Source organism: Garra rufa, chromosome 13 (assembly GCF_049309525.1).
Source record: "Garra rufa chromosome 13, GarRuf1.0, whole genome shotgun sequence".
Classification (NCBI taxonomy): domain Eukaryota; kingdom Metazoa; phylum Chordata; class Actinopteri; order Cypriniformes; family Cyprinidae; genus Garra; species Garra rufa.
The window spans coordinates 10,231,945-10,302,098 of NC_133373.1; the positions used below are offsets into that span (position 1 = coordinate 10,231,945).

At 40.3% G+C, this 70,154-nt stretch overlaps 1 protein-coding gene and 17 non-coding genes across 18 annotated transcripts; 1 reads left to right on the forward strand and 17 right to left on the reverse strand.

Moving 5' to 3' along the window:
• Positions 1-1,526: 1,526 nt before the first annotated feature.
• trnae-uuc (transfer RNA glutamic acid (anticodon UUC)) lies at positions 1,527-1,598 on the reverse strand. Its single transcript has one exon. It is a non-coding gene; the product is annotated as a tRNA-Glu (tRNA).
• A 524-nt stretch (positions 1,599-2,122) lies between these two features.
• Positions 2,123-2,194, forward strand: trnae-cuc (transfer RNA glutamic acid (anticodon CUC)). The gene has a single exon. It is a non-coding gene; the product is annotated as a tRNA-Glu (tRNA).
• A 322-nt stretch (positions 2,195-2,516) lies between these two features.
• Positions 2,517-2,588, reverse strand: trnae-uuc (transfer RNA glutamic acid (anticodon UUC)). The gene has a single exon. It is a non-coding gene; the product is annotated as a tRNA-Glu (tRNA).
• A 44,936-nt stretch (positions 2,589-47,524) lies between these two features.
• Positions 47,525-47,598, reverse strand: trnat-cgu (transfer RNA threonine (anticodon CGU)). The gene has a single exon. It is a non-coding gene; the product is annotated as a tRNA-Thr (tRNA).
• A 155-nt stretch (positions 47,599-47,753) lies between these two features.
• Positions 47,754-47,843, reverse strand: trnar-ucu (transfer RNA arginine (anticodon UCU)). The gene is given in 2 exon segments: positions 47,754-47,789; positions 47,807-47,843. It is a non-coding gene; the product is annotated as a tRNA-Arg (tRNA).
• A 201-nt stretch (positions 47,844-48,044) lies between these two features.
• Positions 48,045-48,118, reverse strand: trnat-agu (transfer RNA threonine (anticodon AGU)). Its single transcript has one exon. It is a non-coding gene; the product is annotated as a tRNA-Thr (tRNA).
• A 543-nt stretch (positions 48,119-48,661) lies between these two features.
• Positions 48,662-48,735, reverse strand: trnat-ugu (transfer RNA threonine (anticodon UGU)). Its single transcript has one exon. It is a non-coding gene; the product is annotated as a tRNA-Thr (tRNA).
• Positions 48,736-49,162: 427 nt separating this feature from the next.
• On the reverse strand, positions 49,163-49,236 carry trnat-cgu (transfer RNA threonine (anticodon CGU)). Its single transcript has one exon. It is a non-coding gene; the product is annotated as a tRNA-Thr (tRNA).
• Positions 49,237-49,391: 155 nt separating this feature from the next.
• On the reverse strand, positions 49,392-49,481 carry trnar-ucu (transfer RNA arginine (anticodon UCU)). The gene is given in 2 exon segments: positions 49,392-49,427; positions 49,445-49,481. It is a non-coding gene; the product is annotated as a tRNA-Arg (tRNA).
• A 201-nt stretch (positions 49,482-49,682) lies between these two features.
• Positions 49,683-49,756, reverse strand: trnat-agu (transfer RNA threonine (anticodon AGU)). Its single transcript has one exon. It is a non-coding gene; the product is annotated as a tRNA-Thr (tRNA).
• Positions 49,757-50,301: 545 nt separating this feature from the next.
• Positions 50,302-50,375, reverse strand: trnat-ugu (transfer RNA threonine (anticodon UGU)). Its single transcript has one exon. It is a non-coding gene; the product is annotated as a tRNA-Thr (tRNA).
• Positions 50,376-50,802: 427 nt separating this feature from the next.
• trnat-cgu (transfer RNA threonine (anticodon CGU)) lies at positions 50,803-50,876 on the reverse strand. The gene has a single exon. It is a non-coding gene; the product is annotated as a tRNA-Thr (tRNA).
• A 155-nt stretch (positions 50,877-51,031) lies between these two features.
• Positions 51,032-51,121, reverse strand: trnar-ucu (transfer RNA arginine (anticodon UCU)). Its single transcript is given in 2 exon segments — positions 51,032-51,067; positions 51,085-51,121. It is a non-coding gene; the product is annotated as a tRNA-Arg (tRNA).
• Positions 51,122-51,322: 201 nt separating this feature from the next.
• trnat-agu (transfer RNA threonine (anticodon AGU)) lies at positions 51,323-51,396 on the reverse strand. The gene has a single exon. It is a non-coding gene; the product is annotated as a tRNA-Thr (tRNA).
• Positions 51,397-51,939: 543 nt separating this feature from the next.
• On the reverse strand, positions 51,940-52,013 carry trnat-ugu (transfer RNA threonine (anticodon UGU)). Its single transcript has one exon. It is a non-coding gene; the product is annotated as a tRNA-Thr (tRNA).
• A 427-nt stretch (positions 52,014-52,440) lies between these two features.
• trnat-cgu (transfer RNA threonine (anticodon CGU)) lies at positions 52,441-52,514 on the reverse strand. Its single transcript has one exon. It is a non-coding gene; the product is annotated as a tRNA-Thr (tRNA).
• Positions 52,515-52,967: 453 nt separating this feature from the next.
• Positions 52,968-53,041, reverse strand: trnai-aau (transfer RNA isoleucine (anticodon AAU)). The gene has a single exon. It is a non-coding gene; the product is annotated as a tRNA-Ile (tRNA).
• A 2,671-nt stretch (positions 53,042-55,712) lies between these two features.
• Positions 55,713-58,262, reverse strand: LOC141283393 (uncharacterized). Its single transcript, XM_073816678.1, has 3 exons — positions 58,178-58,262; positions 56,101-56,785; positions 55,713-56,016 (listed from the first exon to the last, which is right to left on the reverse strand). Exons 1-3 carry the CDS (start codon positions 58,260-58,262, stop codon positions 55,713-55,715), a joined length of 1,074 nt encoding a protein of 357 aa, XP_073672779.1.
• Positions 58,263-70,154: the final 11,892 nt, after the last annotated feature.

Consider the following 70,154-nt stretch of genomic DNA (forward strand, 5'->3'; position numbering starts at 1 on the left):
ATCTCTGTCATTCGGGCAGTGTTTATAAGTGGGACCCCCAGAGTGTCACGGCCAGCCTCTCCACCAAAGGCCTGAATAAGGCCCTCAATCATGGTCTGGGTCTCTTTGGTCCCACGGGTGGTTCGTCTGCAATGCAGGGAAAGCTCATTGCGGCTAATACAGCGCAGAACATCAGCCTCAGATGAGGGTTTTCGATCAGCCTCTAGCTCTGCCTGCTTTGCCTTCTTGAGGGCTGTCAGGTCCACCTGGTCCCACATGAAAATGCAGTGGCTGAGCCGACTCATGAATGAGGCATAAAGCTGATGAGAATCAGTCGTGCAGCCCACGGCAAACCTTCTCATAAAGTGCCATATGTCTAAGCGAATGGTCATCTGGTCCCACTCCTCGAACATCCTCCTCAGAAGAGTGTTTCCACAGCAGTCTCGGTCGACATACAAAACTTCAGGAGGAGCCACCCCAGCATGTCTGTAGCAATTGATGAGGCCTTCAATCATTGGTCCCAGTCCAAATCCTTCACTAGCTGTGAGCACGGACATGATTACCTGTCCATGCTCATTGCCGACATTCGTTGCCCAGGTTGCGGTGCCGTAACTGTGTCCTGCCAGTTTTCTGGCCACTTTTTTAGTGGAATCCATCTTTAGAATTCTACCATACTGTGAAGTTATGGCAGCCTTGATCTCCTCCAGCCTTTGCAGGACATCTTGGGCGTACACTTGCATCAGCCACCGATGCTTAGGGACAAAAGGCATGGAAGGAGCAGGTTCAAACGTAGCAGGCAGGAACAGACCCGATGTGATCGCACTGGCAATCCTTTTGCAATCTGTCATGTATGTGACTGTCTTTTGCAACCATACTTCAGCATGACGCTCCTGCAGCTTACGCTGGATCTGGCTGCTGCTGTTTCCCAGTCCTCGCTGACGCATCAAACTTACAACCTCAAAGTCACATGCAAGTTTTGATGTAAGGATGCAGGGGAACTGCACCCTGTGGCCAACGTCAAGTTGGGAGACGATATCATGACTCCAGCTGATGACTTTCCTCTTACATCTTGGGCAGGCCAGATACTCAGATGCCACAAAGTAAGTACATGGTACCCAAAGCAACCACTTGCCTAATTTTTTGGTGCAAGCCAGCTGATGTAAGGAGGACTTTTTGACAGTCTGGGTGCGGACACATCAGCTTCACTTGCCACAGTTTCCGTGGCATCCAGAGCAGCAGGGGATGGCCAAAGTAATTCTCCAAGGAAGGAGAATAACTGGTCTTCAGTGGCACCTGTGGTGGATACCACCAAAGTTTGTCCACCCTGCTAAAGACCAGCTCAGGATGCCCCTGTTGTGTCCACCTGAACAGGGCCTTGGACATCCACCTCTGGTCCACTTCAGGCAGGGTGTGTAACCATCCAGCTGGAAGGCAGACTCGTTGTGCTGGAAAAAAAACAAACACAGCTCGACTGCTGGCCAAAAAACGGCCTTTGACGCAGGAAGACGTGCGGCCCGTTCGAAGAGGGAAGTAAAGAGGAGCCCACCTTCCCATACCGGGAGTCGAACCCGGGCCGCCTGGGTGAAAACCAGGAATCCTGACCACTAGACCAAATGGGAGATGGTCATTGGAAGCCTTGTCCGGGTAAAAAAAAAGATTCCAAAAACAGTCAGGCCACGCATTCGAAAAAACAAGCGTGGTCTTGCAATGTAACCGTTATCTCAAGGAAAAACAGCCTATCGCCGGTCTGTCAAGGTACAGAAATGAAAAAATCATGAGATTAGTAATGAAACTGAGACGCGGTTTTAACCGGACAAGTTGCTGATTATTGGCTAGTTCAGATTTCATTTTGTGTCCAACTTTTTCTCAAAGCCTGGGTGACAAGTAGGAATAGGGCAACAATTCGGCAAGCCTGTGACATCAAAACCAAACTGCATTACGCAAAAAGCGCAGCGCGAGCTAGCCAGGAGTCGAACCTAGAATCTTCTGATCCGTAATCAGACGCATTATCCATTGCGCCACTGGCCCACCAACTGGGGGACCTCGTGCTTGCACCCGACTTGTTGGTTTTCGACATGACAGAAGCCTGTATTGCTGTCTGCTTGTTCTCATGCTATTAGAAGGCCAGCATCAGATCAGCCCTTCCCTGGTGGTCTAGTGGGTAGGATTCGGCGCTCTCACCGCCGCTGCCCGGGTTCGATTCCCGGTCAGGGAACGCTCTTTTGCCCCCCTCCCCCCCAAAAGCGGACTGTGAAATCAAGCTCTGCTGGCTGCTTTCAGACTGCCGGCCCCCCCAAAAAAGGTGGGCACATGAAAAAACTAACTCATTCGAGCCGTAGTCGAACCAGCTACCTAAGGATTGCCAACACTCCACCTACAGTCCTCCGCTCTACCAGCTGAGGTATCGAAGGCACGGGTCTGTGGGTTCACAACCTCTGCCTATTAGGTTTCTGCAGCTCGACTGCTGGCCAAAAAACGGCCTTTGACGCAGGAAGACGTGCAGCCCGTTCGAAGAGGGAAGTAAAGAGGTGCCCGCCTTCCCATACCGGGAGTCGAACCCGGGCCGCCTGGGTGAAAACCAGGAATCCTGACCACTAGACCATATGGGAGATGGTCATTGGAAGCCTTGTCCGGGTAAAAAAAAAGATTCCAAAAACAGTCAGGCCACGCATTCGAAAAAACAAGCGTGGTCTTGCATTGTAACCGTTATCTCAAGCAAAAAATGCCTATCGCCGGTCTGTCAAGGTACAGAAATGAAAAAATCATGAGATTAGCAATGAAACTGAGACGCGGTTTTAACCGGACAAGTTGCTGATTATTGGCTAGTTCAGATTTCATTTTGTGTCCAACTTTTTCTCAAAGCCTGGGTGACAAGTAGGAATAGGGCAACAATTCGGCAAGCCTGTGACATCAAAACCAAACTGCATTACGCAAAAAGCGTAGCGCAAGCCAGCCAGGAGTCGAACCTAGAATCTTCTGATCCGTAGTCAGATGCGTTATCCATTCCGCCACGCGGGGGGCCAGCTGTGAAAAGTTGTAATTCACTGACAGCCAATCAGATTGCAGCATTTTTGCCAGCTGTCCTTGGTGCTGAATTTTACTTTCCCTGTCCATGGTACTGAAATGCTGCATTAGTTATTCAAAACATGCCTTCAGTGGAATTTAGAGAGTGCTAAAACAAGTATAAACAAAAAAGAAGAAAAAAAAAACACAAGTATAACCAAGGAAATTATAGCTGCTGCAAAGCAATGGGAGTGGACAAAAAGAACAAGGTCAATTATATATATGTACACAAGCAAATAACAATCAATGAGATTAATCAGTACACATTTTACAAACAGTTGCAATTTACCAGAATATGCTCCATTTAGGTCTTATGTGCTAGGATGGATGGACAAAAACAATGACCAATTAAAATGTGTATGTAACTGAAAGGAATGGATGGAGCAACAGAATGGTGCAACATGAAAATAATGGATGATTAGAGTTCAATAACAACACTGCAATAAGTGTTTTAAACTGTACAATCTTAGACTGTTAAATGTTGAGAATGAAAAAAGCCAAAACAAAACCCTTCAAAGTCATATTTTAACTGTTTATTTAACAACATACACTGTAAAAAAAATCCTGTTAATTTACAGTAAAGAACTGGCAGCTAGATTTGCCAGCATAAGGCTGTAATTCTACAGTACACCTGCTGTAACATGGAACAACAATTAATTACTGTAAAACATTTCACAGTACTGTGCTGTAGAAAATATAAGATACAGTATAACACTGTTTTCCATTATTCTGTTTTAGCATTCCCACTGTAATATCATACTTTATTACTATATACTTTAATGTATTAAAATGCTGTAGAATGTGAGCTTTATTTATTATTTAAAATGTGCATTCTAAAATGAATTAAACAAACGGCTTCGACAAAAGATGGCTTTAAAACAGTAGGCTTTTATTAAAGCCAAAATACATTCAATAAGTTTCCACTTCACATTTTGCCATTTAAAAGAACCCAATGCTCTGACTTCACATAAACATTTGGTTGCAGAACAGAATGAGGAAAATGTTCACAAATGTGATTGTATAACACAATGCTATGTATTCACATGAAAATGTAGATGCAGAACAAAAAAAAAAGTTTACATAAAGATGTGGTTGCAGAAAGTGCTGTGATTTCACATGAACAATGGTTTTCAGAACACTGCGCTGACTTCACATGAACATTTAGTTGCAGAACAGAATGCTGTAAATTTTCGCAAATATGTGAATGCAGAACACAATGCTATGTCTTCACATGAAGATGTAGTTGCAGAACACCATGCTAAGTTTAAATAAAGATGTGGTTAAAGAACAAAGTGCTGTAATTTCACATGAACACTGGTTTGCAGAACACTGCGCTGACTTCACATGAACATTTAGTTGCAGAACAGAACGCTGTGAGTTTGCACTAGTGTAATACTTTGTGGGTGATTTCGGGGCATTAATTCTACGTAAACTAGAAGATTAATAAAGTAAAACCCTCAAACATGGCCAAGCTCTTCTTAACGCCATCTCTCCTTTATTTATTTTTCTCTCTCCCCCAACTCCTCCGTCAAAATAAAAGTCCTCACAACAATATCCAAAGACACAGAATGGATACTATTGGATAACACTGAATGTTCAAATATAACATTAGCATTTATTTTCCAACATAAACTCTATAGTTACATAACTCTGTTAAACTTAATTTAACTCTTACACTACATCCACCCTCCGGAAAAGAAACGTCCTCGTTTCCTTAAAATACAAAACAGAAACAGTAAACCCTTTACATGAAAACAAAAAAAAAACTGCTTTCTAGACATTAGAATTTTTTCAAGCAAAAACACTGGTATTGAACCCAGTCAAAACAAGTTGTAGAATTTCACACATTATAAAAAAAATTAACGTAACAAAATAAAAATAACACTTGGAATGTAGCAGTTTCCCCATTTTAACATATTTCACATTATCCCACTTGGTTTTCAATCATACATTACATAATCCCATACCTGAATGTTAACCCTTTAGGCGCCAGGGTTTTTTTTTTTTTTAAAAATGCTGGATTTTAACATCAAGATTTCAAAAGCTTGTGGCTTGAAATGGCTTAAAGATAGAGATCTACTGTAAATTAGAAAAATGTTGGGCATCACCAAAGGTTGATGTGGGGTGTAAATATTCTCATCTAATTTGCATATTATGACATCATCATGGGGGCGGCATTATTGAAATTCATAATAATCAGGAAATAGTAGATATTGAATTGATGTTTTTTAGTTTTTTGCCTTTTTATCCTCATTCCAAATGATCAGAAAGGAGAAAACCAACAATAAAACAGGAAAAATTAATCAAGTATTACTATATTACTATACTATATAGTAAAACGCATGTGAACAGCAGCCTAATGTTTGATTAGTGCATCAGTAATACTCAGGAAATAATAGATATTGAATGGGTGTTTGAACTTATTTGCACATTTTTTGTCTTTTATCCTCATTCCAAATTATCAGAAAAGAGGATACCAACAATATAACAGGAAAAAGTACTAAATTATTACTATTCTGTATAGTAAAATGCATCTGTACAGTAGCCAACTGTTTGATCAGTTCATAATAATATTCAGGAAATAATAAATATTGAATGGATATTTGAAGTTATTTGCTCATTTTTTTGTCTTTTATCCTTATTTCAAATAATCAGAAAGAGGAAACCAACAATAAAACAGGAAAAAGTACTAAATTCTTACTATATTACTATTTGATGTAGTAATGAAATGCATGTGAACAGTAGCCAACTGTTTGATCATTTCATAAGTAATATTCAGGAAATAAAAGATAATAAATGGATGTTTGAACTTATTTGCATGTTTTTTTTTTTAATCCTCATTCCAAATGATCAAGAAAGAGAACACCAACAATAAAACAAAAATATTACTTATTACACTACTATATAGTAGTAAAATGATCAAATGGATGAGAATAGAGGAAACCAACAATAAAACAGAAGAAATTACTAAATTATTAGTATATTAGTATACCCCTGTGTACACTCACCCCTGCCACCCCCATTCCTTTTGGGCAAAGAGACGAAATGATCGCTGGTTTGTGGTTTGTGAACACGTTCTCGTCGTGCGCGGCGGCACCACTGTTATGGAAAGATGTACCGGGAGACGCGCGTGGCGCGTCTATTAGACGGCCAATCGTCACTCCCAAAAGGCAAACATTCCCCTTCAGAGTGAGAATCGGCAAATAACATTTGCAACATTTGTTTGTGCTTTATTTGTTCGTGCTTCATGAACAATCTCGTCTTACACAGCAGCACAACTGCTCCGCAAAGATGTACCGCGAGATGCACGTCTATTAGACGGCCGATTGTCATTTCCAAAAGACAAATATTCCCCTTTAGAATCACAATTAGCAAATAACATGTGCAACACATCCTCACGGTACAACTTTTTATCAGCCGTTTGGTGCTTTTCTCCTCACAAATCTGACAATTTACTCTATTTACGCTATGAACTGTACTGCTTCCGCATCAATGAAGATCGCTCACTTTCTCTCTGATTTCCTCCAACACTTTGAATAGGAACAAGACGTAATTTTGGTCTAGAATCAAAGTACTACATGTCTGCCATTTAGTGGTAAGGAATACAAATGAGAAATTACACCGTATTAGGAACTACAGTCTATTTCATTAGGTATGACGTCTTGTTGCAATTCTGCGACTTTGGCGCTTAGAGGGTTAACAGCCATTATACATCTCTGCAACGTAAAGGAGGACGCACAGCACGTCCTGACCTTGTTGTTACACCATTTGTAGGCCTTTCAGTAGGAAGTTCAATTTGGGATTCACCTCTAGAACCATTGGAACGTTCAAACTGAACAGGAGGTAATGCAACATCACTCTCTTGCATCAGTTGAGCTGGTCTTACAGGCTCTGGCACAAAAGAGTCATGAAAACCATAAGGTCTGGAGCCTGATAGTGCTGTAAGTGGAGGCTGTTCACCTCGAGGGGATGTAAGAAGTGGACTAGGTTCAGGTGACCACGCGGAGCGATAGGGTTTTAATCGATTATAGTGTATGACTTTAGGCTTTGATCAAGCAGATCTTTCACTTTATAAGTTACTCCAGTGTCACAAAAAACAGTGTTGTTTTTTGAGTTTCGATTGAGCCATTTTGCGTGCGGGCGAGACATTTGCGGCTCACTGAGCCTAGGAGGCGTGGCTAGCGAGAATACAGCTTAAATAGTTTGCTTACTTTCCATACTGCGGGAAAGTGAGTTCAGTCCTCAGACGAGAAAGAACGACGGCGCGTAAGTGTCTACATTAATACTATTTCACTAGGCGGTCCTTACTTAGAGTTGCTGCTAAAAGCACTTTGTCGTTTCTGTTTAATTACTTATTCCTAAGTATTAAATTTGAGCTGCTTCTAAAACGCACTCTGTAGTTTCTATTTACTTATTGGTTAATATTAAATTTGAGCTGCTTCTAAAACGCACTCTGTAGTTTCTATTCACTTATTGGTTAATATTAAATTTGAGCTGCTTCTAAAACGCACTCTGTAGTTTCTATTTATTTATTGGTTAATATTAAATTTGAGCTGCTTCTAAAACGCACTCTGTAGTTTCTATTCACTTATTGGTTAATATTAAATTTGAGCTGCTTCTAAAACGCACTCTGTAGTTTCTATTCACTTATTGGTTAATATTAAATTTGAGCTGCTTCTAAAACGCACTCTGTAGTTTCTATTCACTTATTCGTTAATATTAATTTTGAGCTGCTTCTAAAACGCACTCTGTAGTTTCTATTCACTTATTCGTTAGTATTAATTTTGAGCTGCTTCTCAAAGTACTCCGTTGTTCTATTTAGTTATTCGTTTGTTTTATTTACATCTATTCACTGTTAGAAAAGGAGTGTTCTTCTTTTATTTGTCCTGCGATTGTTTTTGCTTTAAATTCTAGTTTTTATTGCAATCATTAAAATTGATAACTGAGCGTACGGCCAAGGGAAGCTTTTGTTTTTGTCATATCGTTCCCTTCTGGAGCTATTACAAGTGCGAAGCTGTTGTTTTTTGAGTTTCGATTGACCCATTTTGCGTGCGGGCGAGACATTTGCGGCTCACTGAGCCTAGGAGGCGTCCCTAGCTTTTATCATTGAAGCACTGTTTGGTTGTCTATTTAACTGCGTCAGAACAGCTGACGCTGAAGCGTCAGCTGAAGCGTTCAGCCTCCTCGCGTGAAGACTGACGAGAGTAAAGACTTGCGACTTTTCCTGCGCGACTTCTCCGAGCAACGACACCGACAACGCACTTAAGTACTCCTTTCCTTTATTTCACTCTTCTTTCTGTCCTCCTCTATCATGTGTTTCCAACTCATTCCGGTGGTCTCTTCACACCGCACTAATATCACACGCACACGCCGACGCAATATATCTAACCTGCGTCCTATCGACACTTCTTCCACTGAACCTTTCTCTTTCACGGTTGGACTCTGGAACTGTCAATCAGCTGTCAACAAAACTGACTTCATTTCAGCATTTTCTGTGCAATCTGGTTTGAGCATTCTAGGCTTGACTGAGACCTGGATTCGTCCAGAAGACTCTGCAACCCCAGCTGCTCTTTCTAATAACTTTTTCTTCTCTCACACCCCTCGTCAGACTGGAAGGGGTGGGGGGACGGGACTTCTTATTTCTAACAACTGGAAATACTCAACCCATTCTCCTCTATGCAATTATAGTTCTTTTGAATCTCATACAATCACTGTAACATCTCCTATCGAACTCCACATTGTGGTAATCTATCGCCCTCCTACTCAACTTGGCATCTTCTTAGAAGAGCTGGATGGGCTGCTGTCCTCGTTTCCAGAGGATGGCAGCCCACTTCTAGTCTTTGGGGACCTCAACATTCACCTTGACAAACCCTATGCTGCTGACTTCAATTCACTTCTAGCTTCATTTGATCTACAACGTGTTATCACTACATGCACTCATAAATCTGGCAACCAACTTGATCTCATTTACATGCGAAATTGTATTTCAGACAACATTGTGGTCAAACCCCTACACATCTCTGACCACTTCTTCATTACATTTGACCTACATCTTGCTACTTGTGCACTCCCAACCCCTCTACCTGTTACTTTTAGAAGAAACCTACGCTCTCTCTCACACTCCCATCTTTCTTCTTTAGTATCCTCCTCCCTTCCCTCTCCTACTCACTTCTCATCCCTGACACTAATGCAGCAACTGACACCTTATGCTCCACTCTTACCTCCTGTCTAGATGCTATATGCCCTCTCTCCTCCAGGCCAGCACGATCTGCTCCGACAACCCCTTGGTTATCCGATGTTCTTCGTGAGCATCGTTCCAAACTTAGGGCAGCTGAGAGAAAATGGCACAAATCTAAGGATCCATCCGACCTCAGTAAGTATCGGTCTATGCTCTCATCTTTCGCTACCCAAGTACATACAGCCAAATCTTCATACTTCCACAACAGGATCAACAATTCCCCGGACGCACGCAACCTTTTCAAAACATTTAATACACTGCTTTGTCCCCCTCCACCACCTCCCACAACTTCTATAACAGCTGATGATTTCGCCACATTTTTTACAGACAAAACTACATCGATCAATAATAAGTTCTCAGCTCCACACATACAGGAACTAAAATTGACCACAATCACGGCTGGAACCCCCCACTTCTCCTTCTGTCCTTGCTCGGAGGCAGAAGTAACCAAACTTTTCCTCTCCAGCCATCCGACGACATGTCCTCTAGATCCTGTCCCCTCACACCTTCTCCAAGCAATCTCCCCTACAATCCTACCGGCGCTCACACACATCATCAACACATCTCTTCTCACAGGCACTTTTCCTACTTCATTTAAGCAGGCCCGGGTAACCCCACTGCTCAAAAAACCTACACTTAACTCTTCACTCATAGACAACTACAGACCTGTCTCCCTCCTTCCATTCATAGAAAAAACACTGGAACGGGCTGTTTTCAACCAGCTATCCTTATTCCTCTCACAGAACAATCTACTGGACTCTAACCAATCAGGGTTCAGAAGCGGCCATTCAACTGAGACTGCGCTACTGTCTGTCACTGAAGCCTTGCGGACGGCAAAAGCTGAGTCCAAATCATCGGTACTCATCTTGCTGGACCTATCTGCAGCTTTTGACACTGTGAATCACCAGATCCTCCTGTCCACCCTCTCAATGCTGGGTATTACAGGGACTTCACTTCGCTGGTTCAAATCCTACCTCTCTGGTAGGTCTTTCAGAGTGGCCTGGGGAGGCGAGGTATCCAAAACTCATCAACTGGTCACTGGGGTTCCTCAGGGTTCAGTTCTTGGACCTCTCCTCTTCTCCATATACACTACATCTCTGGGCCCCATCATACAGGCACATGGCTTCTCCTACCATTGCTGTGCTGATGACACACAGCTCTATCTTTCTTTCAAACCAGACGATCCATCGGTAGCTGCACGGATCTCAGGTTGCCTGGCGGATATCTCTGCATGGATGAAGGAACACCATCTACAGCTCAACCTAGCAAAGACGGAACTCCTTATCTTTCCTGCCACTCCATCTCTACAGCATGACTTCTCCATCCAGCTAGGTTCATCAACAATTACCCCATCAACTTCAGCCAGAAATCTGGGTGTTATCTTTGACAACCAACTGACTTTCAAAGATCACATTGCTAAGACCGCTCGATCTTGCAGGTTTGCATTGTACAACATCAGAAAGATCAGGCCCTTCCTAACAGAGCATGCTACACAACTCCTCGTCCAGGCCCTGGTCATTTCCAGGCTGGACTACTGCAATGCTCTTTTAGCTGGTCTTCCAGCATGTACAATCAAGCCTCTACAAATGATTCAGAATGCAGCAGCACGACTGGTCTTCAACGAGCCCAAAAAGGCCCATGTCACACCTCTCTTCATATCCCTGCACTGGCTACCGGTTACAGCACGCATCAAATTCAAGACACTGATGCTGGCCTATAGGACAGCCACCGGATCATCACCTGCCTACCTCCATTCACTACTACACATCTACACTCCTTCCAGAAGACTGAGATCCTCTAGTGAAAGACGCCTCATTGTACCACCACAGAGAGGTATTAAATCACTGTCCAGAACATTCTCGTTCAACGTTCCTGCCTGGTGGAATGATCTTCCCACCCCTATCCGGAATGCAGACTCCTTAACAGCTTTCAAACGACTGCTGAAAACCCATCTTTTTCGACACTATCTGACTCAATAAAAAAAAAAAAAAAAAAAAAAAAAAAAAAAAAATCCTCCCTTCTAGCCTGTTTTTCCTCTCTTTCTTGATCTTCTCCTTCTAGCCTGCACTCTTCTAACAACGCCTGATATATGGTATTTTTGAACACTTCCTATGTTGATCTGCCTCCTTAGGATGAATCACTTGTTGTATTCCCAATTGTAAGTCGCTTTGGATAAAAGCGTCGGCTAAATGAATAAATGTAAATGTAAATGTAAATGTCACCTGTCGGTGAGTCCAGTCTGCTCAAGACTTTGTATGGTCCGGCCCATTTCGGAGAAAGTTTATGTCTTGACAGAGCCGGAAGGTCAACCCATACAAGATCATTAGGCTGATAAGCGGTATGCCGAATGTGACGGTCGTAGTAGTGCTTTTGCTGCACTCCAGCTGTCTGAATATTGTCTGCAACAGTAGTAAATGCAGAACGTAGTCGTCCAAGCATAGAATGTGCATATTCATTCGGGGTCCCAGATGTAGCCCTGGAAGTCGCTGGGGGTATACCAAGAAGAAAATCAGCAGGTAAGCGAGCTTCTCTACCATGCGCCAAAAAGAAAGGTGTATGTTTGGTTGAGGAATGAACACTTGTACTGTAGGCAAATTCAACCTGTTTTAAGTGGTCATCCCATTCCCCTCCTTTGGTATACAAATATTTTGCCAGCTGATCTTTCACAGTTCTATTAGCGCGTTCCACCATACCATCAGACATTGCATGATATGGTGATGTTCTTGTTTTGTGAATCCCAAGCAGAGAACACAGTTCTTTAACCAAGTCAGAATCAAACTGCCGACCTTGATCAGTGTGCAAACTCTGAGGCACCCCATGTTGGCTCACATAATGTTCAAACAAGCATTTGGCAACAGTTGTTGCACGTTGATCAGCAAGTGCGTACAGATTTAAGTATTTCGTAAAGTAATCCATTACGACAAGCAAATACCGATTTCCTTTACATGAAATGGGCAACTCAGTCAGATCTGCATCAACTTTCTCAAAAGGCATGCTTGTGACTATGTTTTGCATCGGAGCCTGTTGATGAGGTGTTTGTGGCCTTCTTGCCTCACAAGCCTGACATTCAGCACACCACTGTGTAATGTCCCTAGAAATGTGGGGCCAGTAGCATCTCGCCAGGGCACATTGCATTGTCTTTTGTGCACTAAAGTGTCCAGTAAGGGAATGGCCGTGCAAAAACTCAAACATGTTGCGCCGCAGTGCAGACAGAACTACAACCTGCAGAATCTGTTCACCTGGTTCTTCGACAAAGAACAGAGTCTACAAAGATAAGCCTTAGAAATTCTTTCCAGAAATGGCGAAGCATGTTAGAGATACCTTTGAGCTTTGCATATGGAGGTCTCTTCTTATTTAACACCCATTCGGACACTATGCTCAAAACAGGGTCATCTTTCTGAGCTTTCAGGATATCTCCACTATCCATACTCAAAGAAGTAACGGTGGAAAAAGTAGAGACAACAGAATTTGATTGCTCCAACCCAAAATCTGACCTGGAGGAAAAAGGTTGTGTAGACATAGGAGGTGACTCGACTACCTCAGTCTGCGTCGTAGCAGAAACAAATTGACGGGCTTGATTTCATCTGGAACACTGTCGTTCCTGTCCGGTCGACGAGACATGGAATCAGCATTAGCATGTTTGTGACCATGTCGGTACTCAATAATCCAATCATAGAGATCAATCTCCAGAGCCCACCTTGCTCTGCGACCTGTTGGATCCCCGGCCAAAACCATTTGTCTTAGATTAAGCAAGGGTTTATGATCGGTAATAATCCGAAAAGAATTACCCATGAGATATTGACGGAAATGACGAATGGACCAAACAATGGCCCACAACTCCCTGTCATATGTCGACCATCGTTTCTCAGTAGGTGTCAGGATGTGACTGCCATAAGCAATGACACTTTCTTTGCCAGCATCATTAATCTGGGACAAAACACATCCAATAGCTGTGTTGGAAGCATCATTAAAGAGGAAAAACTCTCTTGAAAAGTCCGGGTAGGAAACAATTGGAGCCGTAGTAAGTGCATGTCGCAAAGAATCAAAAGCTTCTTGCTCTACATTGGTCCATGTAAACAACTTCCCCTTTTGAGTTAGAGCATGTAATGGCTGGGACATTTGAGCAAAGCAGTGAATGAAACGCCTGTAGTATGAGCACAGGCCCAAGAAGGCTCTAACTTCCGTAGGATTTTCGGGTGTAGGCCATTCTTTAACCATCTGAATGTTTTTCTCATCAGGCTGAAGACCAGCTGCTGATACAATATGGCCAAGAAATGTCACTTGCTTTTGCGCAAAAGAGCATTTAGATGGTTTTAGCTTCAGGTTTGCTGCTCTCAAACGCTGAAAAACTTCTCTCAAGTGTTGAATATGCTCAGCAAAACTCTTGCTGTAGATGATAATGTCGTCTAAATATACAAGACAAGTTTGCCAAGAGAGACCATGCAACACTAGCTGCATCAAATGTTGAAAAGTAGGCGGAGCATTGACAAGGCCCATTGGCATCACTGTAAATTGATATAAAGAACGACCAGTGGTGAAAGCTGTTTTTGGTTTGTCTGCCTCATATAGCTGCACTTGTCAATACCCTCATGAAAGATCCATAGTACTAAATATGGAGGAACTTCTGAGTGCATCCAATGTGTCATCTGTTCTGGGCAAAGGATGTGCATCCTTTATAGTGACAGAATTAAGACCCCTATAATCTACGCAAAAGTGCCAGGTGCCATCTTTTTTACACACCATAACAACAGGCGCAGCCCAAGGGCTATGACTGACTTCCACAATACCTTTTGCCAACATGTCATCAACTTGTGACTGAATCACCTCTTGCATTTGAGGAGAAGTACGGTAAGCTCGTTTTTGAATAGGAATAGCATTGTCAGTATTGATTTTGTGAGTGACTACATTTGTTCTTCCAAAATCTGTAGGATTCTTACTAAACACATCACAATACTCATCCAACAGTAAGTGTAGTTCATTCACCTGAGGGTCAGACAGGCTACCAGTTTGAATCTCAAATGGAAGTGGCGGTACCTGTGTAGAAGGAGTGGTCATGTTACATACAGATTCTGAGTAATGAATAACATCATTCTGGTTAATTGGAGTGAACTCACCCAGTTGCATACCTGGATGCAGTATAAATGGGCTATTTGTTGGATTCATGACACACACTACAGTCTGACCATTTTCAGCTACAGTAAGGGTGCGTGCAATTGCAATGCCCTCCAGATTAGATGGATATGGTTCAAATAACCCACCATAACCATCTGCTAAACCTGAATTAACAGTAGATGGGACGAGTTGGGCTGTACAGTGCATCTCACATTGTGGAGGAATGGTAATAGCAACCGTAATTTGAGCCGTACAGTGTACAGGGGCAAGTTGAGATATGCTAAGCAATGGTAAAGTCTGATCATAGATGCAGTACAGTCCTTTACCTACATGCAAGACTGCCTGGTGCTGCTGGAGAAAGTCCCAACCAAGTATGATACCCTGATTCACATTTCTAATTACATGCATGTCATGTTGTAACATCAATGTACCTAGTCTCAGAGCAACAGTCACAGTTCCCAGAGTGTCTAAATTCTGACCAGTAACCGACTTTTACAGAATGAAATTTCTCTTAAGTGATCTTTTACACAAAGATGGAATTGCCATTCGGGTAGATTCATTAATGAATGAAATGCTAGACCCAGTGTCTATCATGATGTGCATGTCAGTACCTTCAACAATGCCACTGATGTGTGCTGTGCAAGTGTCCGTCAGGTCTGTAGCAGGACAATGTTCATTATTTGGTAGACTGGTGTCTGTGGTTGTCATCTGTATGGTGTCGACTGGGGCTGGTGATGAAACAGCTGATGTGTGCCCCGCCTCATCAGCTAGTGGAAGTTTCCCTGATGATGTCCGTGACGATCTCTGTAAATGCCACGTGGACCACTCTGAAGATCCATGCTGGGCTCCTGAGGTCTCTGATGACAGTCTCTGTAGTCCTCAAAGGTGACACGCTTCTGATGAGGGCTTGGACTCCGTCGTAGAAATGAAGGGGCGCTGTGCGATGTGAGACGATTCCATCGTCCTCGCCTGTCATCGTCGTAGTAGTCAGCGCCGAAGTCAGCGAAGTATTTCGGATAATTGCAATCCCGGAAACTTTCACCATGGTCATTACGCTGGTATGTATCATTGGTTCGTCTGCACAGGTCTCTGCGGCGGCTTGGCGATCTTCTATACCTGTTAGGTGAAGAAGAACGAGCATCGGAATGTCTGGTCCATGAATGCCCATATGATGCACTTCCAGATGTATCGTATCCAGTTGGGTTGCAGTGACGTGATGATGGAGTTCGATGATATCGCCCTTGTTGATCATGCAACTGCAGTTTCAATGCTGACACATCTTTACTTAACTCTTTGACTGTGTTAGTAAGATCAGTAACAGCTTGCTTCAGAACAACAGTGTCAGAATCGGAAATAGCATTAACTGTCTGCGCTGTGGAACAGTCTCTTACAGCAGATGAAACTGGCTGTACCAATCTAGCTGCCTGGCGGGCCCGTTCAGCTTGGGTAGCGACTTGGAAGGCATCTTTGAAAGTTTTTACTCCCCTCTCATGGCATTTAATCTGCAGCTCTTGATCCAGACCAGCCAAAAATCTGGAAAGTTTCATATATTCAGAAGCATTTTGTGGAAAATCCGGAAAAGTCTCTTTGACCAGTCTACATATGTCTGCAGCATCTTGTAAATGCTTTTTAGCTGCAACAAAGGAGCTCTGAATTTCAGATGGAAAATTGGCCCAAACAATGAACAGTTCAGGTGGCAATCTAGTAGGCAACTCAGCTGCTAACACGGCATCCAGATTAACACCGCTATCTTTATAGCCAGCCTCTTGTATTACCTTGTAACGACGAGCCCACAGCTGAAATGACTCGCTGCCATCATTGCGAAATGACGGTGGTAATGGAATGTCTCTTGGAGAGGTTTGTCCACGGCGCGGCAGCGAGGTATGCGCATTATTCTCCCGCGATGCTTTTGCTTCCTCATCCGACATCACTGAAGATTATCCATGGCACACCGCGCTGTATAACTAAGCGCGTATATATAAAAAGAAACTCGAATGTCCGACGAAAAACACCGCTGCCACCAGTGTAATACTTTGTGGGTGATTTCGGGGCTTTAATTCTACGTAAACTAGAATAATAATGAAGTAAAACCCTCAGACACGGACGAGCTCTTCTTAACGCCATCTCTCCTTTATTTTTTTTTCTCTCTCCCCCAACTCCTCCGTCAAAATAAAAGTCCTCACAACAATATCCAACAACACAGAATGGATACTATTCGATAACATTGAATGTTCAAATATTACTTTAGCATTTATTTTCAAACATAAACTCTGTAGTTACATAACTCTGTTAAACTCAATTTAACTCTTACACTAAGATGTGGAGTTCACATTAACTTCTAGTAGACTCTGACTTTGCATTACTGCACAAAGCCCCACTTAAAATCCAAAAGGTTCTTTATGAGGGTGGCCACATGGGGATTCACAGTTGCAGCCTTTTTTGGACAAGTTTCCCTGTCTTCTTGGATACCACCTTCACCTGGCTGGCCTTTATCCCTCTCTCAGGGTTCAAGCCAATGAAGCGCCTGAAAATCAATAAACAAATTTGAGATATTAGGCTTAGTAAGTAAAAATTAATTGAACTTAAACCTTCTCTCAGATGTTTACTCATGATTACACATGACCCCCTGTTTTTCATAATTATGAGAGAATTATCTCATTTCAGAATACCCGTGAAGGACTGACACCCACCCTGTGAGGACTTTTGTGAGGAAAATTATGCCAACTCTGAATCAATGTACAAAACTGCCAAATGTTCCTTATATAATTATCACAACATGTAAATATTGATTAAGCGTGTTTTAGATTAACTGAACACATGGTGTTAATCAACTAAATGCATGATTTCTATTATCTTACAACTGTACATTTCTGCCAAATAAAAATTAGTTTGACAGTCACCACTGATAAAAGATCACTATGAATTGTAGAATTTTTTTTTGTAAAACTACATTGAAACAATAAGTATTTTTAAAGCACTATACAGATAAACATGCTATTATCCTCAAAGGGTTAGTTCACACCAAAATGAAAAATCTGTCATCAATTACGCACCCACACATCATTCCAAACCCATAAGACTTTTGTTCATTTTCAGAATTCAAATGTAAGTCTATTCACCCAAAACTCTGACTGAAAACTGAAAAATTCCCCCAAAACGGGTTAATTTTACTGGCAGTTCTCTTTTTCCTGTTAAATTTGACTGCAGCATACAGAGAAAACGGACTAGACACTCAAACATTGTTGCAGCACCCAAAGAAATAAAATGAGAGTTGGAATAGATGTTGAAAGTGAGAGAATTATACTGTATTCAAGTGAGTGTGGTGAGATGTGGTGTACAATATCGAAACAGTGTTTACCTTTGAACAAACACCAGGGTCCTTGAGGCTTCCTCTTGGTACTGTAAGTTGAAAACGTAGTAGGTGGCGAAAACTGCAGCCAGCCCTGTGATGAAGTTTTGGTGGACACCTTCACAGATGACATGATTTTTGATGCTGATCATCGATCCTTCAATTGTGGCTTCATCACCAGCAACTGATACAGACAGCAATTATAGTTAATATCCAGAAACATCATAGAATATGGTTATCAGAACCTTATCTATGCATTTTGAATACAGTTTTGAGAATTACATTGTCTCTACATTTAGTATCAAAACTGGTGCAGATCCGTTCTTTTCATGACTTGTCCACATTCTTTAATGGATAGGTCTAAGGCACGGGACACGTTAATGTCAGTTAGTAACTCAAAGTGACCAAAGATATCCCTTTGGGTGAAAAGGTAAGGCCACTGGATTCTCAAGTCTTCAATGGAAGGTGATGGAGTCTGGTTGATATGTTTACGCTGAAGACAGAAGGTTGATTTCATAAGGTTTATGACTTCTGTCTTCTCACCACTGTGAATGCCCTCTTGTCTATAAATGGTCTCCATCTGTTGCCGCTTCTGCTCCAGCGTCTCATTCGTTTCCTCTGATCGCAGTTCTGGGTTAAAATGTGTGCATCCATATGAATCACTTGGTTGCTGCAGTTGTCCAGGTAGTCTTGAAGTTCGGTGTCGCTTCAATGTTCCTGCACGGTTAAGGTTCTCAATTCTTGTTTTTACTTGACAAAGGAGTGAAGTAAATCCACATCCAATGATGACACCACCTGGTGTCATATCTGCAAAACTGTTGGGGTGCTGCTTAATGATGTTGCGGCAGATGATAAGACATTCACTGCGTGTGGGGTTAGCTTCATATTTTCTAATTTCATCAGCCAGGATTCGTATCATTTGGCGTCTCTTGTCAGGAGCAGGTCGCTTACCATTGGCAATGGCTGACTGGACTTCGTCAGGCATCTTATCAAAAGGAATCTCAAAGGTTTCATACCACTTACTGGATATGTTGGCTGATTGGCTTACCTTGCTCAAACTACAAGGTGTTGATGCTCGTGAAGAGCTTGAGCTTGAAGGTTGTGGACTGGATAGTGGAGACAGACTCGAATCTGTTGACTCAACTGGCAATGTTTGCAGATCAAGTGTGGCTTGTGTAGTTTCTGAAACACATATAAAAAAATATATATATATATACAGCACTAATTTCACAACATTTATTTGATATACAAATCAATATCATAAACACTACACAATATGAATTTGAGAGGCAATTTCATTTATTTGTTTTCAGTTAAAGGGGTAGTAGTTCACCTTCAGAACAAGAATTTACAGATAATGTACTCACCCGCTTGACATACAAGATGTTCATGTCTTTCTTTCTTCAGTTGTAAAGAAATGGTGTTTTTTAAGGAAAAAATTTCAGGATTTCTTTCCATATAATGGACTTCTATGGTGCCCCCGAGTTTGAACTTCCAAAATGCAGTTTAAATGCAGCTTCAAAGGACTCTAAATGATCCCAGCCGGGGAAGAAGGGTCTTATCTAGTGAAATGATCGGTTATTTTCAAAAAACATTTACAACTTATATATTTTTTAATCTCAAACACTCGTCTTGTTGAGCTAGACAAGATGAGAATTTGAGGTTAAAAAGTATACAAATTGTAATTTTTTTTTTTTAGAAAATAACCCATCGTTTTGCTAGATAAGACCCTTTTTTCCTTGGCTGTGATTGTTTAGAGCCCTTTGAAGCTGCATTTTGGAAGTTCAAACTCAGGGGCACCATAGAAGTCCATTATATGGAGAGAAATCCTTAAATGTTTTATTAAAAAACTATGATTTCCTTACGACTGAAGAAAGAAAGACACGAACATCTTGAATGACAAGGGGGTGAGTACATTATCTGTTAATTTTTGTTCTGAAAGTGAACTACTCCTTTAACTTAGGGCATTAATAAAATAAACTGCCTTTATGGAGGACTGTTGTCAGCCCAAATCCAACTATTTTGTTTTTGACTAATTTATGTTGCTTTAGAGGGACAGTTCACACAAAAAGTAAAAAAAAAATGCTGTTTATTTCCTCACCATCAGACCTTCAAGATGTGGGTGACTTTTTCAGTAAAAACATTAAAGCATTTTTTTTGCTAGGACCTTGGTCCTTTGTGATTCATTAAATGCATATCAATGTTAACCATTCTCTCGATAATAAAACAACAACAACAAAACATATACAGGCAAAACAAAATTAAAACATGTGGTTTCTGATGATACACTGAGGTCTTATGAAGTGGAACTTCATCTGTCTGTTCAAGAAACTGAACATTATTTACAACATTATTGCCTTCATTCACAGCTTTCTGTCCCAATATTGTCTATCAAACTCTGGGAATCTGTCAGAAAAAGTAAATCTTCACAGATTCCAAACATTTGATAAATGTCATTATGCACTAGGACACTCATGCTCCAGACTCTCGTGACCATGTCCAGGATCATTTGTTGAGGCTGTTGATTAAAGGTAATAATGTTGTAAATATATATACAGATTCTTTTTATCACAAAGATCATTTTGCTTTACAAGTCATCAGTGTATTGTCAGGAGCCGTGGGTATTAATTTTGTTTTGCTTTGTTTGTTTTTTACTCTAAAAGGGAAAATTACTACTGAATTGCATTTTATGAACCACATTCTACTGAAAAAAATGTCACCTACATCTTTGATTTTCTGCAGTTTTTTTGGATGAACTATCCCTTACTAGACTGAACAACTACTAATATTAGTCTGTTAATAATTACCAAGTTTGAATGCCTCCAGAAGCTTCCTTTGCTGTATAACAGGCAAGGCATCTCTGAGATCTTCTTGCTGTACATACTTGAGATCTTCTATTGATTCCAACCCTGAGCGTACGAGTGAAGTGATGACCTGCTCTTGAATATCCTCAGACAGGCTAGGCAAAACCTTGATGATGATGACCTTTATTTCGTTATGATGGACATGTAGGACATGAATCTAAAATGTGGGGACAGAATGGTGAAGTGTTAGCAAAGATATGCCACAAACTGAATATTAGGCAATAATAATCAAGAAGCTCTGATTGACTGACACAATAATAGGCTTCCTGCATTGGTGTAGTGCAATAAGCGTTACTGTAAGGTTGACAAACAGCCTGATTTACCTCTGTGATAAAGTACACTGCTGAGTTCTTATGAATGACAGCCTTTTTGATTTGTCCTACAATAAGTCCTTCATCATTATGGCCTATCACCACAAACATGTTGCTCTTATAAGTTGTCCCTTTTATGGTCACATCATGACTAATGAGGGTATGTATAGGATCAAAGTTAAGATGAGCAACTGACTGTATTATCTTGTCATTGTAGTCACCGGCAATAAATTCAGTTCCCTTCTCTACCACAACAGAGGGTGGGAACAGTGTCCCAGCACTTAGAAAAGATTGAAACAGCTGATGTCTTTCAGCAAGGGTTCTGCAAAGGTTTTTAAAGTTATGGAGCTTTCTTGCACATTGCTTGAAGTAAGTATGCTTACTTTCAAATCGTAATGTACATAACCGGATGAGTGGCCCAAATTGAATGATAAGTTCCGGATAATGATTTAGATAGTGATGCTTAGGTTTAAGCGGATGTTCCCCAAAAACTTGCATTCTGGTATGCAAATATTCATCAATCAGAACTCGTAAATAGGCCACCTGGCCTGTGGAAATTGTTGGAGCACAAACAAACTCCACAATCTCTCTCAGCTGTAAGATAAGTTGCCATGTCTCACTATCTTCAGGGCATTTTATTTTATCACCAATTAATACTGGCGACATTCGCAGGAAACACCAATTCTGAACTGCATGTCCAGAGAGTTTTCCAGCCCCTGGGTTCACCTCACAAGGTTTGTTGTTTACATCATTGCCTAGATATTTAAACTGGTCTATGCGCCGATTTAACTCAACCTAAGTGAACTCCTTCTCTTTTGAAACAAGAGTGTTTAGGTATAATGCCAAATCAGTGGAGACAATGCCCTCAAAGAGGTCATGGCCAAGACAAGGTGGCAATCCGGGCTGACATACATGAAAATATGTCATCTCATTGAAGATGGAGTCAAATTTAATGCCACCACAGTCACGTGAATCAACATTATGACTCAGAGCCTCAACATGTTTCTGATATAACTGTGGTGTGCGGTCAGGGCCCTTGGCCAGAGGATCTGCCAGAAATGCTTTCCGATCAATGTCACAATACCTGCAAAAATGTGAGGCCCTGCTAAAATTTTCAGTGAAGCCCCCAATGTTGTGTGAACCCAAATTGTCACCTGATATGGCATAAAGGGTTCCCTTGCAGAGTTGGCCATTTGGCAAAGTTAGTCCATTCAGCTCAAGATCCTTTAAATCTTTCACTAGAGGGCCAAACACTAGATTCTGTCCAAAATGCTTATAGTCTTGTTCTCGACATAGCAGCACAAGTTGCATCTGATCAGTACTCAGTCTATTGTGTGGCAAAATATTTGCAAGGGTCAGATACATGGCTAAAATCTTATTTTCTCCCTGACCCTAGGGGGTTTACTACTTCAAAGGCATCCTGATAAAGGATTATGCCTATGGAAGAGGTTGTGTGCTTGAGCAACAAGTTATTTTTAATACTTGTGCCATCCCACAAATCCTGTAAAATATCATCCGGCTGGACACAAGTTCCTATTTGCTGCAGCTGCTCCCTCACTGACTCTGAGGACAAAAGAGACACAATTGTGTTTTTCACAGGAATATACTGTACAAAGCATTCTTTGCCTGACTCATTCTTACCAAGACAAATAGATTCTGGCTCTATGTAACTGAAGTTATTTAAATAAAAATGTTTTTCTCTTGTGGTCAGTTTTGAGTGCATGGGTATTACAGGCTATTTTCATGGTATCAATAACTGTAGGGTTTGTTACATTTAAATATTTAGCTCAAAGGGAATCAAATGATTCAATAAGGAATTTGAACAGAGTCGCTGTTTTACAGCTGTTTAGAGTCGACTCGCGATTCCTGGAACTAGCCGTACAACATCACTCTGCAATGGATATTATTATCCAGAATATAGTGTTAACACTATATATCAGCACAGTAGCAAAATCGACAGTTTAAGACATTAACTTGTAAGCACAAAACACAAGATATTTATCTTTTCTAATAAAAATACGATTTATTGGATAAACCTAAAACATACAAACTAGTCTAACACATAAACACACGCATTCACACAGGTTGCAGAAAGAGAAAGTGCGGAAGGAATGAGTTTAAAGGAATGAGAATATGAAGTCCCAAGTTTATAGCAATATGTGCAATTGCTAAGACCTGAACAACCATCAATCACTTGCATTAACCCTCGTATTGAGTCTCTCAATGAGGTTATTTAACTTTATATAAAATGCACCAGTTCAGCTAGAATCTGGAGGCTGTACTTGCGTTGCCTTTGTGTTGAGGGAATTCCTTTCGTAGCGTCGTTCCAGATAGGGGTTTCCCGAGGTTGTTGATTGGTTGGAAGTTCGATGGTCATTCGATGTGAATTCTTGGGCGTTGGCTGATGATGCGGAGTTGTGCGCTGGTTAAAGTTCAGGTGGACAAATACGTTTGGGTCACGACTTGCGGCAAACTTAACTAGAACACGAAACTCTCAACGGAAAGAAATAAAAGAATTAAAGTAAACGACAGAAGTGTAATGATCTCCTCATGTTTCCTTTAGAGGAGACGGCTGGCATGCAGGCCAGGCAGCGTTGAAACACGGCGGCGCGAAGCATGCGAAGAGTGAAGAGAGTAAGAGTGTAAAGAGAGGGGTTTGAGGGTGTCCTGAGTTTTTAAACTCAGCTTTTGGACACATCCGAAATGGTGTCTTGACCAATTAAAACAATGTCCTAACTAGGTTGCTGTTAGTTTCCCCTCCCAAACCATAAATCACAATGTTATCTTATCTTAAGTTAAATTTGGACATGATTTCGATAACTAGACTAAAATACATTTTACAAAGAATTGAATTACAGAAACATTTAGAGAATGGAATTTCGAGCTTGAGCATACCAAACACAAATATAAACCATTAAGCTATTCAATAGTTATTAAAAAGGACATACACAATAAGTGATTAAAACATAATAGGCAAATGTATAGGTTACAAAGAGGATAGGAAGTTATGCATAGAAAAGATGAGTTGCTCATAAGTTCTTTAGCATAATTTTGGGTGCATATCTAAATGTAAAGGCAGTTTTATGCCATTTTGGGAATGTGATGGCACGTTCTCTGTGAGGAACAAAAGGTAAGGGAAGAATTCTCAGTGTCCTGGAATCTCGGTGGAGGAGGCAACCAAGCACAAACTCTACTAGTGATTTTCCTCATGTGATGTTCATGATGTGCATTTGACCAATAATCTTGGTAACTTGCCCCAATGTTGACAATCTTCTTCCTTGGGATGATAAACAAGCGTCCTTTTGTATTAATGTTGCAAGTTCTGAGTTGGTTAGGTTTGCTTCAAGCTGGTATAGCGCCAGGGTGTCGAATGACAAATTTTACGACTGGAGTCTTGTCATGCTGGGCCTCTTGTGGAATTTGAGTCTGTAGAAGTGTTTTAACTTCTAATTGAATCTTCTGAATTGTCTGATTCGCGCTGAGACGCTACAATAACAGTGCTTATGTCAGCTTCAGATAGTCCAAGCAAAGTCAATTTATCTACAAGTTTGGAAATTAGGTGTGACTGATTTATGTCATGTACTTCCTGGTACTGTACAATAATAGTTTGAATAGTAGAGGATGGAAAGAGCAATTTCACTTGTAGTTTTAGATAAAACAATGCTAAATTTCTTAAAAAATCTCCTTCATCTGCCTTTTCTGGGTACACCTCCATTTCCTCAGGACTGGACTGACTGGGACTGTCAAATTGCATATCACAACTCACATAATCACTGGTGCTGCTTGGATTTGCAATTGACTCAAGTAGACTTTCAGTAGAGCAATACTTATGCTTTCTTGAGATATGCGATGTGAATGTAGACTTAACTGTAAATGTTTTGTCACATTTTCTGAAAGGGCATGTAACTGTCTTGCCTTCGGTAATGTGGCTTTTTGGGTGTAAGAGAAGACCACGGATATCCTCACACTTGCAGCTACATAAGTCGATGTGACATGTCAAATCATCTGTGCTATCCAGTTTAGTCCTATTCTTGTCTAATTTATGACCATAAGTGTGACTCTTAAAGGCTGAAAACTTAGAAAAAACTCTTGTGCATTGTGAAATGCCACACTTAAAAGTTGCTTTAGGCAAAAAACTTTGAGTTTGCATGTGCCTGATATATGTAAAAGTATTACTGCAGGTTTTATCGCATATGTTGCAAGTTATCATTTTATACTGCAGTCTGCAGACCTTAACGGTAAAATAATCATCGACACAAACCCTCTTCAAGTTAACTTACTCTCTGACAGAAAAATACAATTTCATTGGCTGAAAACGGACAAAGACCCTAAGTAATAATTTGCAAATACACAAGCAAACGTTAGCTAACTTTGCTGCTTCAGTAGACATGAAAATCAAACAAATCGACTTGTTATTAGCAAATACAATCAAACAGTTATAGATTTTTGTAAATACTATATACAGGGTAACACAGACAGTGATTAAATTAAATTTACCTTAAGTAGACGATGAGGAAAACACCATGTCGAAACGTGTCTTTTAGTTTGGTGATGCCGACAGCACACAGTGGAAGCGAATCGTCTTCTTGAACTCTTCCGTAGCTCTTTAATCACTGTACACCTGCAACGTTACTGCTGATGAAGCTTGATCCGTTGTTATTTTGCTCAGATTGGGGGGGGGGAGTATGATTCGTCGTGGTTTTGTTCTGAGGAGTTCTGAGCGGCCTCAAGCAACAGCGTCGCCCACGTGACTAAACTTAAAAAATACTGTTGTATACCGTGAAATTAAACAGTAGCTTGTAATTAATAAATTGTTCCTCAAAGGTATCCTCATTCACAGTATACAACTGTATTTACGCAAAACGATGCCTTACTGTTGAAAATGTTCTGTATTTTTACAGCAATTTTTTACAGTGTAGCACATGCAGTCTTAGTGCTCTAATGCAACAATCGGTAACAGCATACAAAAATTAATCAATCATATGACATCTGAACGTCAAAGGGTTTAGGGTGCTGTAGTTCATGTAGCTTCACAAAGCAAAAATGATCAAGTTCTTCAACCTGAAATGCCTGCGGATGTTCAATAAAAATGGCCTCTATTTGCATCAAGAGAAAAGTATTCCTTCCTTTCTTAGGATAATTGCAACTACTTTACAAAACAATGCCATTTCATCCAACACATGCAGTTTTAGTGCTCTACAAAATACAATAATCTGTAACAACATACAGGAATGAATCAGAGTCATATGACATCTGAAGGTCAAATGGTTTGGGGTGCTGCAGTTCATGTTGCTTCAAAATGCAAAAATTATCAAGTTCTTCAACCTGAAATGCATGCAGATGCTCAATAAAAAAATGGCTCCATTTTTCAAGAGAAAATGTATTTCTTCCTTCCTTAGGATAATTGCATTGCATTTCATCCACCACATCAATACAAACAACAGATATTCAATTCCACTGCATCTTACCCATGCAGTATGAAGTACTGTATCAGAGCTGTCGAGTTGAAAATGTGCACAAACCATTTCCTCATGATCCAATTCATCCAACATTTGAGTTTTCACTGGCCCTGACTCAATACCTCTGATGTTAAAAGACTCCTAGTGGTAAGCTATACTTAACTGATGCTTCAGTGCTAAAGACTTAGTCAAGTTCTTAAAGTTCTTAATGCTAGACTTAAAAAAAACTTATGCTTTGCCTCGCATCACATAGTCCAAATATGAAGAAAAGGACCAAGTTTTTCAATCACACTGGGATACTGGATCATCAGGTGATGTATTGGGATTAAATTGAGAGTAGGGTACAGCTCTTTAAATAATTTATGATGTTCAGTTATCAGGAACCTTAAGTAAACAATAATGCCCTCACTGATACAAGGAAAGAAAATGATATTTACAATATCAAGCAGAAGTAGTAGAAGATTCCAAAAGCTGTCTTTTTCTGGAATAACATCACCCAATATCAGTGGTGTGTTTTTCAGGAGACACATAGTTTGGCTGGCATTAAGTCCAAGTCCACTGCCCTGCAAATTCATTTTAGTTGGTCTGTCCTTGCGGTCAAAATAGCCATAGCTGTATGAATAAATTCTGAGGAGGATGTTTTGACTGGAAATATAAAATTCTTTGCCATGTAATCAAACAGTAGTTTTAGCTCAAGTTGCGCAACACCTTCCAAGACGTTGTGCATTACGTCTACAGCCACATTATCAGCAACACGGAAATATTTTAACTCATTGAGAATGCTGTTGCATTTTATACCGTAGCACGAACTGTCTCCAGACTCCTCAAGACATTCAGCTGCTTAGACTGCAAAACAACTCTGGGGTCATGCTCATTAAAAACTGTTTGAGCTGTGGCTTTGTCAGTTTCACACAACCTGCAGAAATAATGGGCGTTGAAAGACTCAACATAGCCAAGAATAGCGTTCAAACCTAGGTTGTCACCTGTGATCTGACATATCGTTCCATAAAGTGGTTCATCAGAAAATGAAACCTTACCCTTTTAATTCCTATGTTAACAGTAAGGTTGTCTCACATGGCTTTGTCACAACCATGGAATTCAATAGGGTGTCTTAACTTTTTCACACATGAATACACTATGACAATAAAAGGTTTAAGAACTGTTCACAGACGTTTTTAGGGAACTAAAAATGGTTCTATGGCACTGCTGGAAACTTACGTTTTAAGAGTGTATTGGGGGGTGCATGTGAAACTTACAAAACAGAGAACTCATTTTGTGAGGACTTCTGGGTACTTTAAGTGGATGTTCAGGCGTTCTGATAGAGGATATGAGAAGGGGTACAAAAACTAGGTAAAGCAATATTTATTTGCATTATATTTAGCTACTATACTTGGGTATTAGTGTCACTAACTATATATCAGATGCAATCTTCCTAGTAACAGAAGAATTGCTGAGATATGAACATTGTAGAACCAATCACAGTGAGGTAGGCTAACATTGATCCTTCAATATATAAACTTCTGTAGAGTCTCTCTGCTTGGACTAAGAAGGTTTCTAGCTGTGAAGAAACTCTAGACAAAGCAAAACGAAGGAATTGTTGGAATCTGTTAGTGTTACTGCTGTGCAGCAAGGTAAGGCTCAATAATTCTTGTTGCTAGTGATAATGTCTATAGGGTCTATCTGTTCAGGTGCTCATAAATGTTTTTTTTTTTCTAATTACTATCCTCTAGTTATGACTTCTAATAAATAGCATAACATAAGTATTCTGTTCATTGTAGTGGATCCCGTGGACAACTAGATCACAATCAATAGAGAAGAAGAAACCGAAACAACCAAAAATATTCATTATCAGAGGAACTAACTGTATGGTGCATCAACTTCAGAAAATGTCTTCTCAAAATATCGGAAAAAACAACAGAATTATTATTAAGAGCACAGCTCCAGTGAGCTTGCTGTTACTGGGTTTTCAGGTGTTAATGGGTATAAAATTTTCATGCCCATGCAACTCTACTTGGAACAAAATTATGGCATTTTTAATCTTGATTGTGCCTGCCCTTTTTGCTTTGATAATGCTGTCACTATTTTTAAAATTTGAAGAACAGAAAAAGAGTGAAGGGCCTGAAAGACAAGGCAACAGTGATAGATCAAAATGTGAAAAATGTCTTAATTGTATTATTCGCTTGGTTCCACTTCTAGTGTGGGGCTGTCTGTATTTCATTGATGGTGATTATTTGGCATGTGGATTGACAGACTGGAATGGAAATTACACTTGTGATACAGAGCTCCATCCTAACTGTGTGAGTTGGTGCAAACCTGAAACAAACCAAGGAAGGAATGGGATTGAACAATATAACTACACACAAGCAATAATTAATTGGTCAAAGGTAAATACCAAGTGTTTTACCCTACTATATACAAGCTCTGGGTTTTGTCAGAAAACAAAGATCGTTCAACAGACCTAACAAAGATAGCATAATCCAACAAAAAGACCTAATGATGAGAAAGTTTTTGTTAAGTAAAGGTAATAAATCTCTGGACAGTGAACAAACTGTCAAACTAAAATATTTTTTGGAATTTTCACTGAAAACAGGAAACAAATATTGACAAAAGTTTTCAGATTCCTTTCTGTCCTTTTAAGCCGATGCCTGGTTTCAGTCCCAGACTAAAATGCATGCCTGAGCTGTTTTAACTGGATGAAACTTACAGTGACATATCTTACAATATATCAGTGTAATTGTTTTGTCTCAAAACGCACATCAGTATTTTTTATCTCTAAGGTACATATATAAAAAACTACTTATATATTCAATTGAATGATGGCTTGATCCTGGTTTTAACTAAGCTCTGAAACCAGGCCTAAATGTCAGTAAACAAAAAAAAAAAAAAAACTATTGTGCTTATAAACCATTAATGAACATTATAGTATATAATATTTGTTTAATTTTGTTTTTCAATGACTTTTTTCTTTTTCTTTTAAGGTAATAGGTTATTCCCTGGCCATTTTGTCCTGTCTCATCCTCTTCATCATAATGCGCATGAATAGAACGTCAGTGTCAAATGTGATCATGTTTGATGCAGAAAATGAGAACATCATGGTGCAAACTCCAAACAGGGAATAAAATGATCTCTTTATGTTTGTATGTTAAATTAATGTCTAAGATTCTTTTCTGATTTGTGAGAGTGAGTTTTACATTCTCTTATTTTTTTATTCTTATAACTGATTATCTATTCATTTATGACTAATATAGATTATTAAAGTTCCTTTTTATTAGAACGTTTAGTGCAAAGTATTATTTGTTTCAGTTTTATTATATTTATAAGTTCAATTTAGTTATATTAGAACTCCAGCTGTTCCACTATTTCTATCACTTCACTTGCAGTATTTCCCACAATGAGTGTCATGTAATAACACTCGTAATAATTTAACTTATTGTTGTGGGACACAATGTAGTTTTATGAGTTTTTAGGCAAAACTGTACGTTTAGATTTAAATTTTGCAGTTTGTTAATAAAGATAACATCTCTTTGAAAATTTGTCTGAGTGTAAAATCTCATCATGTTATATTTTATGTAAATTTAATGCTGTATATCAGAGCACTGCCTTTGTACTTTTCACTTAATTGCTGTTACGTCCCTGCGTGGTATTAATCTGTATCTGCTTATCTTCCTCTCCGAGTTTCTCTTGTTCTTACTTTCACTTTCGCAGTTCTCTCCCATTGGTCCACGCCGCTCACCTGATTTCCGTGCTCCCGTGACGTCACTGGCCAGCCCACCAATTTCATCCGTGTCCTGTAGATAAAAGTGAAGTGAAGACGCTTCTCGCGAGCTAGCCTTCGACTTCGTTTCTGTGTGTCCTTTGGTGTATAGTGAATCTGTGTAGCCTGTGTTTCATATTGTACATATCCCATTTGCTCAGTATCCCATCTCCATTTTTATTTCTTTGCTTTGGATGCCGCCCGTGTCCCTTCCCCAATTCTCTTCCGTGTATCACATCTGTCTGTTGTGTTTTCTTGTGGCCATACCATGTAAATATTTATATATATACTATTCCCCTTTATTTCTTTTCTCATTTTTTTGTAAATCTCTCTCAAATTCCCACATTGTGTAAATAAAAGAGCACTATTGGCAATACAGAACATCTCTGGACTTACTCCTCACCTGGTGCGCTGTGTGTTGTGCGGATGTGTATTTCTCCCAACTTAATGTTACTCCCTTTTCCCCTTGATTGAACATCTAGGGTCGTAACAATTGCCTAGCAACTTTTATCATGGCTGTTGATGTTTATTACAGTTTTTCTGAATTGCTAAAATAAATTTTTTTTAAACCATCACTCATTTTCTCAAAACCTTAAACACAAATTCAAATGTTCAAACTAAATTCACAGAACCCCTGACTCTTCTGGCAAAATCAAACAATCGCTTCAAAATCATTTCACCTGTATTCAAAATCAAACAAGGCTTTCAAATCATACAAACATTACTCAATGAAATATAACTTCAGATCAGGTCAAGAATCTGGGCAATGATTATGTGCAGGTATGTGTCACTACTTTACATACTAGATTGTGATGTGAACGTGAAGGTTTATGCTACCATATTCCCTGCCTGTAGCTTGTAGTTTTTTTCTATACTGACCCAACCCAGCCCTTATTTGTGTGAAAATATAGACATTGTAGTTACTGTATGTGTTTTCAGTAACACTATTCAATATTTTCTGTTACAGACAGTTCTGGATTTTGTTGCCACCAAACTGCCACATGAGTTCATCTACGTGGATGAAGCCGGCTTCATTCTGGCCAAAACCAGGTGTCAGGCCCATAACGTAGTTGGACAAAAGGCCTGTTGTTAATGTCCCTGGCCAGCGTGGGCAAAATTTCACCTTGTGTGCTGCAATTAGTGTCCATGGAGTCCTGCATCACCATGCCACTCTATAGGTCCCTAATATACATGACAGATCATTGTATTTCTAGATGCACTACATGTGGTTGTGCAGGACAGACCAGGGGTCCATTCTTCGTACCTCGCTGTAACACGGAGTCAGAGACATTCGGATCCATTAGCAAGGCTTTATTGAGAAGTGTCGACAGGCAGGAGTAAACGCCAGAAAACAGGAACAACGTAGGTAATCCAGGAAACAGTTCAATACTCAAGCAGTGGTCGCAATGGCAGGCAGCAGGAATCAATAACGGGGTACACAGTAGTCCAGGGTCATACACAGGAAATCCAACACAGAAATAAACGCTCAGAATTACGACCATACGGAACAATAAGACTTCGCAATGATAGATAGAAAGTCCGCGCCTTAAATAGGCGAACACTAATGACACAATGAGAAACAGCTGAGATGGAAAAGTACTGGGTACGTGTGTGAAATGGGTCCGTGTTGAACTAATACTCGGGCGATGGTTCCCGCTGTGTCCGGTTGGAAAGGGCCACAGAGGCGCTATTGGTGACAGAGCCCCTCCCCTGCGAACGGCTCCCGACGTGAGCTCCTCCTCGGCGCCGAGGTCTACCACGGGGGTGAGGAGCGGGTTTCTCCGGGTGCTCCTGATGGAACGTGGCGGTGAGTTGAGGGTCGAGAATATCCTTAGAGTTGACCCAGGACTGTTCCCCGGGACCGTATCCCTCCCAGTCCACGAGATACTGGAGAGCCCCGCCTCGGCGCCGAGAGTTCAGGATCTGGTTGACCTGGTAGATGCTCTCGTCTTCATACATTAGGGGAGGAGTCTCTGCTGGAGCGGCCTCGTCCTGGTCCCCCTCTCCTCCCGGATCCACAGCGGGCTTAAGCAGGGAGACATGAAAAGTGGGTGAGATGCGGTAATGGGATGGTAATTTAAGACGAAACGACACAGGAGTGATTTGTCTGATTATTTTGAACGGACCCACGTACCTCGGGCTGAGTTTTCTGCATGGGAGTCGGAGTCTCAGGTCCCTGGTGGAGAGCCAGACCCACTGTCCGACCTGGTACTGAGGGGCGGCTCTCCGAAGGCGGTTGGCCTGGCGGGTCACTCGTTGGATGGCCTGCCGAAGATTGGTGTGTGCCAGGTCCCAGGTTGCTTCGCTCTTCCGCAACCATGTGTCCACTGCGGGGAGGTTCGTGGGTTCCCTGGACCACGGGAATAGTGGAGGTTGGAAGCCTAGCACGCACTGGAATGGGGTGAGTTGAGTGGAGGGTTTCTTTAAAGAGTTCTGGGCGTATTCTGCCCACAAGAGGTAGTCGCTCCAGTCCTCTTGATGGAGATGACAGTAGGCCCGTAGGAAGCGGGATAGTTCTTGATTCAGCCTCTCTACCTGTCCGTTGGACTGTGGATGGTACCCTGACGTGAGGCTGACATTGACGTTCAGTTGAGACCAGAGAGCCCTCCACACACGGGACGTGAATTGTGGTCCTCGATCCGAAACTATGTCCTCAGGCAAACCGTAGAATCTGAAGACCTGGTTGAGCAAGGCCTGTGCTGTCTCCCATGCTGTGGGAAGTTTAGGAAGTGGAATGAGACGGCATGACTTAGAGAACCGGTCAATAATGGTGAGAATCACTGTGTTGGCAAGTCGGTCATGAAGTCCACAGCCAGGTGGGACCACGGTCTCTCTGGGATGGGAAGAGGCTGGAGCAGACTGGCGGGATGTTGGTGCAGGGACTTGGTCTGATTGCACGTGACACACTCCCGGACGAAGGTGAGGATTTGTTGAGTCATGGAGGGCCACCAAAACTTATTGAGGACTAGCTCTCTGGTCGCCTGGACGCCGGGGTGACCAGCGCTGGGATTTTCGTGGATCAGGGTTAGCACGCGTTGCCGTAGGGGAGCTGGGACGTAAAAGTGTTTTTAATTTCTAATGACAATTTTTTACCAATTAAAAATAATTAAGAAAAAATCAATTAGCAATTAAAAAAAGGGAAAAAAAATACAGAAATACAAACACTTGAACTGCATCAGTTGATCATGAATAATCTATTACAGTAACAGTCACTCCAGTTGGTGTGCTCATTTCTCTATCTGGCCCAGTGACTGGGGATGAGCACTGGCTGATTTTTAAGAGGGGGGTACTTAACACTGAAACGAACAGTGGAACTTGTGAGTGACTTTAACCTTTTCAGAACTGATTAAAAAAAACTGTTAAAATAGTGGCTTTTATTGTACCATAACTTTCTAGATGCAGGTTCCAAGGATGACCACTGTGAAAGACAGAAGTCCCCATCCTGGATGCGGGGATCAAATGCTGGAGGTGTCCTTGTGGCGTGACCAGACCCTGACCAAGCCCCAACTAAATGACAAAATCAAATTCAACTCGACAGTCCACACACAGCTGTAAAGGTATGCAACATACACACTACAGCAGGGCAAGTGCTGCCCTGAAGCATGATCAAACATGCCTAACTGTACATTTCAAGAAATCCGGAATACTTCATTGTTTGATTATTGTTATATTTGTTGCATGTATAAACATTCTGGTACTCCTAAATTATTGTGTGGTAACTATTTCTTAAATTCAATAACACTCTCAAGGCTGTTATTCTGTGAATACAGTCAAAGCCGAAGAGATTGCATGCTGCTTCACATTATGCCTAGAAACAACCTTTAGCCATAAAAATATTAAAAAATATAGCACAGCCATTCATAGATTGTGAATTATAATTTCAAAATAAATAAAACACATTAAAGTTTGAATATCATTTAATGTGATTAGCAATTTGGAGCAAGGACCAGTGGTCAAGGACACTGTGGTCATTGGCTTATCAGCAGCAAAGGCTGAAGTCTCTTTGCTCACTGAAGACTTCATCACCTCCTGATCTGCTTAAAGGGAATGCAGAAGAGCTCATATCTCAGCTACCTCATCGTTCATTTGAAAGTTATACACAACCACAGAAAAATACAAAAAATAAATTATACTGGTGAAATGTAAGTTGTCTGTAAGAGTTTTTTACTGTGATTGTTTGCTGTTTAATTTCATAATGCACATGTATGTTATTTAATTGTACTAACTGCATATATTTTTAAAATATATAACTTCCCTGCTGAAACCCTACTTTGCTCATCCATCTACTGAGAAGCGAGTGTTTGTGATTATGAATGCTTGTCACATGCTGAAGTTAACATGAACACACTGCAGGCATACTGTCCCATTATAAGTCCTTCTAGCCAAATGAAATTACATTGCTGATCTAAATGATGTTCAACAATAGGATGGTTTTCATGCTGCAAACAAAGACACAAGCAAGCATGTGAATACAAACACCTTGAGTTGCTCTGTTGGAATAGCTCTGTGAGTGTTAAAGGACACTAATTATCCAGTCAGTATACACACTTAAAATCAATGGATTACTGCAGAACTGATGATGGAAATGTTCTGCATGAAGAGAATGAAAGAAACAAACTAGTGTTTAACTACTCAAAAAAAGCTGAAGGATGATTGTTTTGCATCTCATGTGAATCTTGCAGGTCAGTTTTTGCCTTTTCAAATGAGCCAATGTTTCATTTTACAACAGACTGGGAATAATCCTGGTTGTTCATAATACCAAAAACTATATATGGCATTGCCCTTGTACTATGCCAAAGCACTCCTGCATACATGACATGATACCATTTGCAAACATACAGAACAATGTACTGAAGAGTCAAGAGCACTGAGGTGGAGTTAATCAAGATTTAATTGCCAGTGGTCTTTCTTTTTTTTTTAATTTTTTTTTTTAACTTTTTTTTTTGACAAATTTTCAGTTTTCATGTACATTTTGCGTAAACAGGAATATATATTAAGAAAGTCACAATCACAACAAGAAAGGAAAAAAAAAAGGATAACAATTAACAACAACAATCACCTGTGGTCTTACAAGAAAACAGAAAACATTTGTTTCAGGTTGGGATTAAGTTGCAATGTGGGAGTAGCCATTGCTTGTTTGAAGTAAATAACAATCCCATTTTCTCCAATAATTTTCCCCTTTACCTTTCTGTAATCTGAGAGAGAAGGTCATTTTTTCCATGAAACATATTTGACTGACAATACTTAAAAGAAGGTCCATAGTAGGGGGGGTTCTCTTTAGCCAACATTTAGTAACTGCTTTTTTGCAAGCAACTAAAAAAATATTCAGGAGATAAACGTCACTCTTATTCAAACCCTCAGGAGTAACCCCTAAAAACATAATGGGAAATGACACGTCTATGTTAAAACCTATAATCTCAGACATTAATTGTCCCGCCCTGCCCCAAAAACACTGAATATGCGGACATAACCAAAAGATGTGGGCTGCATCAGCTTGTACAGAACCACACTCCCTCCAGCAAGGATACTGTCTCCCAGAGAACTTACATTTTTGCATGGGGGTTATAAAAAATCTAATCAGACATTTCCAACCAAAATCTCTCCAGTTCAGTTGAATGAGTCTTTCTCCCATCTCTGTCTAACATAATCTGTTGAGTTTTTATTCATTGAAGAGATGGCACCATACAATTTGCCTACAACCCCTTTGATATTTTCACCCTTATATGCACCTATAAATATCTGGATTAATTTAGAAAAATCACCCTCATTAGAGCTTCTGATCTCTGTCCAAAAAAAATGCCGTACCTGTAGGTACCGATAAAAGTCTTGCCTATTTAGAGCAAAGTTCTGACATAGATTCTGAAAACTATCCAAGTCCCTGTTTGATATAATTTTGCAAAGGGCAGTTATACCATGGGAGATCCAAATCTTATATCTATGGTCAATCAGAGCTGGAGTAAAGTGTGGATCATAGGCCGGCCAGCCCAATACTTTAACCTCCGTTTGAAGCTTAAAACGTTTAACCACCTCCTTCCACATTCTGACTGAGTGGCTCACACACTGATTCCTTACATGAAATATATCATTTACCTGCTCTAAACATCCTAGAACTGATTGTATAGGGGTGTCCATCAAAGACAATTCTATATCCTTCCATTTTGCTGTATAGTTAGGACAACACCACAGAACCAATGGTCTCAACTGTGCCGCCAGCTGGTAGTCCCTCAGGCACGGTAGTGCCATACCACCCACTTCCCTTGGTAATTGCAGAGCTGTGTATCTTACTCTGGGTCTCCTATTATTCCATATAAATCTAGATATTTTTTTGTCCCACTCTCTAAATTTTTTTTTACGAGGGATCCCAACTGGCAGCGCAGTAAATAGGTACAATAATTTGGGTAATATGTTCATCTTGATAGCTCTTATCCTGCTACCCATATCTAGGGGGAGCAAGGTCCATCTGTCCAAATCTCTGTACATTTTCTGGTTTAATATGGTATAATTTAGAGTATACAAAGTGGATAAGTCCTTTGGTAAATATATGCCCAGATACTGAATATGTGGTAAATTCCAATTAAAATTATACTTATTTATTAATTCTTGTGTGGGTACAAAATTTAGTGTCAAAGCCTGAGTTTTATGAACATTGAGTGTATATCCTGAATAACTCCCATATAACTTTAGGGTGTCCATCAACAAAGGCACTCCTAAGCTTGGGTTTTGTAATGTCACCAGTACACCGTCTGCATACAAACAGATTTTATATTCTACTCCTCCTATAACAATTCCCTCTAACCCACCATCCTGTCTTATCATTTGAGCCAACGGTTCTATAAAGAGATTAAAAAGGGAAGGACTGATGGGGCAGCCCTGTCTACATCCTCGTTTTAACACTATTGAATTAGACAGGCTTCCATTTATCTTTATCATGGCTGTTGGTGTTGAGTATATTGTCTTTATATATTGTATACATTTTGGATTGCATTATTTTTCCTTTTATTAATACAGTCAATAATATGCAGGGATCTGCGAATATTGTCATGGGTTTGCCTCTCCCTGACAAACCCAGTTTGGTCTGAATCTATCAGGGATGGCATTATCTTTTCCATCCTCTTTGACAAAATTGATGTAAACAGTTTATAGTCCGAATTCAATACACTTATTGGCCTATATGATTTGCCCTCCTTTAGAATTACAGAGATATAGGCTTCCCCCCATGATGGAGGGAGAGACCCTCCTACCATAATATGGTTAAAACAAGATACAAGCAGAGGAAGTAGTGGCTCCCTCAATGACTTATACCATTCCGGTGGGAATCAATCCGTACCTGGCGATTTACCAGATTTAAGAGAGGTAATTGTCTTATCTATTTCCTCCATTGAGATCTCTGAAGTGAGTTCTTCATTATGCACTTTTCCTAGGGTGGGAAGATTTAACGAATTTAAGAACTGTTCAATTTCTTGCCTATTTGCACTCTCAGGTTGGGTGTATAGTAATCTATAGTATGTTTCAAATGATTTTTGAATTCCCTCCAAATTTGTGGTAACTACACAGCAAATTCTGGTCTTTGGAATAAACTCCCTGGTAGTTAAAATCAACTAAATCTGAGTGTACATGCGTGACCATCAAATAGACTCCAGCGCAGAGTTAAAATAACTCCGCTCTTGGAGTTGAATTTTTAACACTTTCTCAGAGTTAAATTTTAACACTTTCTGGAGTTAAAATATTAATAATTTGGAGAGTAATTTTAACTCTAAAATTTTGTTAATTATAATTTAAACTCTTTAACCAGTGTTAAAAACACAATATGTTTTATGTGGAAATGACTACACTGAAAGCCATACTCTCAACTTTCTGCTTTTATTTGAGGAAATACATAGATTGGATTTAGAAATTCCATGCATGTAAACACTTTGAAATTAACTGCTGTCATAAAATACTGCAAAATCTAACAGCAAAACATTTACATTTAATATGTCTGCAGTGCCAACAGGAAATGTTTAGTAAAATTGTATACAGCATAGTCAACAACACATCATTGCATTATATAAAATCAAGCCTGAATGATTATAAAATGAGGTAGATATAAATCAGATGAAGTAACAAGAAAAAATCCACAGTGATACCAGGAGACATTCCATGAGGACAGAACTTAACATTTTGCTTAAATAAGAAAATTACTGCTTGTTCAACTGCCTTGCTCTCAGTTCTTTGACTTCAGTTGTACCTATATCAATATTATATACATTTGTCTGTAAAAAAAAAAAAAAAAAAAAAAATATGTACAGGCTGGACAGAGCATCATGATACTTTACTTTACTTGAACAGCTCTTCAACAATACCCAAGGATGTACATGACTGACAAAGCGAAACTTCTCTGTCCAAGACAATGTAAAAGGTGGAAACCTGTGCTTTTGATGTCCCTGAGGCAAGAAGATATGGCTGAGGGTTTTTCTTTAGTGGGCAGGGGATGGTCATCAAGACTTTGGCATGACTGAAACACAAGATAAACATCCCTTTATAAACAATAGGCATTAAAGGAAGAGTCCACTTCCAGAACAAAAAATAAAGATAATTTACTCACCCGCTTGTCATCCAAGAGGTTCATGCATTTCTTTTCTTTCTTCAGTCACAAAGAAATTGTTTTTTTAAGAAAAACATTCATTTCACAGCATTTCTCTCCATATAACTTAAATGGTGCGTGCGAGTGTGAATTTCAGAATTGCAGTTTCAATGCAACTTCAAATGGCTCTAAACCATCCCAGCCGGGGAAGAAGGGTCTTAACTAGCAAAACAATGAGTTACTTTCATTAATAAATTAATATTTGTGCACGTTTTAACCACAAATGCTCATCTTGTCTAGCTGTGCATTGAGCATACGTACTTTGTGCACTCTGGTTTCAAGACAGTTAGGGTACGTCAAAAAACGACCATCTCAGTTTCATCCATATCTAACTTCCAAATTGTCCTACATCGTTGTAGAAGTACCGACCCAGTGTTTACAAAGTGAACGTGCAAAGATGATCAAATGCCCTTTGCAACAAAAAAAGAAAAGAAAAAAAAAGGTTGAACATCAATGAGAAAATGAGAAGAGTTTTTCGATATACTATAAATGTATTGAACCAGAGTGCACAGAGTATGCATGTGCATTGCAGAGGTAGACAAGACCAGCATTTGAGGTTAAAAACTTTATAAATATAAATGTATTCAAGTCGTTAAGCACCACAGAAATCCACTATGTTGAGAAAAATCCTGCAATGTTTTCCTCATAAAACACAATTTCTTTATGACTGATGAAAGAAAGACATGAACATCTTGAATGACAAAGGGGTAAATTATCTGTAAGTTTTTGTTCTGGAAGTGAATTAATTCAAGCTAAATATTTGGAATAGAATAGTGTTGTCTAAACAAACCTTTTCACCAGATGATATGTTGCCTCTTCAAAATTGATCTTCTTGGCCTCAATTACTTTCCAAGTGTTCAATTTTTCCAGGAACCTTGTAGCAACCACCATTCCAAGCATCCGTGATAATTCTTGCAAATCAAAAAAAAAAAAAAAAAGATAATCTTTCAGACAAATGTAACAATATATATATTTTTTCAATAACATTTTGAAATATTTTTTTATACTTACCAGTCCTTTGACATCCAAGAATCAAGAAAACGTGTAGTACATCAGCTGAGCCCTGGTCTAGAGGGCTGCATTGGGATTGGGACCCGCCGGGTCCCGCGGGACCCAACGCAAATCTCGCGGGAGCGGGCGGTTTGAACTTTGCTGCGGGCGGGAATGGGCGGCTAAAAAAAGCACTGCGGGATCCGGATGCTCAGCGCGCTTTGCGTTAGTGAGGAAAAAAAGTCTTAAACTTACTTCGTTTTCAGGACGGAGGTAAAGTGCAACTCCATTTCCTTGGACAGCTTAACTTGTTTTGCAGGGGGATTTCGAGACGGTGCCCTCCCTCTTCCCTCGCCCGATGCAAATCCGTTCTGTACTTCTAACGGCCTGTCTACGGCACAACGCGCTGGATTAGTCTGTGTGTTGTAATGTTTGCGCGGCGCTCCCTCATCTGGCTGCATACGGCAATTACGTGAAAAAAGTACTTGAAGTCGGACTTGGTAGCCTAAGCGTTTTAGATGTCCTCGATAGCCCAGGCTACTATTCCCTACCAGTGTGTCAGAATACATGCAGGCCAGGGAAAGAAACAAACATGAATCTCCTTAATAACATCAATACAAATACGTTTTTTTCCCCCTGCGGGACGGGAGAAGAGGCAAAATCAATGCATTTCTATTATCGTGCGGGAATAAATTCTCAGAGTTTTGCGGGTGCGGGCGGGAGTTGTCATACATATTGCGGGTGCGGGCGGGAGTGTGACACACACGTTGCGGGAGCGGGCGGTAATGGTCAGAAATTCGGCGGGCGTGGGCGGGAGGGGGATGAAGAAAACAGTCCCGCGCAGGGCTCTACCCTGGTCATCTGTGATTGTCAGTGTTGTTTTATCTGGTATCAAAAACTTCTGCTGGACTACACAATAACATCAACAACATGTTATTTACAAAATAAATCATAAAATTACAGTCACTTACTCTAAACATATAACTCACCTGAATTGAGAAAATCTGAGAAACAAATTTCATCCAGTTTTACTACTTCACTCCATCCTGCACTTCTGTCAACATCCTGACAATGAAGAGAAAACATGTAATTTAAAATAACCTCTAATGTTATTGTGATTGAAAATGCAAAATGTTTAAAATGAAAGCCACGAACTCTCATAGGTCACGAGTCACTACTAAAACATTTGTAACGTTAGCCGTTACGACTCAAAACATTGCAGGCATAACTTTACACGTTCATGGCTAAACTATGATCGTTTTTAGCAAGGGTAAAGTTAGACTTAGACACTTAAGTTTACTGACATTGCTAGATATTACCTCGTCTCGTCGGCATTACATTATGGAAGCTTAACAGAATGTTTCTTGAGCGAGTCACAACTTAAATTTGACAGCAAAACACTCGTTTACAAAAATAAGGTGAACAGAAAGACGTAAGCTAATATTAGCTTGTTCACATCGGGAAAAAAAAGTCCGCTCAAAACAGCCATGTTTTGCATCGGAGATTCATTCAACCCAAAGTTCGCCGCGGTTATTGGCGTCAGTACACATTAGATAACGTAACAGCTATGTAATCAGCTGTCTGTCAGAAGATAAAGAACATTTGGGAATTAGTTTTTTACCTACCTCATGACGAAGTAGACAACTTCATCAGTCCTTTGTGTGGCAGAACCAGGCTCGTGTAATGGCGCGCTCCTTATGTAACGTTAGTGTTAAAACGTGCTCCTGAACACCAATGAATGAACTCCAAAAAACAACACAGCCAGGGAGTATCCCGTAACACAAAATGTAGTGAAAGTTAAAAAATAAACTCCAAAAATTTAACTCTTTCACACTTTTATGCCTAACTCCTGATTTTCGAACTCCAGAAATTTGCTGTGTATAATTCAATTCTTTGTAAAATATATTTTAGTCTTGTTATCGAAATCATGTCCAAATTTAACTTTGCCAAGAGCGGGAAAGTTGGGACCACGGGACTGATAAGATAGCATTGTGATTTATGGTTGGGGAGGAGAAACTAACCTTACCCCGACTTAGGACAATGTTCTAATTGGTCAAGACATCATTTGGGATGTGTCCAAAAGCTGAGTTTAAATACTCAGGACACCATCAAATCTCTCTCTTACTCCTTACTCTTATGCTCTCAATCTCTTACGACTTCGTGCCGCCGCGTCTCGACGCTGCCTGGCCTGCATGCCAGCTGCTCCTCTAAAGGAAACATGAGGAGATCATTACACTCCTGTCATTTACTTAAATTCTTTATTTCTTTCCGTTGAGAGTTTCGTGTTCTTGTTAAGTTTTGTTCAAGCCGCGACCGACCCAAACGTCTTCGCTGACCTGAACTTTAACAGCGCACAACTCGCATCCTCAGCCAAGCCAACGCCCAAGACTTCACAAAGGACCACAGAACTAACCAATCAGCAACCTCGGGAAGGCCCCCTTTCTGGAACGAGCGACAAAGGAATTCCCTCTACACAAGGCAACGCAAGTAACCTCCAGGTTCTAACTGAACTGGTGCATTTGATATAGTTTAATAACCTCTTTGAGAGACTCAATACGAGGGTTAATTAAGTGATTGATGGTTGTTCAGGTCTAAGCAATTACACATATTGCTATAAACTTGGGACTTCATATGTTCATTCCTTTAAACATCATTCTTTCCTCACTTTCTCTTTCTGCAACCTGTGTGAATGCGTGTGTTTATGTTAGATTAGTTTGTATGTTAGGTTTATCCAATAAAATCATATTTTTATTAGAAAAGATAAGTTTCTTGTGTTTTGTGCTTACAAGTTAATGTCTTAAACTGCCGATTTTGCTACTGTGCTAATATATAGTGTTTTCACTATATTCTGGATAGTAATATCCATTGCAGAGTTTCTGTTACACGGCTCGTTTAATGAATCGCGGGTCGACTCTGAACAGCCGTAAAACAGCGATTCTGTTCAAATTCCCTATTGAATCATATTCGATTCCCTTTGAGCTAAATTAAATGTACTTAATCCCTACAGTACTGAAGACAATGAAAGTGATTTGGGAATGTGGTGGGGGGGTGATTATGTGTTAAGTCATGGTACTAACCTTTGTGCAGGAGCTGCAACACCTAGATGTAGAGTTAATATTTTGTCTAAATCTGAGATAGTAAAGGTGGGAATCAAGGTGGGAATCAAGTATAGGGTTTTTAATCTAATTAATGTTTATGCCCCTACAACGGGTAGAGAGAAGATTGATTTTTTTTCTTAAATTTAAAGATGTGGTTTCTTCCTTTTCTATTGATGATTTTCTGATCATTGGAGGAGATTGGAATTGCACTTTGGATTTTATTTATGACAAGAATGGGGAGGAACCCTATTTTATGTTACAGAGTGTGGCCTTATTGATGTGTGGAGGGAGAAAAACAAGGAAATTAAACAATATACATAGATAAAAGTGACAGAAAATAGGATAAGTACAGTACGGTTAGATAGATTTTATGTTAAGAATACAATGCGTAGTAGAATGGAAGAAGCATGTAGAAGCCCAAGCTCAATCTCAGATCATCATTTAATTTCACTAAAGTTATTTTTAACTCAAACGATCCCTCATTGTTTTTATTGGAGATTTAGTAATAAGCTGTTGGATAACCTTGACTTTCATGAAAAGTTTGAAATTTTTTTGGAAGCAGTAGTCTGAACAAAAAAGCAATTATGAAAATCTTCTTCAATGGTGGGAAGTGGGAAAAGCAATTTGGAAAAAAAAAACTGGCTTATGATAATCCAATGTATTGTTTACGAAGTCCTGATGGAAGTTTTACATCTGACCCCCTAATGATGAGAAGACTTGCTATTGAATTTTATTCAGAATTATATGCCAAAGAGGACATTGATCTTGAAGCAACATGTGAATTTTTAATGACTTACCAACTTTAAAAGCAGAAGATAGACTGTCTCTTGACCTTAACATCACTTTTGAAGAGATAACTGATGCGGTAAAGCAACTTTCAATAGGACGTACACCAGGCTATGATGGACTTACAGCTGAGTTTTATAAGTCTCTTTGGGGAGTAATTGGACAAGACTTTTTTTTTAAGTTTTGGAAGAAAGTTTTAAGTTAAAGGTTCTGCCAAAAAGTTGTCAAAGAGCAGTCCTTACTCTTCTTCCAAAGAAAGGAGATTTGTGTTTGCTTAAAAATTGGAGACCTGTTGCTGTTCTCAATTCAGATAATAAAATATTGTCTAAATGTATTGCAAATCGACTCAAAAAAGTACTGGATCTCTTGATTCACGATGACCAGACTTATTGTATTCCAGAAAGATGTATTTATGACAATTTGTTTTTAATGAGAGATCTTTTAGAATATTTAGGATTGTACAATGTTAATGTTGGAATTGTATCTTTGGATCAAGAAAAAGCATTTGATCGTGTCGATCATCAATATTTGTTTCATGTATTAAAATGCTTTGGCTTTGGGGATTAGTTTATTTCATGGATAAAATTGTTGTACAAGGGATCTGAGAGTATGCCCTTACGCAGCAAAAATATATTTCTCAATATATTATGTGACAATATATTTCATGTGTCTGTGTCTCCATATATTGTGAAATTTACATAGTAATATATCATATGATATATTATATAATAATATATTATATATATTTAAGTAATATATTGCAATATATGGAACAATACTGCAATTATTGCCGTTTTCATATATTGAATAAATACATATTATTATACTATTTAATATATTGTTATGTATATTGAAATATATCCCACATTATATGAAATTATATATTGGAAGAGGCATTGTATATATATTAGGGATGCACCGATACCACTTTTTTGGAAAACGAGTACGAGTACGAGTACTTGCATTTCAGTACTCGCCGATACCGATACCGAGTACTTAATAAAAACATGATTTAAATTTACAGGTAACAGCTTTAGTCATATAATTTAACAAAAAAACAAAACAAACAAAAAAAAACCAAGGGACTAGTTTAGAATTAAGAACATTTATTTAAAATGAAAAGCAGTTTGTATGCAACATATTACAGAATAAATAATTATAAAAAAAATTTAAACAGTGACAGTGCAACTCAAGTATTTTTTTCAGTTTGTTGTAAACTCTGCCGCTTTGGACAACACAAGGGGCATTAATAAACATCTTTGCCATTTAGTGCACAATATTTGAATAAACTAACAACATCCACCAACATAGAACTGTGGCAGTCAGTGCAACTGAGGTAGGTATTAACATCAAGTCTAAGACGACTCACTTAAATGGAGCCTATTTAGAAAAAGTGAGTGGCAGTTTTTTTTTTCACGAAAAGTAGCTTTTCTGCATTATCAGCAGTCAGCTTGTTTCTGTTTTCATCTATAATGTGTGACACTGAGCTAAAAAGCCTTTCACTTTCCACACTGCTACATGGGGCTGAGAGGTATTTATGGGCCATTTTAGCCAAAGTGGGGAACCTGATTTTGTTGACACTACAGTACTTCAGAGGACTGTCTTCACGAGGGCTTGGGGCCTCTCCGAGGTATGTTTCGAGCTCAATGGCAGACCCTGCTGCCAGCGGCTGTGCTGCCTGGGGCTGCTCCTTAGCGATTTCTTCAAATACAGTGTCCAGACTGCTGCTAGTGCTGGCCTGGGCCTTGAGAAACAGTTTAGCAGGAGGTTCTGCAGCTTCTGCCCGACTCCCCTCTGCCTCAGCTCTGGACATCTAAAGCTCCTGCTTCAGGTGCAGCTTGGCCTCCGGAGCAGTGTTGTTGGAGAAGAAGCGATCTTTATACCTAAACAAAATTCATGAATGTATTAATATGTGGAAAAATAGGACTGATTTTAGTTTCCCCTAAACCACTGTCACAAATGCCAGCCATTTGGCTTTCTGGTAGTAATAAGGGAAATATATTTCATATTATATATTGCATACATTTGTATGTGTGTATTTTAGTTACAAAAATATAATATAATGCTTCAGATGGAAATTAATCTTACATTTAGTACTGTAGTTTATCATTGAATACCTATAGCACACAGACTTTACCTTGGGTCAAGTATGGTGGAGATGAAGTACAGTGGGTTGGTCTTGACGTCACTGAAGCGCTTCTTGACAGCTGCCAGTAAGGTTGCTTTCATTGTCTTGACGCCGTGGTCCTCGTCTGTTTCTCTGTTTAGAAGTCTCACTAGCACAGCTGAGATGACACCAGAGGCTAGTGCGTCTTAGCTGCTCACTTTTTTAGTTAGTTCCTCAAAGGGGGCGAGGATGGCAACAGTCTTCTCCATAAGAACCCATTGGTGAGTGGTGAGATAGTCAGGGAGTTCATGCTCGGACACAAACACCCCCAGCACTCGCTTTTGCTCAATGAGGGACTGGAGCATGTAATACGTGCTGTTCCAGCGCGTCTGTACGTCCTGCTGCAGTCTCTTTATTGGCTGGTTGAGCTGTCCCTGAATGTCCTCGAGGCGGGAGTAGGCTAAGGCTGAATGTTTAAAATGCCCAACTATTTTCCGCCCCACTGCTATAGCATCAGCTATGCTCCTCTGTGCTAATAAGCCCTCATGAACAGCCAGTTGGAGCGTGTGCGCGACACAAGGCAGACTTGGGAGCCCTGCGTCATTCATAGCTTTAATCATGTTTTTGGCATTGTCACGAAGCACAACATGTACTGATGTTTTAGGTATACCCCATGTCTGGAGCATTTCCTCAAACACATGCACTATAGCCTGGCTGGTGTGCGGGCCGCAGAATTGTTTTGCATGTAATATGGCTCATTGCGGCGTGAAACTCTCGTCTATCCACTGGGAGGTTAGGCTAATTAGCGACACGGGGCTAACACTGTCCAAATATCCGTGGTGAAACTAAACGCAGAGGAGGCTTGCAGTAGGCTGTGGATATGTTTTTTCACGGAGTCGTGTAGTTTAGGCAGCTCCGTGTCAGTCATGTAGCAGCGGTTTGGGACATCATATCTGGGCTCCAGAACATGGAGGAGACGTAGGAATCCCACATTTTCTACCTCCGAGACTGGCTGGTCACTCAATGCAATGTACTCGATAATTGCCTGTGTTATTTTCACAGCACGTGGATTGTCTCTGGACATTTTCTCTCGTCTTGCAAGAGTTTGCTGCAGCGTGGGTTGCATTGGTTTAGAAGCATGGGTAAACTCTTTGTACTCGTTGTCGTGTTGGGATTTTAGGTGCTTTATTAAATTACTTGCTAAATGCGCTACCTTTTAAGCCTCCTTTGGTCAATTTCGCTGAGCACAATTTGCAGTCCACCTTTGTTTTGTCGTCTTCATTCACTTTGAAATAGTTCCACACGACTGACATGTCTCGCCTCGCCTTCTCCCCGCTCTGAGCTGCAACCGGGGCCTGGGGGCGGGCCCCTTACACGCTGCTCAAACATAGACACTTCTCAGACCGTGGTATCGGTCTCCGGTATCGGGGGACTTTTAACGACTACAAGTACTTTAGAAAATGTGGTATCGAGGCCGATACCAGATACCGATATCGGTATCGGTGCATTCCTAATAACATGTGTTTTTCCTTAAGCAAAGGCTTTTAGGGAGAGAGGTGTGAGAGTGAGGGGCGAAGAGAGGGGGTTAGGTCAGCGTGGGATTGTTGGCTCTCTTTGAAGATTGCTTCTCCAGATTAGTTTGCAAAATTAACCACTCGCTATCCCTGTTTGCAGGTGAGAGGGTAGTGTTGCAAGAGAAACCGCCCCCTTACCTCGAGCTTCTCTGTGTCCCCATTCACTGTCCGTTTTTTGGTAAAGCACGAGCTCGGCTGTATTGTGGCGCGCAACCAAAGGCATCGCTGGGATTCGAACGCAGGATCTCCTGTTTACGAGCCAGGCGCTTTAACCAACTAAGCCACGGCGCCAAACCGCATGCAAGGCTGACGGGAGGGTGACTCAGAGGATCAAAACATCCAGAGGCGGGCCAGGTGCTGGTACGCTTAAAAGAGAATGTCTACAAATTTCTACTGCCTGAGGGCAACACTGCACAGTATGAGAGTTACTAGAAAGCCAAAAGCCACAACTCTGGTGGGACTCGAACCCACAACCTTTGAATGGCCTCATCTGGCAGTCTAGAAGTCCAATGCGCTATCCATTGCGCCACAGAGCCCATAAGGGGGTAGCAAGCAGAGCCGCGTGAAGGCTGACCTTTCGGGTCTGTGGCTGTCCAACGGTAAGAGAGCGCAGGCTCTCTCTGCAGGAAGGACAGGCCCTAGGGTCTCTGCACCATTGCGGTGTCGTTTGAAAGGCAGAGGCACTGTAAGGGCCTCAGGTCCAAGGGAGAGCAAAAAAATACAACCTGTCGTTTGCAAGGCTCCGCTGGGATTCGAACCCAGGATCTCCTGTTTACTAGACAGGCGCTTTAACCAACTAAGCCACGGCGCCACTCCTCTTGTTAGGCGTGGGGAGGGCGGCTCAGACGATGCATGAATCAACACTTCGAACATCCTGCTGCCTCCACTTGATGCAAGACAGTGATTGCCATACCAAAAATGAATTGGTTCTTGGGCATGTTTTGTTACCTTTTAAATATGATCAACTTTTTTTTTAATCAATGTACGCTGAGAACAGGAGGCCTCAAAATGGTTTCTGCTGTGCGAGGGCAACACTGTGCAGTATGGGCTTAACAAAATGGCAAAAAGCGTGACTCTGGTGAGACTCAAAACCACAACCTTTGAATGGCCTCATCTGGAATTCCAGAAGTCCAATGCACTATCCATTGCACCACAGAGCCGGTCAATATGCCAGGCTGGGCCACTGAGGGCTTTTCTTACAGATTTGTGCCTAGCCAGCCCAGCCGAGTGGCACGCTGTGTGGGCAGAAAGACAGGTCCTCAGGTCTTTGCACAATTGAGGCACGGTTCAAAAATATACAGTGTAGTTGGGGTCTCCCATCCAACAGTGAGGGCAGGGACAGACACCGGTGGAAAGGCACCGCTGGGATTCGAACCCAGGACCTCCTGTTTACAAGACAGGCGCTTTGACCAGCTAAGCCACGGCGCCACCTCGGTTGGATCCGTTAGCCTGGGATGCTATCCTTCAAAAGCAGGTGAGAGGGTAGTGTTGCAAGAGAAACCTCCCGCTAACCTCGAGCTTCTCTGTGTCCCATTCGCCGTCCGTTTTTTGGTAAAGCACGAGCTCGGCTGTATTGTGGCGCGCAGCCAAAGGCATCGCTGGGATTCGAACGCAGGATCTCCTGTTTACTAGAGTAGCCTGGCAGCACGTTCGCCCTCCAGGAGGGCGACTCAGACGATCCAGGCTTCCAGAGAAGAGGCCAAGGGTTGGCTGACCGTGCGCTGGACAGCTTTAAGGCGTTTGCCGACAACTGAGTCTGGGCGATTTGCAAAATTACCCAATCGCCGCCCTAGCTATCCCTGTTTCCGGGTCGCTTTCGGAAAAGCTTGCGCTTGCTGGACTGCAAAGCCGCCAAAGGCACCGCTGGGATTTGAACCCAGGATCTCCTGTTTACGAGACAGGCGCTTTAACCAACTAAGCCACGGCGCCAAACCGCATGCAAGGCTGTCGGGAGGGTGACTCAGAGGATCAAAACATCCAGAGGCGGGCCAGGTGCTGGTACGCTTAAAAGAGAATGTTTACAAATTTCTACTGCCTGAGGGCAACACTGCACAGTATGAGAGTTACTAGAAAGCCAAAAGCCACGACTCTGGTGGGACTCAAACCCACAACCTTTGAATGGCCTCTTCTGGCAGTCTAGAAGTCCAATGCGCTATCCATTGCGCCACAGAGCCCATAAGGGGTTAGCAAGCAGAGCCGCGTGAAGGCTGACCTTTCGGGTCTGTGGCCGTCCAACGGTAAGAGAGCACGGGCTCTCTCTGCAGGAAGGACAGGCCCTAGGGTCTCTGCACAATTGCGGTGTCGTTTGAAAGGCAGAGGCACCGTAAGGGCCTCAGGTCCAAGGGAGAGCAAAAAGATCCAACCTGTCGATTGCAAGGCTCCGCTGGGATTCGAACCCAGGATCTCCTGTTTACTAGACAGGCGCTTTAACCGACTAAGCCACGGCGCCACTCCTCTTGTTAGGCGTGGGGAGGGCGGCTCAGACGATGCATGAATCAACACTTTTCGAACATCCTGCTGCCTCCACTTGATGCAAGACAGTGATTGCCATACCAAAAATGAATTGGTTCTTGGGCATGTTTTGTTACCTTTTAAATATGAGCGACTTTTTTTTTAATCAATGTACGCTGAGAACAGGAGGCCTCAAAATGGTTTCTGCTGTGCGAGGGCAACACTGTGCAGTATGGGCTTAACAAAATGGCAGAAAGCGTGACTCTGGTGAGACTCAAAACCACAACCTTTGAATGGCCTCATCTGGAATTCCAGAAGTCCAATGCACTATCCATTGCGCCACAGAGCCAGTCAATATGCCAGGCTGGGCCACTGAGGGCTTTTCTTACAGATTTGTGCCTAGCCAGCTCAGCCGAGTGGCACGCTGTGTGGGCAGAAAGACAGGTCCTCAGGTCTTTGCACAATTGAGGCACGGTTCAAAAATATACAGTGTAGTTGGGGTCTCCCATCCTACAGTGAGGCCAGGGACAGACACCGGTGGAAAGGCACCGCTGGGATTCGAACCCAGGATCTCCTGTTTACAAGACAGGCGCTTTGACCAGCTTAGCCACGGCGCCACCTCGGTTGGATCCGTTAGCCTGGGATGCTATCCTTCAAAAGCAGGTGAGAGGGTAGTGTTGCAAGAGAAACCTCCCGCTAACCTCGAGCTTCTCTGTGTCCCATTCGCCGTCCGTTTTTTGGTAAAGCACGAGCTCGGCTGTATTGTGGCGCGCAGCCAAAGGCATCGCTGGGATTCGAACGCAGGATCTCCTGTTTACTAGAGTAGCCTGGCAGCACGTTCGCCCTCCAGGAGGGCGACTCAGACGATCCAGGCTTCCAGAGAAGAGGCCAAGGGTTGGCTGACCGTGCGGTGGACAGCTTTAAGGCGTTTGCCGACAACTGAGTCTGGGCGATTTGCAAAATTACCCACTCGCTGCCCTAGCTATCCCTGTTTCCGGGTCGCTTTCGGAAAAGCTTGCGCTTGCTGGACTGCAAAGCCGCCCAAGGCACCGCTGGGATTTGAACCCAGGATCTCCTGTTTACGAGACAGGCGCTTTAACCAACTAAGCCACGGCGCCAAAGCGCATGCAAGGCTGTCGGGAGGGTGACTCAGAGGATCAAAACATCCAGAGGCGGGCCAGGTGCTGGTAAGCTTAAAAGAGAATGTCTACAAATTTCTACTGCCTGAGGGCAACACTGCACAGTATGAGAGTTACTAGAAAGCCAAAAGCCACGACTCTGGTGGGACTCGAACCCACAACCTTTGAATGGCCTCGTCTGGCAGTCTAGAAGTCCAATGCGCTATCCATTGCGCCACAGAGCCCATAAGGGGTTAGCAAGCAGAGCCGCGTCAAGGCTGACCTTTCGGGTCTGTGGCCGTCCAACGGTAAGAGAGCACAGGCTCTCTCTGCAGGAAGGACAGGCCCTAGGGTCTCTGCACAATTGCGGTGTCGTTTGAAAGTCAGAGGCACTGTAAGGGCCTCAGGTCCAAGGGAGAGCAAAAAGATCCAACCTGTCGTTTGCAAGGCTCCGCTGGGATTCGAACCCAGGATCTCCTGTTTACTAGACAGGCGCTTTAACCGACTAAGCCACGGCGCCACTCCTCTTGTTAGGCGTGGGGAGGGCGGCTCACAGGATGCATGAATCAACACTTCGAACATCCTGCTGCCTCCACTTGATGCAAGACAGTGATTGCCATACCAAAAATGAATTGGTTCTTGGGCATGTTTTGTTACCTTTTAAATACGATCGACTTTTTTTTTAATCAATGTACGCTGAGAACAGGAGGCCTCAAAATGGTTTCTGCTGTGCGAGGGCAACACTGTGCAGTATGGGCTTAACAAAATGGCAAAAAGCGTGACTCTGGTGAGACTCAAAACCACAACCTTTGAATGGCCTCATCTGGAATTCCAGAAGTCCAATGCACTATCCATTGCGCCACAGAGCCGGTCAATATGCCAGGCTGGGCCACTGAGGGCTTTTCTTACAGATTTGTGCCTAGCCAGCTCAGCCGAGCGGCACGCTGTGTGGGCAGAAAGACAGGTCCTGCGGTCTTTGCACAATTGAGGCACGGTTCAAAAGTATACAGTGTAGTTGGTGTCTCCCATCTAACAGTGAGGCCAGGGACAGCCACCGGTGGAAAGGTACAGCTGGGATTCGAACCCAGGATCTCCTGTTTACAAGACAGGCGCTTTGACCAGCTAAGCCACGGCGCCACCTCGGTTGGATCCGTTAGCCTGGGATGCTATCCTTCAAAAGCAGGTGAGAGGGTAGTGTTGCAAGAGAAACCTCCCGCTAACCTCGAGCTTCTCTGTGTCCCATTCGCCGTCCGTTTTTTGGTAAAGCACGAGCTCGGCTGTATTGTGGCGCGCAGCCAAAGGCATTGCTGGGATTCGAACGCAGGATCTCCTGTTTACTAGACTAGACTGGCCGCACAATTGCCTTCCGGGAGGGCGACTCAGACGATCCAGGCTTCCAGAGAAGAGGCCAAGGGTTGGCTGACCGTGCGCTGGACAGCTTTAAGGCGTTTGCCGACAACTGAGTCTGGGCGATTTGCAAAATTACCCACTCGCTGCCCTAGCTATCCCTGTTTCCGGGTCGCTTTCGGAAAAGCTTGCGCTTGCTGGACTGCAAAGCCACCCAAGGCACCGCTGGGATTTAAACCCAGGATCTCCTGTTTACGAGACAGGCGCTTTAGCCAACTAAGACACGGCGCCACCCCGCACGTAAAGGGGTGGGGAGGGCGGCTCAGAGGATGCATGAATCAACACTTTGAATGTCCTGCTGCCTCCACTTGATGCAAGACAGTGATTGCCATACCTCACTGAATTGGTTCTTGGACATGTTTTGCTACCTTTTAAATATGATTGACATTTTTTTTTTTTAAATCAATGTACACTGAGAACAGGAGGCCTCAAAATGGTTTCTGCTGTCTGAGGGCAACACTCTTATTATGGCCTTAGTATGGGCTTAACAAAATTCCAAAAAGCACAAATCTGATGGGACTCGAACCCACAACTTTTGAATGGACTCATCTGGCAGTCTAGAAGCCCAACACGCTATCCATTGTGCCAGAGAGCACGACCAGCTTGGCCGAGTGGCAAGCTGTGCACTGAGCAAGCAGGTCTGTGCACAATTTAGGGACTCTTGCTGGACTAGAACTCAGCCCAAGGGACCGCTGGGATTTGAACCCAGAATCTCCTGTTCATTAGACAGGCGCTTTGACCAACTAAGCCACGGCGCCAACCCGCATGTTAGGCGTGGGGAGGGCTGCTCAGAGTATCAAATCAGCATATTAGATTTCTGAAGGATCGCATGACACTGAAACCTAGAAAAATAATGATGCTGATTATTTAGCTTTGCATCACAGAAATGAATTATTTTTAAAATTATATTAAAACAGAAAACATTGTTATAATGACATTTCACAAAATCACTTTATTTTTGTATTTTTATCGCATAAAGGCAGATTTGATAAGCATAACAGACATTTGACAATACTGTAATTGATTCTTTTTGCTTCATATTTTTTTTTTTATCTGCTATAAAATCTTAAAATATGGTCCACCCAAAAAGTTCAAATTATTTTATCTCTCTCGTGTTATTCCAAACCTTAATGGCTTTGTTACTTTTTGTATTCTTTCTATATTTTAAATATGACATATTATGAATTAAATTTTAGTTTTTACCATGCACTTCATCATCTATCAATCTTATTTGATTCTGGTGAGCCACACATTTTAAATGTAAAATGCATTGGTTTAGGTTGGCTGGTTCAGGATGGGCCAATGAACTTGGAAGCTATTCTGGTGGTAAACAAAAGTGGAGAGAAAGAGAACTTGACACAGCCTGATAAATGAAAACCAGACAACAAGCACAACTGTGAACTGTGTTGCACCCTCTCAAATGATGAATGTGATTTTATTCAGATTTGACTATTAAGCAAAACGTTGCATTTGTAATGCATTGTATTTAGATATTTCGTATCTAATAGTGTTATATTAAGACTAAATTTATGGCAAGAAAATCTAATGTGAAGATTCATAAACTACAAATCAACTATCAAAACAAACCTATGCCCTTGTATGATGATTCAGCAAAACATTTAATAATAGGCTGTTATTTACAGTCGCACATTCCAAGGATGACTATGATGCAAGACACCAAGTTCCTGTCTTGGATTTGTACTGAAATGCAGCCCATATTTCATGTTTTTTTTCTGGCATGACAAGGCCCTTGAAGAGCTTCACCTCAACATTCAGGTAATCTTTACCTGTCTGAAGGCTGTCATCAGACGTGGCCACTGCAAGCTCAACTCCCCATCTGTGATATACTGTTGAGGTATATTATATATTGGACAACATATTAATTTGCTTCACTGGAAATCATTTTAAAATGTCAAGTAAATGATGACAGTTTTCATTTTTGGTGAACTATCCTTTCATCAGTTTCTTTAATTTGAAATAAAGTTTCTGAGCTAGCTTGAGATTAAATGTGGGTCATGTTCTTTGAAGTTATATAGTTCTCCACTGTAGTCTTCAAGGTGTGAGGTGTATTCAGATAGCTTTGCACATGTAGCTCTTCAAAGTTAGCCTGAAGTTGTTAATCAACACATGCACACAGTTTCACAAAAAATACATACAAATTCTCATTAGATCACATTGCACATACACAACTAGTGCATCTAAAAAAAAAAAAAAAATAGAATATCATGAAAAAGTTCTATATTTGTTGTAATTTAATTCAAAAAAGCAAACTTTTTTTATTCTAGATTCATTGCACACAAACTGAAATGTTGCTAGATATTTTTTGATGTATTATTCTGATGCCTGGGCTTCAAAAACGCCTCAGCAGTGCCACAGGATTATTGCCTCCATGTCACGCCGCATTGAAGCCGTAATTTGTGTAAAAGGAGCCCCAACCAATTATTAAGTGAATAATTAAATCTACTTCAGAGATCTTGAACATTTCTGTTTTGTATATTTTTTTGATCTTTGGAAAAAATATTCAAATTTTTTGAGGGACTGATTTTTTGTATATATATTTTTTTAGGTCGTATCAATCTGAATTAAAACTAAAAAAAAAAAAAACCTCTTGAAATATTTCAGTTTGTTTGCAATGAATCTAGAATATAAGAAAGTTTCCTTTGAATAATTAAATTACAAAAAATAAAGAACTTTTCCATGAAATTCTAATTTTTTGAGACTTGTACACATGCAAACAGAAAACATATTTAAAATGCATAAAAAAGTAAAAAATAAATAAATAAAAATCACAGGAAAAGGTTATATAAAATACATTTTCACTACTAGTGTTTATCCAGTTATGGCCAGCTACATTATTACCTTATTAGACATTATAAACTCACATCCCACACAGAATATGTTGTCTTTTTTGCTATTGTCATCACACACTGAACTGCCTAAGTCTGATTGGGACCATGGGTCTCCAAATATGAAGACCAGCCTAATAGGTCAACAATGGGGTCATGGGCAAAATCAGTCTCAAATGCCCTTGAATAAAAACAAAACCATTCACAACAGAACTTTCAAATCTGTGGACTCAACCAAAATAAATGACCCAATGTTCACATGTTGGACTTACATTTAATACATTTTATCTTCATGAGCCGCAGGGTGTAATTTGGATTTGTCTGTGCATGTGTTGTTTTACTTTTAAAGGTTTGGTGCCCATCCACTTCGATTATATGACTGACAGACTGCACCGCTTTGAGTTGAACATCTTCGTTTGTGTTCTGCTGAAGAAACAAAGTCACCTACATCTTAGATGCCCTGGGGCTAAGCAGATAAACATCAAATTTTCATTTCTGGGTGAACTATCCCTTTAACATAATTCCATAGCTGTAGATGTGTGAAGAAATGAGAAGAGGGTAATCCAATGAATCACTCTGTTGTCTAAACATGATTTTGCAAATGGTTTTTCAGGTCATGTTGATATATGAAACTCTCCTCACACTGAAGACACTTGTAAGGTCTCTCTCCTGTGTGTATTCTCATGTGAACTTTTAGGTTTCCTTTAACCGTGAATCTCTTCCCACACTGAGGGCAGGTGAAAGGTTTTTCTCCAGTGTGAACTCTCATGTGATTCTCAAGGTTTGCTTTGTGTGTAAAACTCTTTCCACAGTGATGACACATGAAAGGCGTTTCTCCAATGTGAATTTCAACATGATCCTTAAGGTGATTCATGTCTGTGAAACTCCTTTCACACTGATGACATTTAAAACCGTTCTCTCTTGAATGAATCCTCATGTGATTATTAAGGCTTAAATTATTTCTGAAACACTTTCCGCACTGGCTGCATGTGAACGGGTTCTCTCCCGTGTGACTTCTAATGTGAATCTTCAGGTTTCCTTTAACCGTGAAACTCTTTCCACACTGAGGACAGATGTAAGGTTTCTCTCCGGTGTGAATTCTCATGTGGATATTAAGGCTTTCTCTGTATGAGAAACATTTTCCACACTGATCACATGTGAAAGGCTTCTCTCCAGTGTGAACTCTCATGTGAATCTTGAGTTTTTCTTTTTGATTCCAGGTTTTTCCACACAGTTTGCAGATGAAAGGCTTCTCTCCAGTGTGAATCCTCATATGATTAGAAACGGTTGATTTATGTGAGAAACGTTTTCCACACTGACCACATTCAAACGGCTTCTCTCCAGTGTGAACTCTCAAGTGACTCTTAAAATCCTCTGTTCTTAGGAAGCTCTTCCCACAATGTTGGCAGGTGTAAGGTTTCTCTCCAGTGTGAATTTTATTGTGGACTTTAAGGTTTCCGTTTTTACTAAAACTCTTTCCACAATGTTGGCAGAAGAAATGACTTGTAGTTCCAGTCTTCTGAGCTCTTTTTTGAGAGGAAGTTTTTTCAGTCTGTGAAAAACTAAAAGATTTTTCTCCAGTTATGAAATCATGTTTTATATCTTTCTCTTCCATTTCATTCAGATCTTGACTCTCCACTTTTACTGTCACAATGTCTAAGGCAAAAAAAACAAATGCATGTTAAGCCCAATTGAATAGCATAACACTATGCTATCCGTTATGGAGCGGAATTATTATTCACATTTTGAGTTTGTGTTATGCACCTTTACATAGACATATAAGCATGCTTGGATGGCTAGAAACACTTTTAAAAATTTACAGATAATGTACTCACCCTCTTGTCATCACAGATATTCATATCTTTCTTTCTTCAGTCATAAGGAAACTGTTTTTTTAAGTAAAACAGTTCCGGATTTCTCTCCATATAATGGACTTCTATGGTGCCCCTGAGTTTGAACTTCCAAAACGCAGCTTCAAAGGGCTCTAACTGATCACAGCCAAGGAAAAAATGAAAATCTAGAAAAATGATGGGTTATTTTCTAAATTGTTTTACAATTTATATACCTATTAACCTCAAATTCTTGTCTTGTCTAGCTCAGCAAGATGAGGGTTTGAGATTAAAAAGTATATAAGTTGTAAATGTTTTTCAAAAATACCCGATCATTTCGCTAGATAAGTACCTTCTCCTCGTCTGGGATCATTTAGAGCCCTTTGAAGCTGCATTTTAGAAGTTCAAACTCAGGGGCACCATAGAAGTCCATTATATGGAGAGAAATCCTGAAATGTTTTCCTCAAAAAAAAAAAAAAAACACCATTTCTTTACGACTGAAGAAAGAAAGATATGAACATCTTGGATGACAAGGGGGTGAGTACATTATCTGTAATTTTTACTATAGTACACAAGTTGTGTGTGGTACTATCTAAATTATTCTCAAAATGTATTCTGTTTGTAAATGTAAAGTAAAAAACAGCACTAACTCACTGGATCATATACAAGCTAGTCTCAGTTTGTCTGGAAAAAAATAATGTCGCTAAAGGTTCATTGAGAGTTTGTTCCTCAAATTTACATCGTGGGTCTTAATATGAAGAAGATTCCACACATCTGCTGCTACGTGAAGAAGAGAAGAAACACTCATCCTAGACCAACTTCTGATGATACATATATTTACAACTGAGCTGGACAGAAGATCAAGGTCATAACAGATGATTTATTATTATTATTATTATTATTATTATATAGTTTTTTCATATTATTATGCATTATTATAAACGTACTGGCCATGTTATCTGCTCTTTAAAGCTCTATAAATCAAGAACTAATGTAGACAGCATGCAGTGAATATAGTAAGCTGTGTCAACTGGAGAAATGTTTCATATTACTAGCAGACTGATGTTTTTGAAGCTCTGAATATTGTAAAATCCAAGTTTTAGTATTACACAAATAAAATGTTTAATTACTACACAAAACATTAAGTTCTATTAATTTCTGTAGAGCTGGACATTTTAATAATGAACAAATGAGTTCAGCTTTGAAAATGAAAACCAACCTGTTTGTTCCTCAGTGTCTTCATGTTTGACTCTGAATGTTTCTTCAATCTTCATGTCTTCACTCTTCTCTTTGAAAAACGCCATCTTTATAATTGTGTCGCATGGATCTGTTTTTTCTGTGTGTTTGAACACTTTGTCCTGTTTAAGATCAGAATAATAATGAAAAATAAACTGAAATGAATAAAAAGCACACACAAAAGATTCCTATTTGCATTAAGTTGAACTTAGTCTTTACTGAAATAGCATGCTACATTTAAAGTATTACAGGTTCATAAAAAATCATTACCCATGCTGATTATTATTATGTTATTTTCGTTGCATTTCCAGTTTTGGTCAGCAGCGTGTGTTGATTCGAAACAGTGAATCATTTTGCGAATCAATTGATTCAATTGACTCGGAATTTCTCAAAGATCCGTTTCTCCATCACTGACTGAATTCGTCTTTATGATAAACTGGTTCAGATATAAAGTGCGAAATCAGATGCACTGTTTCTGAGCGCTTTATTCACACAAAATAACCTTAATAAGTTACACTATTTAACAATTCATTTCACATTTTTATAAACAATTCTCTAAACGAGTTGTTTTGATTTAAACACTTTAAAAATTTAAAAACACTCACCTTTCTTCAGCAGAATCACAGACAGGAGCGCAGCGCAGCCTTATGACGTCTTCACCAGGCCAAAATAAAAGTCCTGTTCGTTAGAATATAGAATTTATTATTAAAGGTCTTATTTTTAAATGCAAAATCAATATCTTTTCATCAAAATACAGGACTATAAAGGCAATAATATTTGGTTCATAATATTTATTTGAGCAAATAGCTACTTAAAATAGATGTGTGTAAATAACAATTAATGCAAAATGTAATTATGTTGGTCAAAATTTAATCATAGCCTACGAAAAAAAGCAGATAGATAAAAAAATAAATAAAAAATAAAGGGAATATATTTTGCTTAACAAGATTTCACATGTGTATTTATACACATATTAAGTGTCACATTTTGTCTTTATTGATGCTTCTGCTTAATTTCTTTAATTGATGTCTTTGTTCTCGCTGATCAATATCTGAGTTAAATGTGAAAGCAGTGTCTGAAGGTGATACTTTCCCTGATCTCTGTGATAATGACTGTTATTATGCTGATAGTCGCTGAAAATCTGGGCAAATTCCTGTAACTGCTGTACATTAACAACCTTAATGTACTGTTTTATTCCAACAGCAAACAAGGGCATTTTTTAAAAGAAAAAAAAAAATATTACTTTTGTGTGTCATATGTATTCAAATGTATTGCAATACTTATGTATTGTTGTATGTGTAATACGTAGATCATAAAACTAAACAAATGGCGTAAATATCTCTACATTGAAGAAACATAAGTTAGCAAAAATGGAGACATATGGTCCATTTGAAACGGTGTTTATTTGTTCAGACATGTCATAGAAAATGACTACAGTAATGCAACATTTAAGACATATCAGAATTACCTGGAACCCTTGTTATTTAACACATATTAGATATTGCTGACACTTTCTAGATTATTTAATAAATTGATGAAAGACTATTTCTAGCAAAGTTCGATTATTATTAATATTAATAGTGCGAGTCTGGAAGTCTTATGTTTATTTGATGGTGATTTCACATTCATTTAGTTTGTATGAAGGCTCAAAACAAATAAAATGGGAACATTCATTTTTTTTGTACCATTTTTGCTAAAATATATCGTTTTATAGAAGGAGGTTTCATAGGTTTGGCAAATCATTTTTTTAGAAGTTTGTATAGACATCTTTTGGGGGCGTTCTTGGGAGTCTTTTTAAATATTGTTCACGTGAGAACTTGCACGCCTGACCTCGCGTTGTTTCCATGTCACTTCTCGCGTGTGTTTGGTTGTGAGACGATTTGCGGACCGGGACAAAGTTGTCAGCGATTCTTCCTATTGTAAAGTCATGCAGTGTGAAACCTCCTGTCGCCGATCCATCTTGCAGTGTGAAAAGATCTGTGACGCGATTGCTTTGAAAATCGTGCAGTCTGAACTCGACATAAGTTGTCTTTACAGGTCAACACTGCTTTACCCACTTCGCAGCTTGTGAACATCTTTACAGCACAGCAGGGCTTATTTTCAGTCCCAGGAGGGCAATAATGGACTCAGAAAACTTTGAGAATCAGCTCCTTCTCAAGCTGAATAAAACATATTGCCACTTTAGTTAGATCAGTAGTGCAATACTGTACTAGCATACTCACCAAAAGTAAAATTAATGGCATGCTGACTAATGATATATACTGACACAAATACGGATATAACATTCTTCCTGGAGAAATGCATGACTGAAACAGAGTTTTGTACCCTTATGCAGCTGTGACAGTGACTGAAATCGATGTGTTTCTGATACAAAAACCTGTTACAGTAAATCTGATATGGCCAGTTTATTTTTATGCAACGAGACATTCAGATACAATATAGTGAAAGAAAACTCATGTGAACCTGTTTAATACAAGTTGTAATAAGCTGTAACTTGTAACTTTACAAATAAACCTTAAATTGAAACAGCCTGCTCTGAAATGGTGTTATTTCATTTGGTTCTAAAGGAAACTTTTTAGCTTTAATGTTTTGAGCTCATGATAATTTTAGTAGACGTAAGTGTCACATGAGACAAAGGAGGTCTGGGTCCAAATGCAGGAGAGTAATGAATTTAATAATAAAACAATAAACAAAGCAAACAAAGCCAACACGGCAAACTAAACATAAACTTAAACATAAACTGAACAAAACAGAGAACAAGGTCTAGAGCTGGAGCAGGAACACAAAATAACATTGAGGACAAAAGACAATGCAGACATGAAGCAGGAGAGAAATGTGAGAGTATTTAAAGACCGGATGTGATGTATGAGAATTGTATTATTATTCCTTACCTGAGGGTGGTGCTCTCCTGCTAAAGACATGGTGGGTGTAACCTGTAAAAGAAGGAATAAGAAAGTGGAGTAAAAGTTACGAGTTGCATGAAACCTGTGTCTCCGTGTGTTTTTGTAAAAACGTGAATCCAATAAACATCACATGGTGTCAGAAGAAAACTATGGATCAGTTAAAGCCTCCTAACAGTTTGGATTTTGAAGGGAATCTGGCGGAAAACTGGCGAAAGTGGATTCAAAAGTTTGATCTATATCTCATCGCAACTGGCATTGCAGAAAAGAGCGACAAGGTAAAATGTGCGACATTTCTTCACGTGGCGGGAGATGATGCCATGAAGGTATTTAATACCATGGACTTTGATGATGATGTGGATGATTTTGAAGTGCTCAAAGAGAAGTTTAGAGAATACTGTGAGCCAAGAAAGAATATTACATATCTGAGGCATATGTTTTTCACGAGAGCACAGGGACCGAACGAAACCATTGATGCATACGTGACTGACTTGAAAAATAAGGCAAAAGATTGTGAATTTGGAAGATTAAATGACGACTTGATTAAAGATCGCATTGTCTGCGGTGTTAACAATGACACTGTGAGAGCTAGGCTTCTCAGAGAAACAGATCTAAACCTAGCAAAGGCTGTGGATATCTGTCGTGCAAACGAAATAACACAAAGCCATCTGAAAGTGCTGCATGAAGAAGCAGAAGTGGCAGTGAACAAAATCACGAAGAAAAAATCGACCAGACAAGCGAATTTCAAGCACACATGGAAAGAGAAAGATGAGTGCACAAGATGTGGGTATGTTCATGAGCCAAGGAAGTGTCCGGCATATGGAAAAATTTGTAATGAGTGCTCGAGGAAGAATCATTTTAGCCGCATGTGCAAAACACCACAGAAAAAGGACAAACAAACAAGATTTGAAAAAAAAGTCCATGAGATAGAACAACAAGATGCTGAATTATTTATTGGTACCATTGAAATTCAACAAAGTGAGCAAAAAGCTAGCAAAAGGCTGCCACAAATGAATACAGTCTCTACAATGGAAAGTGAAGCCAAGAAATGGACACAAGAATTCAGCATAAACAACAGTCAACTTACCTTTAAGCTAGATACAGGAGCGGAGTGCAACGTGTTGTCATTTAAAGATTTTGAGAGAACTTCTAACAAGACAACAACTTTAAAGAAGTCAAACTGCACTTTAGTTACTTATTCTGGCCACACGATGGAGACAAAGGGTAAAGTATGGCTTAAGTGTGGGTACAAAGACACTGAGTTTGATCTGGAATTCCAAGTTGTAGATGAAGATTCACCAGCAATTCTGGGAAGAGAAGCATGCTCAAAACTTGGACTGATTAAAAGAGTGTACAAAGTAGAGAACAAAGACCAAACTGACATTCTGAGTGAATATCAAGACGTGTTTACTGGTTTAGGATGTGTACCAGGATTGCATCACATACAGCTAAACCCAGATGTTGCTCCAGTCATTCACGCACCACGAAAAGTACCCATAGCTTTAAAAGAGAGGGTCAAAATGGAGCTGAAACGAATGGAAGATCTTGGAGTCATTGTGAAGCAAACTGAGCCCACTGATTGGGTTAATAGTATGGTTACAGTAGTGAAGCCAGAGAAACTCAGGATCTGCATCGATCCACAAGATCTTAACAAAGCCATCAAGAGAGAACATTATCCGTTGCGTACAATTGAAGAAATTGTAGCGGAGATGCCAAATGCTAAAGTCTTCTCAGTGCTTGATGCCAATCATGGATTTTGGCAAGTACTGTTGGATGACATGAGCTCCAAACTATGTACGTTCAACACTCCTTTTGGAAGGTACCGTTTTTTGAGACTTCCATTTGGTATTGTATCAGCTCCAGAAGTGTTTCAAAAGTGCATTGCACAAAGACTGGAAGGCTTAGATGGAGTTGTGAACATAGTGGATGATATTCTGGTGTGGGGTGAAGACATGGGACAACATGACATGAGACTAAGAAAGCTGTTGGACAGAATCAGAGACATTAATCTAAAGTTGAACAAAACCAAGTGCAAGATCAGGATGACTGAAGTCAGCTATGTTGGACACATTCTGACTGCAGAAGGATTGAAGCCAGACAAAGGAAAAGTCAGAGCAATACAGAACATGCCAGAACCAGAGGACAAAGCTGCACTGATGAGGTTCTTAGGTCTGCTTCAGTATCTGTCCAAGTTTGTTCCAAACATGTCAGACATAAGTGCGCCATTGAGGAAACTGCTAGAGGGAGATGTAGCATGGCATTGGGAGTCAGAACAACAGAAGAGCTTTGAAAGACTGAAGTCACTTGTGAGTAACGCCCCAGTGTTAAAGTATTTTGATGTCAACAAAGAGATAATGCTCTCAGTGGATGCAAGCGCTGAAGGTCTTGGAGCAGTGTTGCTGCAAGAAGGACATCCAGTAGCATTCGGCTCAAGGTCTCTTATCGAGTGTCAGAAAAGATACGCCCAAATAGAAAAAGAGCTCTTGGCAATTGTCTATGGCTGCGAGAAGTTCCATCAGTATGTCTATGGAAAAACAGTACAAGTGGAGACGGATCATAAGCCCTTGGAGACCGTTTTCAAAAAATCTCTCCAAAAAGCTCCTCCGAGACTGCAGAGAATGCTGATGAGATTGCAGCTATATGATCTACGTGTCAGCTACAAGCCTGGAAAGGAATTGTACATAGCAGACACTCTGAGTCGAGCGTACCTAAAAGAACAAGTGGAACCACTAATGGAAGATGAGTTACAAGTTCATACTCTGTCAGTTTGTCTGCCAATCTCAAAGGAAAAGCAGAACACATTCAGAGCAGCAACAACAGAAGATGAAGAGCTGCAAAAAGTCATGAAAGTAGTTCAGACAGGATGGCCTGCTGACATAAGAGACGTTCCAGCAGACATAAGGAAGTACTGGACTTACAGAGAAGAACTAACCTGTTCTGATGGGTTACTCTTCAAGAACTGGAGAATAGTAGTTCCGCAAAGCTTGAGAGCAGACATGCTTAAAAGAGTTCATGAGTCACATCTGGGTATTGTCAAATGCAAAGAGAGGGCAAGAGATTTGATGTTTTGGCCCAGCATGGCAAAGCAAATTGAGGATGTCGTGTTGAAGTGTGCTATCTGTAATACTTTCAGACGGAGTAACACCAAAGAGCCACTCATCTGCCATGACATTCCAGACAGAGCATGGGCGAAAGTCGGTGTTGACTTGTTCCACTTCAACCAAGGTGAATACTTGATGTGTGTGGATTACTTTTCAAAGTTTCCGGAGATTGCTAAACTCACACAAACAACAAGCAAACATGTGGTGACAGCTCTTAAGTCAATCTTTGCGAGACATGGAATCCCGGATGAAGTGGTGTCGGATAATGGTCCACAATTTTCGAGTGCAGAATTCAGAGCATTTACAGAAAGTTGGGAGTTTGGACATACCACATCTAGTCCTGGATTTCCTCAGGCAAATGGACAAAGTGAAAGAGCAATCCAGACAGTCAAGAACCTGTTAAAGAAAGCACAAGAGAGCCAGCGAGATCCTTATATTGCACTATTGGAGTACAGAAATTCTCCTATGGATGGTGTGAAACTTTCTCCTGCACAGATGCTTATGGGTCGAAGACTGAAAACAAAATTGCCTACATCAACAAAGCTGTTGAGACCACAACTGTACACAAATGTACACAAAGACATCAAGGACAGACAGCTCAAACAGAAAAGTTACTTTGACTGTGGAGCAAAACAGTTACCACCTATTGCAACTGGAGAGAACGTGAGAGTGAAAGTCAAAAACAACTGGCAACCAGCAATTGTGTTGAGGACTCATGAAAAACCGAGATCATATGTGATTCAAAGGCCTGACGGAAACATCTTCAGAAGAAATCGAACGAGACCTGCTGAAAACCAGAGAAATGACATTTCCGAAACCAAGCTCTATCGAGTTGGATGAATGTTCTTCAGCAAACAGAGAGCTTGCAGAGAGTAATTCTCCGGTGCAATCACCTGCACTGTCACCAGTGAAAAGACCTGTGACACCAATTAAGGACATGGAAGAACAAGTCAAAAGATCAAGATGGGGAAGACTGATTAGACCACCAAAGCTCTATTCTCCATGAAAACATTAAAGAGGAGTTAAAAAGAGTAAAGAGATGTTTATAGTTAATTGGTTGTGACAGCAAGATTGATTTAAGTTGTAGTGGGTAATTGAGAAAATAATTATAATAGTAAATGTGTAGTTGCTATTCTGTTAAGGAATTTATTTCTTAAGTGGGGAGATGTGATGTATGAGAATTGTATTATTATTCCTTACCTGAGGGTGGTGCTCTCCTGCTAAAGACATGGTGGGTGTAACCTGTAAAAGGGGGAATAAGAAAGTGGAGTAAAAGTTACGAGTTGCATGAAACCTGTGTCTCCGTGTGTTTTTGTAAAAACGTGAATCCAATAAACATCACACCGGCCTGAGGACAGTGACCCGCCGCGGCAGTTCATTGCTCGGATACACTTTGGCCATACCATGGAAAACATCATGCGAAAAGTATCATCACAGAGAAAGCTAACCTTTAACGGTCGCTCCATTCAGATCTTCAGAGACTATCCCTCGGCTGTGGTCAAACGCCGGGCAGCCTTTGCCAGAGTAAGGCAGATCCTTCGGGATAAACCCGGTGTGAAGTTCGGTATTCTGTATCCAGCAAAGCTGCGGGTGATGTACAATGAAGGAGAGAGGCTTTTCACCGACGCAAACGAAGCATGGAAATTTGCAATCGAACAGTTTGGCACAGATAAGTAGGGTTAAATGCTGAGCAATAATTCCGAGACGTTGTTTTGTTTAAGTTTCTGTTAGCTGGCGGACTCACTGTTGGACTTTTGTTACTCTGCAAAGTAAAATGCGGAGGTCGGCTTTTCTTTTCTATTCATTTTTTATTTTACCTTTTTATTGCCTTCTACTTCGTGGTAAGTTGTGCTGTACATTGGTTCCTGTAACAGCTAAATATGAGGAGCTCTTTTCCAAAACGCTATAAATCCATTTTAATAGTTTTAAGAAAAATAACATTTTTTGCCCAAACCCATATATTTTGTTTATATTCAATTTATCCTGTTAAAATGGTCTGTTGGCTCATTCTGAACATGTTAAACAATGATTGTGAAATGAAACAACAATATTGTCGATCATACATTCAAAGTTTTTTTTTTTTTCAAAACGCTACAAATCCATTCTTTTTTTTCTAAAACATTGCTCGTTTATGTCTTATAAAAAAAACAAGAAAACATGCAACATATGGCATAAGGGACTCATACTATAAATTAATATAAATCTTTATTTTTAATGTCAGTCTTTTAATTTGTTTAGACTATCAGATGCTGCCTTTCCACTTGCGTTATGTCCAGGAGAAGTATGGTCCAGTCCTTGTAAACCTTGTTTGGTCTTTCATAAAACTAAATTTATCATCAGCTTTTAGTTTGCGTATTTTAGTTTGAAAACTCCGGTGTTGCGTTTCATTGTAAATGGACCAAAACTTTTGGAGAATTTTGAAAACGAAAGCGTGGCTGTCCACATTCTCTCTGCGTATCCTTGATGACCGACAGTGTAAACAATCACATCTTGATCGTTGCTGTACCCATAGATATTTATAAGTAGTAGGGTTGGGTCGATAGACGATGCCATCGTCGATGGCCGATAGGCATCGCGATGCTGATCCGGCATCGCGATCCATAGCCCCGCCCCCGCCGCAGCAGCAACCCGCTCGCGAAAAACGCACACTTAAATCACACTATACAGCCAAATGAAATGCATGCTTTCAATTTCCGCATCTTTACTTACTTTACTATTATTATTACTATTATTATGAGGAAATAATAAGGAAGTTGGTAGCGATCACAATACAAATTACAGTGAACTCCAAACGAATTACACGAACTATGTTCGTTTACATTAATAAATGAGGCGGAAAAAGTGATTGGCAGGTGGTAATTTGTGTGTAACTTATCTTTATTTATTTATGGTTTGGTTTAGGGCTGCAACTAACGATTATTCGTAATAAAGAAAAAAAATCAGAAGAAAAACACACTATAACAAGCATAAAATACAGTGTTTCTGCTATTTATTCTGCCGTGGCTGTGTTTAGTGTCCCGTCAACAGCAGCGAGTGCAAGTGCCTCCAGCAGAGTTCCGCGTTCAAATGCACGCAGTAGTGTTAAGCTGGTCGCAAAGCCCCGTGAATGAATGAGTTTTGTTTTTGATTTGAATTATTTCGTTTCATAGTAGCCTAGTTAAGTAATAGTTTAAAGTAAATTTTACTCTTACCTTTATGAGCAAAAATTAAGTTTCACATGGCGCTGGCATCTCCATGTCGTGCAAATGCGCTTCTCCAAAAAGCTCTCTGCAAAATGATTAGATATGCGCCTATTAGTAGTTAGGATTTATCTAGGTTAAACGAATAAACTAATATTGTGATATGCTTTAAGGTTTTTCTTATATCTATGGATTTTAAATTATGATGACTTGAGAAGGCTATAAATTGACCATTAACCGCTTGGTCGTTACTTTAAAAAACAAAAACTTGAATTTTACAAACAAAACGTGTTCCAAATATATTTCTAAATTTTATTTATTTTATTTATTTATTTGAGAAAAAAGGGACAATACATATTAATGAACATTTTCACAAATGTAAATATGTCAGATTATAGCCTTAGGCTAATTTCCATCTGCAGACCCCCTGGCAGGTTGGTGTTACACACAAATTAATAAATACATACAGAGCCATATATACAAACTATATACAGAGAGACAAGGACAAAAACAGTGATTAAATCATGTTAGAACAAACAATAACAACAAGAGTGAGCAACAAAGGACAAAATAGAAAACCAAAAAGCATCAACTGTATTACACACTCCAATTTTGCACAAGCCCTGACTGACCTGATATTGCACTGACCCATATTACACCATTCTATATTGCACTTACCCGCATTACACTGATCCCTATTGAACAACCCATGTTACACTGTCTCTTATCGCACAACCCGTATTGCACTAATAATTGTATTCCTTTTTGTAATAACTAACTCTGTTTTACGTCTTATATATAATGATTAACTAAACATGATCACATGTTTGTATGTCCCTCAGCCACAGTTTTAAATGACTCCTAAAGGTAGGAAGACTTGTGCTTTCCCTCACTGACAGTGGAATACTATTCCAGAAGCTCACTCCCTGATAGGACAGGACATTCTGTGAAAAGGCGGTCCGCCTAAATGCCAATTCACAATCACCTCTCATAGTGGTTCTAGTCACTCGAGACCCGGCAATACTGCTAGACTTTTGTTTAATAAAATCACTCAATGGTGGAGGCGCCAGACCATGTATAACCTTGTAAATTAGACAGGCTGATTTAAATAATTTGAAATTAGCTAAATTTAAGAACCTATATTTATCTAAAAATTGACAATGGTGATATGACAAAGGTTTCTTATCTAAAATTTTCAATGCTCTTTTGTAGCATACTTCGATTGGCCCAATAGCTGCATGACTCGTATAGGACCAACTTGTGATACAGTACTCAATATGAGCCAGTATCATAGAGTGCAGGAATGTAATCGCTGCTGTATCCGTTAATGATGTACGAATGTGACTAAAATTCTGTATATTAACATTTACAGTTTTCACTACTTTTTTAACGTGTTTTTTAAAGGATAATTTCGAGTCTATTAGCACTCCCAAATACTTAAATTCCTCAACATTAATTAATTCTTGACCACCCATGCGAACTTTTACTCCGCCCACGGTTGTTTTAGGTTTACTAAAAAACATTGATACGGTCTTTTTAACATTAATGCACAAGCATGAATCATTCAGCCATTTTTGTAAGTCATTTAAGGCCAATGAAAGCTGATGGGGTGCATCCTCAGCACTTTTAGCTTGTGTAAAAATTACCGTATCGTCTGCATACATAATCATGTCCACATTTTTACACACATTGGGCAAATTATTTACATACAGTGAAAATAGCAGGGGGCCTAAAACTGATCCCTGAGGGACACCTTGCGTATAGTGAAGATAGGGTGACTTACTATTCTTTATTTGCACGCATTGTTTTCTATCTGATAGATAAGACTGTATCCATTTAACGGTTTGATTGCTAAAGTTAAATGTTGACAGTCTCGACAGGAGCATAAGGTGGTTCACAGTATCAAACGCACGTTTAAAGTCAACAAAAACAGCCGCAACACAACTGTTTTTATCTAAATAAGACTTCACCTTCTCAACAAACACACAGACAGCCGTTTCAGTTGAGTGTAGAGATCGAAATCCGAATTGCATAGAATGCAAACCCGGATCGGAAACATTAAGATGTGCAATAATAGAGTTAGCGACCCACTTTTCTGCTATCTTTGAGAAGATAGGGAGTATGCTGATAGGTCGATAATTAGCAGGGTTTAATTTATCACCCGATTTATATATTGGTATGACATTTGCCACCTTCCAACTCAAAGGGACGACTGCCTGCGTGATTGATAAATTAATAAGATGGGTCACAAGCACCAAGATACACGATTTATAATGCTTCAAGGCCCGGTTTTTCAAAAGGATTAATCCGGATAAAATTGATCCGGATTTAGTAATCCTTTATTTTGCGATCCTTGATCACGTAATCCAGTTTACTTTTGAGCCAGTTTTTCAAAGCAACATCGGATTGGATCAATCTGATCCAGATAGGAACTTTTCAGGATCACCAAATCTGGATAACCAGTGCTCAAACAGGATAGGAAATCACAATGGAGAACTATAGATATGTAAAGAGCAACAAGTAGAATAGCCAGTGTGGGGTCAATATAAGTTTATTTTTATTTGAAATTAAAACACACACATTTAAAAAAAAAAAAAAAAACACCCCATTCTCTTCCAGCAGTCCACTCATCTGAGACCTACAACACAAACCAACCTCCTGCATTCTGCCAGAACGAGCAAACAGGACATGCAACAAGGGACGCATGCAATAGTTAGACACTATTTCTGATTTGGATTTGTTTTGGATTTCAAAAATCAGTGATTGCCATTCTTTGCATT

Excerpts from the sequence above, each read along its gene's own strand:
- LOC141283393 (XM_073816678.1), bottom strand. The coding sequence starts at position 58,262 with ATGGCGTTTTTCAAAGAGAAGAGTGAAGACATGAAGATTGAAGAAACA. Across the intron at positions 56,786-58,177 it reads AGACACTGAGGAACAAACAG|ACATTGTGACAGTAAAAGTG; the intron begins GTTGGTTTTCAT and ends TTTTTGCCTTAG. Across the intron at positions 56,017-56,100 it reads ACATGCAGCCAGTGCGGAAA|GAGTTTCACAGACATGAATC; the intron begins GTGTTTCAGAAA and ends TCAGTGTGAAAG.